General features: G+C 43.4%; 1 protein-coding gene across 1 annotated transcript; it reads left to right on the top strand.

Annotated features, from left to right (window-relative positions):
- Positions 1-17053: 17053 nt before the first annotated feature.
- Positions 17054-38853, top strand: Bili (FERM domain-containing protein 8 Bili). Its single transcript, XM_080285859.1, has 15 exons — positions 17054-17269; positions 19342-19517; positions 21098-21148; positions 21846-22109; positions 22242-22275; positions 23424-23493; positions 24076-24264; positions 24822-24999; positions 25134-25295; positions 26210-26398; positions 33201-33330; positions 34862-35020; positions 35346-35460; positions 36228-36329; positions 38739-38853. The coding sequence occupies exons 1-15, from the start codon at positions 17054-17056 to the stop codon at positions 38780-38782; spliced, it is 2079 nt and encodes a 692-aa protein (XP_080141985.1). The 3' UTR covers positions 38783-38853.
- Positions 38854-72089: the final 33236 nt, after the last annotated feature.

Consider the following 72089-nt stretch of genomic DNA (forward strand, 5'->3'; position numbering starts at 1 on the left):
ATCTGTCCGTTCTCCCCTTTGGGGCTAAGATGCAAATGAATGTGTTTGAATGGATGAGTAAATGGAGAGTGAGTCGTCCTGTCTCGGCTACCTCCCTTTCCTTGGGGGAAGCAGCCTAGGTATATAGATAGATAGATTATTATTTTTTACAAGACTTTAATTTACCTTAGTACAGAGTTATCGACATGGAGGATGGAAATATTGCCTCAGTGGTGGTGGTGGTGGTGGTGGTTATAAAGACGATGATGATGATGATGGCGATTATAAAGACAATGATGATAATGATGATGGTGATGATGATGATGATTATAAAGACGATGATGATGATGATGATGATTATAAAGACAATGATGACGATGATAATGATGATGATGATGATGATGATGATGATTATAAAGACAATGATGATGATGATGATGATGATGTTTATAAAGACGATGATGATGATGATGATTATAAAGACGATGATGATGATGATGGTGATGATGATGATTATAAAGACGATGATGATGATGATCTATCTATCTGTCTGTCTATTGCCAGACGCCATAATCCCGTAAGGGGTGGCCATTTGGCTTTGAGTTATTTGTTTTACGGGGAGGGGCACTAACCCTCCACCAACCCACTTGCTGACACGTAGGGAGCACGTATGGTTTGGTTATATGGTTACCACCCAGCGTTGTAAATGGTTTCTTGGCTTACAGGAAACCATTTGGCTTGTCACTCAATGTAAAGCCACCTGTAAAGGAAAGAAAAGCAATAAGAAGTGACAGGAAAGATGGGAGAAGTAGGAAGAGAGGAGGACAGGCACAGAAAAAGAATGATAAAGGATAAGGAAGAAGTAGGCAGCACTACATCAAGTGAGTGGATGATGATGATGATGATTATAAAAACGACGACAATGATGATGATTATGCAGACGATGATGACGATGATGATGATGATGATGATTATAAAGATGATGATGATGATGATTATAAAGACGATGATGATGATGATGGTAATTATAATGACGATGATGATGATGATGATTATTATTATAAAGACAATGATGATGATTATAATGACGATGATTATAAAGACGATGATGACGATTGTGAAGACGATGACGATAATGATGCTGAAGATGCTTATATAGACGATGACGATGATGATGATGATGATGATGATAATGATGATGATGATGATAATGATGATGATGATGATGATGATGATAATGATGATGATGATGATGATGATGATGACTATTACCACCTCCAACTAGCTTAAGCTGTATATAAGAATGTTTATAAATATATTTGTTTTATTAATAAGGTACCAAACACTTCACAACTAGGGGGCACATTTATAAACATTTTTAAGCTTACCCTGTGTATAATATTGCTTTACTATATATCTATCTCTCTATTACCAGACGCTTCAATCCCGTGAGGGGTGGTCACAAACAAATCGCCTCCATGTCGCTCTGTTCCCCGCCATTTCACTGCCCTTCTCCCAGCTCACACCCCTCTCTCATATACCTCTCCACTCCATCCCTCCATCTCATCCTTGGCCTCCCCCTCCCTCTCCCCCCTCCACTTCACACATATACTCTCCTCGTCAGTCTCTCACTCTGCACTGCTTACTTAAATACTCATACATCTGCTTGGATTCACTTGTTTATAATGTTTGTGTTTGTATAGGATTTGTTTGTGTTTGTATTTGTTTAGACTTGTTTGTGTGTATTTGTTTAGATTTGTGTGTTTGTATTTGTTTAGATTTGTTTGTGTTTGTATTTGTTTAGATTTGTTTGTGTTTGTATTTGTTTAGGTTTGTGTGTTTGTATTTGTTTAGGTTTGTGTTTGTATTTGTTTAGGTTTGTTTGTGTGTTTGTATTTGTTTAGATTTGTTTGTGTGTTTGTATTTGTTTAGATTTGTGTGTTTGTATTTGTTTAGGTTTGTTTGTGTGTTTGTATTTGTTTAGATTTGTGTGTTTGTATTTGTTTAGATTTGTTTGTGTGTTTGTATTTGTTTAGGTTTGTTTGTGTGTTTGTATTTGTTTAGGTTTGTTTGTGTGTTTGTATTTGTTTAGGTTTGTTTGTGTGTTTGTATTTGTTTAGATTTGTGTGTTTGTATTTGTTTAGGTTTGTTTGTGTGTTTGTATTTGTTTAGATTTGTTTGTGTGTTTGTATTTGTTTAGGTTTGTTTGTGTGTTTGTATTTGTTTAGGTTTGTTTGTGTGTTTGTATTTGTTTAGGTTTGTTTGTGTGTTTGTATTTGTTTAGGTTTGTGTGTTTGTATTTGTTTAGGTTTGTTTGTGTGTTTGTATTTGTTTAGATCTTTGTGTTTGTTTGTATTTATGTAGATTTGTTTGTGTTTGTATTTGTTCTGATTCAGCCGCCAAACACTTCACTAAATTAGGCCCGAGGGAATGTCAAAATGTCTTCTTCTTTTTCTTAAGTTTAATATACTGTATATATAAACGTAAGTAAGGTGAAGTTGTGTATATTTCTCGTAAAATCTATACAACACTACTCTTCATCTCCGCCGCCCGATTTCTCGTGTGTAAATCGGCTTTTTCAATCTTTCCTGCTTTAAAACAGTTTCCTCTGCCACTGCCATACCCACGCCCACACCAGCAGACTGAGCCGTGCCCATAATACCTAAGATTCCATGAAGCGAGGGTCCAGTGCAGTGGCCTGTCTTGTCGCTTTGTTGGTTTGTAACGCTGACTGATTACTCTTTCGTTTGTACAGTCGCCATCACAAGTCCTGTCGCTTCTGATTTTCTTTCCATGGACGTTGAAAATCAGTGTGACACATCCACAACAGTCGATGCTGCCGACACTAACCTGTGGTCCAGTGACGCCATCAGTGTCGGCTGCTACGGATCACCACGCTGATTTTCAAAGTCCATGGACAGCAAACCAGGAGAGGCGACAGGACTTTTGATGTCGACTGTACTCTTAACATTGTATTCTAAGTGGCTGCAGATAAATCTCAACAGCTCTTCCTTAGCGATTCATTCTGCACATTACGCATCCACTTGTATGTTGTTGATGGAAGCTATGTCGTATTTAAAACGGTATTAATAGCATACAAGAGACTTGCTGGTGGTAGGTGGTGGCGACCACCATCCACTCACTTGATGTAGTGCTGCCTACTTCTTCCTTCACCTTTATCATTCTTACTCTGCCCTCCTCTCTTCCCATTTCCCCCTTTCCTTCCTGTCGCTTTTTATTACTCTTCTTTCCACTTCAGGTGGATCTACATTGAATTACAAGCCTATTGGTTTCCTGTAATCCAGGAAACCATTTACAACGTTGGGTGGTAACCATACAGGCCTAAGTAGATAACGAGGTGGTAAGTAGCCTGCCATGGTGCCGCTGCTGACTGCGTGGCTAGAGACACAAGCCCATAATTCACCCAGAAGGCAAATCTTTACAATTTTACCCGCGTTGTGAGGCACTGTCAGCCGCAGGGCAAAATAATTTTAATGCGTGAGTATGACCTGTAGAGATGATTGTTTGCCTGCAGTTGATGGGTCTGGTCGGTCAAACAGACTAGGGCTGATGAGCATCAACAATAACACCAGTAACAGCAAAACAAACTTATGGTATAGTAGAGAAGATAAATCGCCCAGGAAGGGGTGCTACGAAGCCTCCCATGCCACTTAAAATACACTTCATACAACTATCAAACACTTCACAATAAAACTGAAGCGATGAATAAAATGGAAGGAAAAAAAGAAAACAAAAACCCTGTGGCCTGTGCTGATGTGCATGGCAACCACTGAACTGTTTTCTGTTCAGTTATTGCTGTCTCCACGGGATTTGTTTTACGGCAAGGACGGCCTCGTTGATTTAGAGGCATTAAATAAAACCTTCATTAAATCCTTCAGTACGTGACACATTTCCTGAGGTAAATAACATCGTCTAAAACTGGATAAACAACTAAACAAACAGTGAAATTACTACTCTACTCCACAAGAGGGACCTCTGTCAAACTCAGACGCTCAAAACAACGCAAAGATACCACAAGTAACCTGACAAAGATTTTCGTAATACCATAGTCAGCCCTAAAATAGTTTCCTCTGACTTGATAGGTATCGTTTTCTGTTCGAACCTCCTCCTCCTCCTCCTCCTCCTCCATCATCATCATCATCATCATCATCCGTCTGGAAGAAGATGGTGCTTTGCCAAAAAAAAAAAAAAAAAAAAAAGTCCTTGTTCTGAAGAGGGTAACTAGAATGAAGAGATAACCTGTACATTAGTTAGTATCTTTTATAAATACGACCCCCGTATACTGGCCTGAGAATCTCCCAACACCTCTTATCCTTCCTTCTCGTGGCTGTACTGATTTCATTTGATAATATTTATTGTTGAGAAAGTTACAGAGTACTTATACAACAAAATAAGGGGGTGGATCTTGCCATACACCTCGATCTTCAGTAAGTAAAATGATATACAATCAGCATCCTTTTTACTCTAATTTAGCCTAAAATTGCCATGTATCCATCTTGAACATAGAGTTATAGCAATTGATTAACACGTTATCCCTTTCCTATGCTTCCCGCCAAAACAAATCTGCGTTTAAAACAATAATTTGATGTGGATTTAAATGTTTGTTTTAAGGTGACGACACAAGTCGTACTTTAACCCCTTACCCATGATGATATACAGCTATGAGCAAAAGTTAGCTGACACTTCTCTGCAGGGTGTGGCAGAGGGAGGTGTGACGGTAATACTATGAAGCACACAACAAAAAGAATATGTGAGGGAAGGCTACTGTCTGTCCTCTGGGGAGTAATGAGAAATAAGGAAGGCAGGACAATGCTGCTAGAGGATGGCAAACTTTTGCACATGACTGTACTTTATCCTTTAGTCCTGCTGCCTCCAGACGATTTTATTCAGCTTAGGGGAGACCTTTTGTGGGATTAGTTGTTGTTATTGTTGTTGTTGTAATCCCAGGCTCGTAGGGACGTGAACACGGTGGATTTCAGGCTTCTCCTTCAGTTTCCCATCCTCCTTTCAGGGGGTAGGGAAGGAGGTGAGGGATTTTTGCATACCCGCGGGCAGCAGATTCGCCTGGTTCTTCCCCTGCCTCATCACCCTGCACGTAGTAAAGGGTAAATAAGGCCACACTAACATCCTTTACTGTACTAAGTCTCTCCCTGGCTGAATAAAATCGTCTGTTCCTAATAAAATACCGTAATAATAAGGCAGTGATTTCTTAACACCCTTTCCTCAGCGATTCATCCTGCACATCACACCTTAGTATCCCTCCCTGTGTTATTCATTTACCCTACTGCTACATTGCTACTACCGCTACTACTACAATTACTACTACTACCACCACCACCACTACTACTACTACAGTCACGGCAAATCCTTCCTGTCTATCTGTACCCGTGTGCCTAACTATTAATTTATCTATCTATGAGTGGTATTTAGGTCGATACTAAACCTTTATAGGTACTCTGAAAATATAGTTGGAGATTCCATAACACCTCTTCCTTAGCGATTTATGCTGCATTATACACCCCAGCATTCCATTGTATGTAATTAATGTAAACTGTGTTGATATTGAAGCGATATAAGTAGGTTAAAAAAGAACGTTGATGTGATATGCTTTGTAGATGCCGTAACACCCATTCCTTAGCGATTTATTCTTCATATTTCATCTCAGTATCTTCTATGTGAACGTTAACCCTTCAATCCGATGAAGCGCTTTCTCTCTCTCTCTCTCTCTCTCTCTCTCTCTATCACGATAATCTTTTATCACAAGTCGTTTCCCTATACCCTTGTCACTCCAACCTGGCCTAAAATTGCCATCTCTCCATTTTGAGTGCCGAGTTATAACAAGAGATTAACAGTACGATGCTAGTCACGAAGAAGTGCCTTGGCTAGGATGTGAGCAGCAGTAATGTCTGTTTCTGCCACTCAGCTGTGAAAGAAGCGGCAGCAAGGGTGAAATTCGGGCCAAATTAAGAAAAAAAAAAGTCTCCCCTGAATAAATCGCACTGTGGTAGAAAACGAGAAACTCCTGATCGGACTGAAGGGATTAATCGACAAAGAGAATAAATCGCTAAGGAGGAGGTGCTAATAGTCTTCCCGTAGCATTCTAAATAGGTGGTTTATAAATGTGCTAAAATTTTCACAGTTGGCGCCGTGGAGACCATGCTAGATTCCCACCATAGGCTGCAGGTTAGTGCCCTTACCCTCTTAGCAACTTTCCCTTAGCGATTTAGTTTGCCTAGTACAGCTTACCATGCTAGATTCCCACCATAGGCTGCAGGTTAGTGCCCTTACCCTCTTAGCAACTTTCCCTTAGCGATTTAGTTTGCCTAGTACAGCTTACCATGCTAGATTCCCACCATAGGCTGCAGGTTAGTGCCCTTACCCTCTTAGCAACTTTCCCTTAGCGATTTAGTTTGCCTAGTACAGCTTACCATGCTAGATTCCCACCATAGGCTGCAGGTTAGTGCCCTTACCCTCTTAGCAACTTTCCCTTAGCGATTTAGTTTGCCTAGTACAGCTTACCATGCTAGATTCCCACCATAGGCTGCAGGTTAGTGCCCTTACCCTCTTAGCAACTTTCCCTTAGCGATTTAGTTTGCCTAGTACAGCTTACCATGCTAGATTCCCACCATAGGCTGCAGGTTAGTGCCCTTACCCTCTTAGCAACTTTCCCTTAGCGATTTAGTTTGCCTAGTACAGCTTACCATGCTAGATTCCCACCATAGGCTGCAGGTTAGTGCCCTTACCCTCTTAGCAACTTTCCCTTAGCGATTTAGTTTGCCTAGTACAGCTTACCATGCTAGATTCCCACCATAGGCTGCAGGTTAGTGCCCTTACCCTCTTAGCAACTTTCCCTTAGCGATTTAGTTTGCCTAGTACAGCTTACCATGCTAGATTCCCACCATAGGCTGCAGGTTAGTGCCCTTACCCTCTTAGCAACTTTCCCTTAGCGATTTAGTTTGCCTAGTACAGCTTACCATGCTAGATTCCCACCATAGGCTGCAGGTTAGTGCCCTTACCCTCTTAGCAACTTTCCCTTAGCGATTTAGTTTGCCTAGTACAGCTTACCATGCTAGATTCCCACCATAGGCTGCAGGTTAGTGCCCTTACCCTCTTAGCAACTTTCCCTTAGCGATTTAGTTTGCCTAGTACAGCTTACCATGCTAGATTCCCACCATATTCCTTTTGTTGTACAGTCTCAGAAATAAGCACCGTTCAACTATACCTTCATTTACAGACTACGTAGCAACTTTTCCATACCGATTTATTTTGCATTGTACAGCTTACCATGCTAGTGTCCCACCAAAGGCTCAAGGTTAGTATCCTACCTTCATTTACAGGTTTCCTAGCAACTTTCCTTTATTCCTTTACGCTTGCTGAATGAAGTATCGCTGCCCTTTTCCTTCATTGTCAGGCTTCGTAGCAATTTTTCCTTAGCGATTTATTTTGCATTAGCTTAACATGCTAGGTTAATTTGCGGGCATGTTCCAAGTGGCTTTGAAGCTTTCGTAGCACCTCTTCTTTAGCGACTTAACCCAGCTGCTAAACGCGTTCTGTGCCATGGTAATCAGGCTAACTGGGATGGAAGGAACAGCGTGTATTCTCATCGTGCTCCCTAACACCTCTTCCTTAACGATTTATTTTCTTTATTATTCCTTGCTCTCCTTGTCTGTCATTTAAATCATTCCAATACTACCACACTCAGCTAAATGACATACACATTATTAACCAGCCGTATCCAAGAATAAATCGATCAGGAAGAGGTGTTAGGGAGCCACCATGATTTACGAGTATAGATGATAGTGAAGGAGATGTGATGCATGTTATCTCTCTCTCTCTCTCTCTCTCTCTCTCTCTCTGGCTATTTCTGTCTATTTCTGTTTGTCTGTCTGCCTGTATATCTATCTATCTATCTGTCTATCTATCTATCTGTCTATCCATCAGCCAATTTATGTCTATATCTGCTATCTCTCGATCTATCTGTCTGTCTGTTAATCTGTCTGTCTGTCTGTCTATCTCTGTCTATCTATCTGTCCGTCAGTCTGTCTATCTATCTATTTATCTCTCTATGTCTGTTTATCTATCTGTCTGTCTATCTATTTATCTATCTGTCTATCTATTTATCTGTCTATCTATTTAACTGTCTGTCTATCTATTTAACTCTGTCTGTCCATCTCTATCTATCTATCCATCTCTATCTATCTGTCTATCTATATGTCTGTTTATCTGTCTGTCTATCTATCTGTCTCTCTGTCTATTTATCTATCTATGTATCTGCCTGTCTGTCTGTCTATCTGTTTATCTATCTATCTCTTTATCTGTCTATCTATCTATCTCTGTCTATCTATCTATCTGTCTGTCTATCTCTGTCTATCTGTCAGTTTGTCTGTCTATCTATCTACCGTATCTATGCATGTATCTATCTGTCTGTCTGTCTATCTGTCTATCTATATGTCTACCTATCTATCTATCTGTCTATTTATATATCTATGGTGTGTCTGTCTGTCTATCTATCTATCCCTCTATCTATCTGTCTACTTATGTTTATCTATCTGTCTATCTATCTATCCTATCTATGTCTGTCTCTATCTATCTGTCCATCTATCTGTCTACCTATCTGTCTATCTATCTGTCAATTTATCTTATCTATGTATCTGTCTCTGTCTATCTGTCTGTCTATCTAACTCTATCTATCTTTATCTGTCTGTCAATCTCTATGTATCTGTCTATCTATTTTTCTCTATTTATCTATCTGTCTATCTATCTATCTGTCCAATCTCTATCTGTCTGTCTATCTGTTTATCTATCTGTCTCAATCAGTCTATCTGTCTGCCTATCTATCTGTCGTTCTATCTATCTGCCTGTGTGTGTCATTCTATCTATCTGTCTATTTGTCTATCCATCCATCCATCTATCCATCTGTCTGTCTGTCTATCAATGTGTCTGTTTGTCTATATCTGTCCATCTATCTATTTGTCTATCTGTCTGTCTATCTGTTTATCTGTCTGGCTGTCTATCTATCTCACTGTCATTCTATCTATCCAGCTGTCTCTATCTATCTATCTATCTATCTATCTACTGTCTATCTATCTGTCTTTATCTATCCATTTATTTGTCTATCTATCTATCTATCTACTGTCTATCTGTCTGTCTATTTATCTATCCATTTATTTGTCTATCTATCTATCTGTTTATCTCAGTCTGTCTATCTATTTAGCTGTCTATCGGTCCATCTATCTATCTATGTATCGGTCTATTTATTTCTGTCGGTCTACCTATTTGTTTATCAATCTTTCGGTCTATCTATCTGTCTATCTATCGATCCATCTATTGTTTATCGGGTATTTTTTCTTATACAAAAATTGATAACATTTTTAGAGGTTCCTGTGCAGTCATTTCTCTCTCTCTCTCTCTCTCTCTCTCTCTCTCTCTCTCTCAGCCTCCGCCCTGTCCACTTCCGTTATTAACAGGTCACACCCATTTCCACACACACACACACACACACACACACACCTGGTAACACTGGGGGCTTCGTAGCACCTCTTCCTTAGCGATTTATTACACCTTGAAATTCTCCAGCATGGAATCTGTATCGTTTGAATATCGATTTAATTCGTATCCATAAATTACAAGATGATAGTGAGGTGTAATGTGCAAAATAAATCGCTAAGGAAGAGGTGCTACGGAGCCTTCTGTCAAGTAGAGTACATTAATTACTAAGTTATGGCCAAGTGTAGTGTCATTGGAGAGTTGCTTTGACTAGTAACCAAGGAGACTCATACCTACCTCATGTCAACGGCTTGTCAAATTTCATACAGTACACCCACCAGTTAGTATGCACGCTGTGGGAGTGGCCCAGTTCCGTCAGGTGAAGTCAAAATCATAGTAAAAACCAAGGAGACTCCGTGCTACCTCATAACTACATGCCACCACGATTGAATATTTAGGTGGTTGTGGCCCTGTTCCCTTAGGTGAAAACAAACAGACTATAGTGAATCCTGGGCCCTGTGAGGTAGAGGATCGCCCACTTGGCATATTTGTTCATTTAGCTTCATTAAGTACATTTCGCTGTGCTGCTGGTCGTACTACAGCGTGACGTCATCGCTATGCGCAGCCTCCCCTATTCGTGGTTCTCTCTCTCTCTCTCTGTTTTGGCCCAAATTTTCATCTTTCTGCAACTCACTTCACGTAGCTAGTTCAAAGGCGGAAAAAGGCAACGCTACGACTCGACACCATATTCATAGCATTTCTTCGTGACTAGTATTATATTCTTGTGTTAATTACTTTTTAGTGCCCATTTTTACACCTAGTATAAGTAAACAGAAACTCTGTATACTTTTACAACAATTAACGTTATTGGTATTAGTGAAGTGTATATTTATAATCAAAAGTTGGCAACACTGGTGCGGTGCAAGGGTGAATATGTTGCCACATTAGCGCTTTTCCCGCTAGATCTATAGATATTAACCACCATTTAGCGGTAATAAATGTACCTATATTCCAGATATTTCTACTAACTCTCATCGTTATTACATTGATTACGAGCCCTTTTCGAGTGATTTTCTGGTGATTTTTTGCATTAATCGCTATTTTACCTGCCTCTCAGAAGTATTGGCAACCCTAGGCTGAAATATTCAGTCAGTTATGTTTTGTCTGTGGCGTAGGTGTTGTGAGGCCTGCATGGCTCGTGTCAGCCCTTCACTGCGATGAATTGTGTTTATTTCTTCAGCTTCTTAGAAATGTAGCGAAGGGGGAAATGGTGGCTGCATCTAACTCCGCCTGTTTGAAAAGTTTATCCAAAACTGAAGAAATCCGTAGTCGGTAAAAAAGTCCGATTGATGATGGGTAAAGCACAACAAAACAATAGTAACAACAACAACAACCAAAAAAGAATTGTTTTATGACAATTTTGATGTAGGTTTCTGTGCTGAGTAAAATCGCCAGGCGTTAACCAGAAATAAGTTCCACACATTAAGCGTGAATACAGAATACGGAATCTGAAATGGATATTGTTTTGAATGTGTTAATGTGTTGTGCAGAAAAAAATCTCGGCATTTCATACAGTTTAATGTGATATACAGAAGAAAACGCAGCATTCGTAAATTTTGGTGCAGAATAAAAAACTATTACTGTATTTCGTAAAGTTATGTGATAGAAGAAATGAGCAGTGTTCGTAATTTAATGTGATAGGGAAAAATATCCCGTAGTTTAATTTTACAGGAAAAATTCGTGAAGGTTTATGTCATTGCAGAAATACTTGTAATATTGTGTAAAATTTCAAATGATATACAAAATTACTCTTAATATTTCGTAAAGAGTAATATGCTGAAGTAATCCATATTTGTATCTGTAGTCGCTAAGTGCCGCTGTCCTCCATTCCACACCGCCCTCATTCATGTACCTCCACCTCACCCCCACCACATATGCTCTTCTAGTCTCTCTCTCTCTCTCTCTGCAATATGGTGTCTATCTGTCTGTGTTTCTCTTTAGCCAGACTCTTTCTCTGTATGGGGTGGCCAGAAACTTCCTCCATGTCACGCAGTCATATGCCATCAACCTGCCATCCCTCCAACATACACCTTCATATTAACTGTATACGAGTGTGCCTGTTAGCCTCCTGCCTCTACCCCATTCTCGGCCTCCTCCTAACTCACATACTCTCCTAGTCAGTCTCTATCTGTGTCCTTAACCATGCGTCTTGATCCCGTAAACTGATGGCTACATGTCAGTCTGTCCCATGTCACGCTGTCCACCTTCACTATGTCCTCCCTCCATCCCACACTGCTCATACAGTACACTGCATGTATTCCCGACTCATCCTACCTCTGCATCACCCTCCCCCTGCAGTTCACACACACACACACACACTCTCTCTCTCTCTCTCTCTCTCTCTCTCTCTCTCTCACACACACTCGCACACACACACACACACACACTCTCTCTCTCTCTCTCACACACACACACACACACACACACACAAACACACTCGCACACTCACACACACACACTCTCTCTCTCTCTCTCTCTCTCTCTCTCACACACACACACACACACACACACACACACACACTCGCACACTCACACACACACACTCTCTCTCTCTCTCTCTCTCTCTCTCTCACACACACACACACACACACACACACACACACTCTCTCTCTCTCTCTCTCTCTCTCTCTCTCTCACACACACACACACACACACACACACACACACACACACACACAGGGTGAGTAATTGCAACATGAAATTTTGTGTGATATAACCAGGTTTGTGACGTGGTGGGGGAGGTGTAGATCAAGTATGTATTATTGGGGAGGGAGGTGTGGTTTAGGTATCCTGTTGAACATACACTACGGTGGATATGGAAGGGGCGTGTACGAGAAGCAGGGAGGGGTAAAGGGATGCTGTGACGTATGTGTCGATGTATGTATGTTTGTTTGTATGTATGTACAGTATGTATGTTTGTATTTATGTATGTATGTATGAATTTATGTATGTATGTATGTTTGTGTTTATGTATGCATGTATATGTATGTTTGTATTATGTATGTATATTTGTAGTTATATATGTATGTATGTATTTATGTATGTATGTGTGTATGACGGAGGGTAAGCTGTAAGAGTTTTATGATCAAAGTGTGTGATGTCCCTTGTGTGTATAAAGCCGTGGTTGTGTTGTGTCAGTGGCATTTATATGACAGCCAGGATTCAGGTCACGTATGTAAGCCAGCAGGCAGGCGTCTTGCTCTTACCAGGCTTCCAAGCATATTAATATTCTCATGTCTGTGAATCACTCTCAGCTGAAGCAAATTCTCTGAAGTTGCCAGGAACAGAGCACCACTAGAGTTGTGCCCACTGTGAAAGTATTTATGGTACCTTAAAAGCATTAGCATTCAGGCTTGTATGACTCACTTATAGCCTCAACATAATAGTCTGGAGTTGTCACGAATACACCACAGAAGTTCACTGTCAGAGAGTTAAACGCTTGATTTTTTAGATACTCTGTCCACCTTAACTTGGTCAAAAATCATGTCTTTGTCTAAGTGCTCGGAGTTTCGTCTTTCTGCAGCATATTTCACGTAGCTCATTGACAGCAAAAGCAACACTATGGCGCTACCCCCTCTCCACAGCATTTGTTCGTGACTATCATTATAATTATTCACGTGCTGCCTTGCTGCTACAGGTCAGCATTCAAGACAGACGGCAGTTGTAGCTTCGTTAAAATGAACTGCTTCTAGTTAACCCTTGGATGCTGGTGCCGTCATGTTTATTCTTGTAAGCACCAGGTGATTTTATGTAGCGTAGGGAAGGCTTTTTTTTTTTTTTTTTTTTTACTGAAGGGATTTGTTAAGCCCATTGTTAACGCATCCAGCTTTTAAAGTCTGTTCAAAGCTGCACATAGCTGTTTGAGTCAGTGAGAACACAATACTTCAGCAGAGTATTGCTGTGTAAAATTCTTGCTCCATATGAATTGGAAAATTTCCCTGGTTGAGGAGCACCAAAACAGTGATTTCTTATCAACTACTGAACCAAAATTGGCATATCATATTATTTGGACTCAGAAAAAATGTCTTCCAGGGGTACACGTTAAAAAAAAAGCTAAGATATATATATATATATATATATATATATATATATATATATATATATATTATATATATATATATATATATTATATATATATATATATATATATATATATATATATATATATATATAGCAAAAGAATGGCCAAAACACAGCCTTACTCTGTGGCGCCCGTTGCACGTCTGTGGTGTGGACGCCAATATCTTGACACTCAAGTTGATGCAAGAATAAAAATTATAGATATATTCTTGAACTGAAAGAATTAATATGAGATTAACCGTTTCAAGATAGCATGAATAAAAGAAGACGTCATGGGTCTGGCAATGAAAAATAAAATACAGGCCATCGTATTGCCCGTGAAAAAATGTACAAACACGTGATAGGAATGAAGGTATTGAAAGGTGACACTGTGCCTGGCAACTGACTGACCTTCACCTGTACCCCCACCCCACCCCCACCCACACCCACCTGCCCCTAACACCCGTCCACCCACACTGTCATTCCTCACACGCCTCCACTCACACACTTCACTAAAACACCAATGCCCACCCATTCCACCCTCATACCACGCATCCTATTACACCACCCACCTTCACCCCCCCCACCCCGCCCTCACCCACCTAACCTAATCCACACCCACCACCCTAACACCCACTCACTTTAACCCAGCCACACCCAACCTCACCCACCTACCTCTCACACCCATCCACCAACTCCCACCCATACCCACCTGCAGTCAGATCCCCCTTCCCCGGCCCCCCCCTCCTCCTACCGCAATAGCACTGCCAAACACATACTGGCAATGTGTGACAATAACCCATCACCCCACCTAACCACTCCCACTCACCCTTACTCACACCCACACCCACCCACCCACCCACACCCACATCAACACCCACACCCAACCCCCCTTCACCCACCCACACACACACACACACACACACATACACACACACACACACACACCACCACCACCACCCAACCAACCCCCCTCACCCACACCCACCACCCACCCAACCCCCCTCACCCACACCCACTACCACCCACACCCACCCAACTCCCCCTTACCCACACCCACTACCAACCACACCCACCCAACCCCCCTCACCCGCACCCGCTACCACCCACACCCACCTAACTCCCCTCACTCACACCCATTACCACCCACACTCACCTAACCCCCCCCTCACCCACACCCACTACCACCCACACCCACCCAACTTCCCCTCACCCACACCCATTACCACCCACACCCACCAATTCCCCATCACCCACCCCCACACCCGCACACATCCATCTACACTCACATTCACCTCCACCCACACCCACCCAACCCCACTCTCACGGACTCAGTCCCCTCTGAAAGTTTACATTTTTTCAGAGACATACGTAAAGGTGAGGACTGGTATTGTGGTGTGGTGTGGTGTGGTGTGATGTGTGGTGTTGTCATGTAGTGTTGTGGTGTGTGATGTGATGTGTAGTGTGGTGTGATGTAATGTGGTGTGGTGTAATGCGATGGTGTGGTGTAGTGATGTAATGATGGTGTGGTGTGTTGTGGTGTGTTGTGGTGTGGTGTGTTGTGGTATGGTATGATGTAGTGTAGTGTAGTGTTGTGTGGTACGGTGTAGTCTGGAATAGTGTGATGTGGTGTGACGTGTGTAGTATGGTGTTGTGGTGTGTGGTGTGGTGTGCTGTGTGATGTGAAGTAGTGTAGTGTAGTGTGATATCATATGGTCTGGAATAGTGTGATGTGGTGTGACGTGTGTAGTATGGTGTTGTGGGGTGTGGGGTGTAGTATGGTGTTGTGGGGTGTGGTATGTAGTATGGTGTTGTGGGGTGTGGTGTGTAGTATGGTGTTGTGGGGTGTGGTGTGGTGTGCTGTATGATGTGAAGTAGTGTAGTGTAGTGTGATATCATATGGTCTGGAATAGTGTGATGTGGTGTGACGGTGTGGTATGGTGTGGTGTGGTAAGGATGGCATAAATTGCAAACAAAGCCAGCATCCGGGGTGGAGAACAGCATAGAGAGGTGGAGCCAGTACAATGGTGTCCCTTTTAAATATCATCATCATCATTAGCATCATTATCATCATCATCATCATCTGTCGTCATAATCATCATTATCATCATCATCCTTATCATCATTGTTATCATCATCATCATCATCATACTCATCATCATCACCATTTTATTGTCTATATGCCCTACTCACATTAAGTTGACCAATAATTGCCATCATCATTAATATTATTATCATCATCATCATCCCTTAAAATCTATATATCTATCTATTGCCAGACGCCTTAATCCCTTATACGGGGTGGCCACAAACAAATCGCCTCCACGTCACCATGTCCCCCGCTATTTCACTGCCCTGCTCCCAGTTCACACCCCCCTCTCTCATATACCTCTCCGCTCCATCCCTCCATCTCATCCTTGGCCTCCCCTTCCCTCTCCCTCCCTCCACCTCACTCACATACACTCTTCTCATCAGTCTCTCACTCTCCATCCACTCCCCAAAATCCACTTCCGTAATATCCTTTTCACAGTCCAGTTTGTCATATTACGATTAGGTGCCGGAGAGGGGCGCCTTCACGTGGTGGCATTGATATAACCCAGCGACTCCCCTGCCGGGTTATGCAAACGCCCCTCAACTCCCTCCATGTCCTTGAAAGACGTTGTACCGTCGGAGAAAAGCAACTCCTATCCTGTAGTCCACGGGGTTCACGTTTCAGATGATCCTGGGGCCACGCTGCAACGATTACTGTCAGACGATTTTCATGTTACGGGCAAATCCACGGGTGTTGTCACTGAGATACACCCCTTGGCAGAGTAGTGGCCCGGGAGGCTGGCATGGTGTGGCGTACGATATCAACGGTAACCGACCAACAGCGGGTAACAACTGCCATATGGCTCTGTGGATGACGACTGGCGATTTTATGTACCACAGCCAAACCCACCTTCGTACAGTTAGCCTACTGAAATTTGTACAGAGGTTATCACTATCATGAGTAAAAGAATCGGCAGTCCTGTGTGTGTGTGTGTGTGTGTGTGTGTGAGAGAGAGAGAGAGAGAGAGAGAGAGAGAGAGAGAGAGAGAGAGAGAGAGAGAGAGAGAGTAAAGGAAGGCAAAATATTGGTCGTTCCAGGAAAAGTAAATTAAAGGAGAGCCAAAGTCAAGATCTGCATACTGTATTTTCAAGTGCCTTAACGCATTCAAAACACTACAGGACATAGACAGAAGGAAATACAGATTAAGACAGTTCCAGAGTTGACCTTTTGCATTTAGAAGGTGGGCATAGAAAGGGTGAGAGTGCATTGGCTGACGTGTGCTGCGCTGGTCATGTTCATCAAAGATCCAGTCGCCTCTTAGGAACTCAAACCGATGCACATTACACCTGTCCTCTGTCCCAAGTGAGACGAAAAAGACTTGCGTTCAAAAATCCCGCGAACCTGAGGAGTACAAAGATGGCGGACGATGACGCCTCAAGCAGCGGACTGAGCAGGGTGACCGAACTGGACAGAGAAGAAGAAGAGGAAGAGGAAGAAGAAGAGGAAGAAGAAGAAAGGTGTAGCGGGAGGAGCAGCTTAAGCAGTAACATCAGCAGCAACATAAACATTGATGATTTAAGCTTGTTGTCTGAGTCCTTCCCAGCCAGGCTGTGGCATCAATGGATTGGATTAGTACGTGGATAAGTCCTACTCACAGGATTCTGAAATTTAGTAACACATCTCCCTAGCGATTTATTTTGCATACTACACCTTAATGTTTATTTGTGTAATTTACCACACACACACACACACACACACACACACACACACACACACACACACACACACACACACACACACAATTATTATTGTTATTTATTTAATATTATTATTATTATTATTATTATTATTATTATAAAATTTGACTTTCATCTCTGCATAAGGTAGAGTCAGGACTCCAGGGGCTTGAATGGTGAGTGGATGAGTGCGTGGCCCTTTTAAATGCTGTTGATAATTCTCCTGTCATATTACTTCTTGTGTCTGCACCCTTCCTTACCATCATCTTGGGTGGGAGAAGAGGTGATGGTAATGTGATGATGATAGTGATGGTGATGATGATGATGATGATGATGGTGATGATGATGATGGTGATGATGATATTGGTGGTGGTTGTGGTGATGTTGGTAGTAGTGGTGATGATGATAATGGTGGAGGTGATGATGATGATGATGGTAGTGGTGTTGATGATGTTAGTGGTGATGATGATAATGATGACGATAATATGGTAGTGGTGATGATGATAACGGATGGAGGTGGTGATGATGGTGATGATAATGGTAGCGGTGATGATGATGAAAATGTTGGTGGTGGTGATGAAGTTGATGGTGATGATGATGATGATGATAGAAGGTGTGGTGATGATGATGATAATGATGGTGATAATGATGATGACGTTTTAACCTGTTCATGATTTTATTAATTTTAGGAAAGGCTTCAGACTCTCTCTCTCTCTCTCTCTCTCTCTCTCTCTCTCTCTCTCTCTCTCTCTCTCTCTCAGGGTTAGGTAGCCTTCATCAACCCCTTCAGTACGAGGTCTTCCAAGTTGGATAAAATAAAATAGTCTTACCAAAAATTATTCTTCGTTTTCTACGTTGGATGGGAGACTTCGTAACACCTCTTCCTTACCGAATTATTTTGCTTGTTCCATCTTCACAATTTTCCTGTATGATATTTACTCGTATTTTCGCTTCAGTATGGATGCAGTTTGCGTCAATAAAATACAAGTTGATTTTGAGGTGTAATTTGCTAGATAAATCGCTAAGGAAGAGGTGTTACGAAATCATCAAATATATAAACGTCATCCTCGTGCTGAAGAGGCCAGGGGTATACTTGAGTGTGTTTAGGTTAAAGCATAGTTCCTGTGTGTGTGTGTGTGTGTGTGTGTGTGTGTGTGTGTGTGGTGAGGAGGGATATTTGCGTATGTGTGTGTATTTGTGTTTGTGTGTATACAGTATATGTAGTTTTTTGTGGGTGTATGTATATGTGAGTGTGTATTGTGTAGACTGTTTTGCGTGGGTTCTTGTGTGTGTGTGTGTGTGTGTGTGTGTGTGTGTGTGTGTGTGTGTACTTAGGGTTAGTATCTGTATGGTAGGCTGTCTGTCTGTCGCTATCACCTGTCTGTGTGGTATATGTCAAAGATGGGTGGCCTTGTAATTCAATATACGCTGGAGAAATGGGACACGGTAAGCCTGTATGGCTCGTTAGGTCTGTATGGTCTTCGTAAAGGCTCCATAGGTCTGTATGATCAGCGTAAAGGCTCCATAGGTCTGTATGGTCTTCGTAAAGGCTCCATAGGTCTGTATGGTCTTCGTAAAGGCTCGTTAGGTCTGTATGGTCTTCGTAAAGGCTCGATAGGTCTGTATGGTCTTTGTAACTATTGCCTTCTCTCCCTCACAGCCAATGGCCCTGAGTGAAGTGGCTGGGAATGGATTGAAGGAGAGGCACGCGAGGGAGAAACGTAGAAAGGACCATAATGTCTGTGTGATCTGTGTAACTTTAACTCGATGTCTGTCTGTCTGTCTGTCTGTCTGTCTGTCTGTCTCTCTCTCAGCCAGTGCCCCTGGGTAATTTGGCTGAGTTTGGGTTCGAGGAAGATAACACTGGCTTCTATGGTCTGTGTATTTATGTAACATTCTCTCTTTGTGTGTATAATCTGTAAGGTCTGTATGGTCTATGTAACTATACTTTCTCTCCCCCCCCCCCAGCCAATGCCCCTGGGTAAGATGGCTGAGTATGGGTTTGAGGAAGACGACACTGGTGGGTTGGGCGGCCACCAGACAGACGCTGGCCAGAGCTACATCACCGTCATCCCCGTCGACTACTCCTCCAGGCGTCCCTACACGGATTACGATGCCTTCCCGAGATCTGCCACAATCGCACGGTGGGTACACACACACACACACACATTATGATGCCTTCCCGAGATCTGCCACAATTGCACGGTGGGTACACACACACACACACACACACACACACAACAGATGAAGGCAGGGCAATTTTAGGCCAGGGTAAAGTGACTGGAGTTTAGTTAGTTGTGGCAGATGGCACTCCAGGCCTCAGTGGTCCCGTAGGAGTGCTGGCTTAAGGTGCCTGTCTCCTGCACTCCACCATCCACCTTTTGGGGGGTAGGGAGGGAGGAGAGGGATATCTGTCTAGCCGATCAGCACACCTCCCCAGCCCCGTCAGTGCCACCACGTGAAGGCGTCCCTCTCCCGCATCGTGACGAGTTAAAGGGGTTAAGTGATGCAAGTGGCCTGTCTGATAGCCTCAAGTGGCTCGCGGTAAGACGATGGACACTTAAGCACGTGTTCGGCACTTAAGGAGGTTCCCTAGCACCTCTCTCTTAGCGATTTATTTTTGGATACAGGTAGTTTGTATCAATTTGTACGTTATTTATGCAGAATATGGTGGTATTTATGTGTTTTATATGGCAGAGAGGATGATAAGGAGTGAGAAGTAAAATAAATCGCTTTTTGAGAGGTGTTACGGACCTTCATTAATTGACGAGAATACTAACCCTAGACCCTTGTGTGGTGGGGTGTGGTGTGAAGCGTGGCCATGATAACGAAGGTAGTGGTGGACTGGTGGTAGTGATGGTGGTGAGAGTGATGATTATGGCGATGATTGTGAAGGAAAAAATGATGATGATGATGGTACTGAAGGTGATAATAATGATGATGGTGGTGATGGTGAAAGTGATAATGATGGTGGTGATGGTGAAAGTGATGATGATGATGATAATGATGGTGGTGGTGGTGGTGATGATGGTGAAAGTGATGATGGTAATGACGATAGTGATGATGCTGGAGGTGACATTGGTGATGATGATAATGATGATGATGATAATGTTGAAGATGATGGTGGTGATGATGTTGAAGGTGGTAATGATGATGATGATGATAATGATGGTGGTGGTGATAATGGTGAAAGTGATGACGCTGATGATGATGGTGATGATGATGTTGAAAGCGACAATGATAATGATGATGATGGTGGTGGTGGTGGTGATGAAAGCGATGATGATGATGGTGATGCTGCTGCTGATGATGATGATGATGTTGATGGTGGCGATGATGATGATGATGATGACGGTGATAATGATGATGATGATGATGATATTGATGGTGGTGGTGGTGATGGTGGTGAAAGTGATGATGATGATTGTGGTGATGATGATGATGATAATGAAGATGGTAATGATGATGGTGGTGGTGATGATGATGATGATGTTGAGGACGATGATCATAATGATGATAATGATGGTGGTGGTGGTGGTGATGGTTGTGAAAACGATGATGGTGGTGATGGTGGTGAAGACGATGATGATGGTGGTGATGATGATGTTGTTGATGGTGATAATGATGATGGTGGCGATGCTGCTGCTGAAGGGGATAATGATGATGATAATGATGTTGGTGGTGAAAGTGATGATGATGATGATGATAGTTTTCCCTTCTCCAGACGGCCTAGAGGAGAGACGGACGCCTTCCCAAGATCTGCCACTATCTCCAGGTGAGAGAGAGAGAGAGAGATTAGCGCAGCCTATTGTTTCTCATGTACTGTAAATTGTACCATAGTATTCTAAGATTGAGATACGTAACACTTCTTTAGCGATTTATTCTGCACATTACTCCCCAGTATATTCTTGCATGCCATAGATTCACACACACACACACACACACACACACACACACACACACACACACACACACACACACACACACACACACGCAAAAGAAACATGAAAGAGATATAAATAACGCAATAAAATGTTAAGGTGTAATATGGAAAGATAAATCGCTATGGAAGAGGTGCAACGAAGCCTTATGTCGCTTAGAATGAGGCTGTATTTCCTCTGGTAAGGTTGGTATTTGTGTCTTTGTAAATTGTATCAAATGTTAATGTATTGGTGTGAAATCCGGTTAGGCTGCTGCTATTGATGATGATGATAATAAAAATAATAATAATAATAATAATAATAATGATGGTGATAATAATAATAATAAAATAATAATAATAATAATAATAATACAGTAACGATGAAATACTACTGCTACTACTACTACTATACTATGCTTCTACTACTACTATGCTTCTTCTACTACTACTACTACGACTATGCTTCTACTACTGCTACTACTACTACACTCCAGCTTCATCGAGGTGAGTCAGGCTAGGGTGTTGATGCTGATGCTGTACCTGGTTGCAGGGAGTTCCTGCGTGAGAGAGCCACAGTAGCCAATGAATTCCTTCGGCCGGACTACCGAGGCAGCGCTGACCACCTTGACAAGTCCACCTCATCCACCTCATCCACGCATGGCTTCTATCCCTCCATCCCTCCACCATCTTTTGACGTGCCTCCACTATCCTTGGACCCAGACCCTAATTCATCCACCTCCACATCCACCATTCCACCCAGCCAGCAGAGGCGGCCGTCATCCACCACAGCGCATCTCATCCAACCTCAGCAGCAGTCCCAGTCATCCACACCAGTACCGCAGCAGCCACAGCAGCAGCCCACCTCAGCGACCGTTGGCAACACCAGCACCCAGCAGCAGCAGCTGCAGATACCGCCGCAGTCTGTCAATGCTGCTGTGCCCGCCAGCATGGGTGGGGTAAACCATCCATCTATGCCGCAGGTTAGTACTGCACACACTGACATTGGCACTCCCAGTCTGTCAATGCTGCTGTGCCTGCCAGCATGGGTGGGGTAAACCATCCATCTATGCCGCAGGTTAGTACTGCACACACTGACATTGGCCACCCCCAGTCTGTCAATGCTGCTGTGCCTGCCAGCATGGGTGGGGTAAACCATCCATCTATGCCGCAGGTTAGTACTGCACACACTGACATTGGCCACCCCCAGTCTGTCAATGCTGCTGTGCCCGCCAGCATGGGTGGGGTGAACCATCCATCTATGCCGCAGGTTAGTACTGCACACACTGACATTGGCCACCCCCAGTCTGTCAATGCTGCTGTGCCTGCCAGCATGGGTGGGGTAAACCATCCATCTATGCCGCAGGTTAGTACTGCACACACTGACATTGGCCACCCCCAGTCTGTCAATGCTGCTGTGCCTGCCAGCATGGGTGGGGTAAACCATCCATCTATGCCGCAGGTTAGTACTGCACACACTGACATTGGCACTCCCAGCCTGTCAGTGCAGCTGTGCCTGCCAACATGGGTGGGGTAAACCATTCATCTATGCCGCAGGTTAGTACTGCACACACTGGCCCATCCCCACGGGTAACACTGCCTATTCCAGTGGACACCACAAGTTTCCCAGGGAATGCCGCCCGACTCCTTAAAGATTTGACTTTGGCCCAGCCCATAATCAAACTTGGTTGTCCCTTGGCCAACCAAATTTTTGATGCTAGAGCATCTCTAGAAGCGGCCCTGTACGTCTGACACTCACTAACGTTATTGGGAACCGAGGTGTTTCACTACCATAGACGTTAGCGACTTGAGCGAACCCCAGTATTATGGCCCTGAAGCTGCAGCATCTCTCGTGTATTTGCACTTGTGTAAGTCTAACCGGTGCCTGCGTCCCTGAGTGCAAAGGAAAGCAGCGCAGCTTTGAAAGTTCTTGTTCTGCTGGAACGTGACCCTGTTCTTAAAAGCTGTGTATTTTAGTATTTAATGCCTGCAAACTGTGATTATACTGATGTTACCTACACTGTTTACATAATTGGCTTCTTTTACGCAGTACATGATGGAGCTTGCCTCACTCCATTCATATGTGGGGAAAAGGAGGTGATGATGATGATGATGCACCTTCCTTTACCAGGTTGTGAGTCACCAAGAAGACTTCGAGAAACAAACCAGTAAAGCCGAACATGAGAGGAAGACCAATAAAGGTGGGTGAGAAGTAAGGCTTCCTGGTACCTGTTCCTTACCGATTTATTTTGCACGAGACGTTAGCATTTTCTTGTATGTTAATTATATCGGTATAATACTGACGTGGTTTAAATCACTAGCATAGAAGAGGATATGGATGTGTACTATGCAGAATAAATCACTAAGGAAAAAATGTTACGAGATCGCCTAACTATGGGTGTATTTCTCGTATATTGTTACTCACCTGTAGTCAGTTTGTTATCATCTGACGGAACTGGGCGACTAATAGCTTGAGTACTAATACGTAGCTGCGAGAAATTGGTGAGCTATTGAAATGAGTCAGGAATGAATCTCCTTGGTCAATAGTCAGATTTATCCTCCAGTCTGACTACACTTGGCCATCGACTGAGCTGAAAGGGGTTACGGATTTTGTCAGGTAAAATGAAACGAATCATATTTACTGGTATACAAAGGAGTAGGAAAATATCATCATTATTTCTAAATTTTATATGCCTGTCCATGTCTATCCATATATCTGTCTGTCTGTATGTCTACCTGTCAATTTATCTGTCTGTCTGTCAGTCTATCTATCTATTTTTCAGGTGGGAGCAACTCTGGCGTAGAAGTGTGTGTATTTCTTCACTCCCGCGTGGCCGTGCGTCTTCGCCTGGAGGACGGTGCGCGAGTGACGGCCCAGGAGCTGCAGGCCATGGTGATAGAGGAGGAGGACGTGGCCTTACCCAAACAAGCCATGGAGGTGTTTGCTATATGGATGGTGTCACCTGTACTGGGTGGGTATTAGGAGAGAGAGGGCGAGGGAGGGAGAGACTGGAAGGGAGAGGGAGGGAGGGAAAGAGAGTTGCAGGTCATGTTCATAGAGGATGAGGACGTTGCCTTACCCAAACAGCCATGGAGGTGTTTGCTATGTGGATGGTGTCACCTGTACTGGTTAGGTGTTAAGAGAGAGGGGGAGGGAGGGAGAAACAGAGACAGGACGGGAGAGGGAGGGAGGGAAAGAGCAACAGGCCATGATTGTTTGAGGAGCGCTTGCCTATTTGTGCAGTGCGGTACAGTATTTAGGGTTTTAAAATGGGGTGAGGAAAAAGGTGGCAGCAATGAGAATGGTGTGGTTCCAGGAGCATCTTTACGGGAGTCGGGGGTGTATTCCTTATCAAATTTGAAGGTATCACTGGGGTGGCCAGTGCCACTCCGGCCACCTCGTGTGTGTGTGTGTGTGTGTGTGTGTGTGAGACTGTGTGTGTTTGTTAAGAAAGTGAGAGAAAATGTTTGTGTTAATTAATAGAGTGTGTTTAGTGTGTGTTAAAAAAAGCGTCCACTGTTGCTCCAGAGATCCAGCTGAAGCCGTACCAGCGTGCCCTGGAGGTGAGGAGGCAGTGGGGTCAGCTGCTCAAGAGGTTCACCCAGCTGCCCATGTTGAAGCCACAGGACCAGCGGTATGCCTATGAGCCCAAAATGGTGCTTAGAAGGAATGTGTTCTTCAGCAAGCGAGACGAGGTGAAAATAAGGTTAGTAGTAGTAGCAGTAGTAGTAGAAGTAGTAGTAGTAATAGCAGTAGTAGTAGTAATAGTAGAAAGAGAGGGGGAGGGAGGGAGGGAAGGAGGGAGAGAAGACACTAATATCCAGTAACCTTCCCACACAGAGACGCCAAAATCCTGGAGTTACTGTACGAGGAGGCCCAGTGGAACATGCGCTCAGCCCGCTACCCGTGTGAGCTGAGTGACTATGAGATGCTGGCCGGTATACAGAGCAGACTAGAGCTGGGGCCTTATGACCATACCACGCATACTCCTTCGTTCTTCAGGTATACTAGGATGTAATACCGTCATACCACACTGCGTCTATATCATACTCCATTACCACACCACTTATACTCCGTCATTTTCCTGGTATACCACGCTGTTATACTGTCATACTACACTTCATGCTTTCATATTAACACACCACACTGCCACATCACGTATACCCCATCATTCATCAAGTATACCACCATATAATACCATCTACTAATCCTCTCTCATACTCCATCGTTTTGAAGATACACCTCCAGCTTATACCAGCATACCACACCTGCCACACCACTGTAATGGGCATTTTCCATCATTCTTCAGGCTTGAGATGATGATAATGGTGATGATGATGGTGAAATTGTTGATGATAAGGATGATGATGACGGTGAATTTTCTAATGATAGTGATGGTGATGATGACGGTGAATTTTCTAATGATAGTGATGGTGATGATGACGGTGAATTTTCTAATGATAGTGATGGTGATGATGACGGTGAATTTTCTAATGATAGTGATGGTGATGATGACGGTGAATTTTCTAATGATGGTGATGATGATGATGATGGTGAAATTGTTGATGATAAGGATGATGATGACGGTGAATTTTCTAATGATAGTGATGGTGATGTTGACGGTGGTGATGTTGCTAGTGATGATAATCATGGTGATGATGATGATGATGATAATGGTGAAATTGCTGATGATTGTGATGATGACGGTGATGGTGGTGGTGATAGTGATGATGATGATGATGGTGAAGTTGCTAATGATAGTGATGATAATGATAATGACGACGGCGGAGTTGCTGATGATAGTGATGATAATGATAATAATGATAACAGCGATGGTGATGTTGCTAATAATAATAATAATAATAATAATAATAATGATGACAAACTTTACAATCTATTCTTTCCTCCCTTTTCAGACGTCGCCTCTTGGACTACCTGCCAGAACACGCCTGTCGCCTGAAACTGAGCGATTTAGTCAGCTTCAGTAGCAAGAGTACTCCTGAAATCAGAATCATTGAGCAGTTCAGGTCCATCCCGCCCAACGTCACTGCCAGGAAGCTTGTTAGGAAGTACCTGGAGTTCTCGTGGTCACTTCCCTATTACGGGTATGTGGAAGTGTTAGAAAGTGTTAGAGAAATATTAGTGTTGTGGAAGTGTTAGAAAGTGTTAGATAAATATTAGTGTTAGAAAGTACCTGGAGTTCTCGTGGTCACTTCATATTAAGGGTATGTGGGAGTGTTAGAAAGTGTTAGAGAAGTGTTAGTGTTAAAGGTGTTTGAGTGGAAGTGTTAGGTGCTAGAAGGGTGTTTGAGTTGAAGTGTTAGGTGTTAGATAAGTGAAAGTATTAGAAGTGTTTGAGTGGAAGTGTTAGAAGGTGTTAGAAGAGTTTGAGTTGAAGTATTAGATGTTAGATAAGTGTTAGTGTTAAGAAAGTGTGTGAGTGGAAGTGTTAGAAGGTGTTAGAAGTGTGTTTGAGTGAAAGTGTAAGGTGTTAGAGGAGTGTTTGAGTGAAAGTGTTATTCGTTTTCGTTTTTAAAGGCTCCAACATGCTTGCATGCGTCGGCGTTGGTCACCTAATGGCGGCTTTCCACGCTGCACGATCCATTGCAGCCTCCCTGTTCAGTCCCTTAACCCTAAGGTCACACTTAATGACCTCGTCCCATGTCTTTCTCGGTCTACCCCTCATAACCCCACCCCCATATTAACACTTCTCACCTTCCTCACCCAATTATCATCCCCCATCCTCTCCACATGTCCAAACCATCTCAATCTACCTCTCCTCATCACAACACCAATACACTCCAGTCCCATCCTACCTCTCAACTCTTCCATCGTAAACCCAGCCCCTCCAGGCCTTGGACGCAGGGACGCACTGCACATCCACCTAATCATTGCCATTTCTGTACGTCTGAGCCGGCGAATATCTTCCTCCTTCACTGCCCAGGTCTCACTACCATACAGCATTACACTCCTAACACATGCTGCATACAAAGACCCCTTAGCACGTAGGTAGAGCCCTCTCAATGTCAGGAGAGGCAAGAGCTCCCTGAACTTCTTCCAACCACTTCTCACCCTAGCCACAGAACTAGCTCCAGCCCCACCTCCAGCACACAACATGTCTCCCAAATAACAAAACTCTTCCACACACTCAAGAGATACACCAGCAAGTTCAATCCTTTCACGTCTGACAATCTCCACCTGCTCACCCTGGCACGCCGTACACATAAAATCAGCATTATCTCGCAGTCTACCTCTGATACCACTACATCTCTTGTGCACCCATTTATCACACACACCGCACAAGATAGAATTACTTCCCATGCCCTTGTGGCAAACTGCACATGGCCACTCTCCCTCGTCTTTGACAGTACCGCTACCAACCCTAGATATCATCACTTTTGTTTTATCTGCATTTACCCTTAAACCCTTTTGCCCCATACCATCTCTCCACTTCCTAAACCTTTCCTCCGCCTCTCTTTCGTTCTCTGCAATCACCAAATCATCAGCATACAACAACTCCCACGGAAGTCCGTTTCTAAAGTCACGTGAAAGGGCTTCAAGTACCATGATAAACAACATGGGACTCAAGACTGACCCCTGATGCACACCAACATTCATGGAAAACTCATCACACAAATCTCCATTCACTCTTACCTGGGTGTGAGCGCCTACATACATAGCCATAACCACCCTAACCAGCCACTCCTCAAAGCCAAGCTTTCTCATTGCCCACTTCACCACCTCTCTAGGGACTCTGTCAAAGGCCTTTTCCAAATCAATAAAAACAAAATAAAGATCCCTTCTCCAATATATTTTTCCTGAAGCTGCCGAACAATGAATATGGCATCAGTGGTCCCCCTACCTGGCATAAACCCAAACTGCATCTCATCAATATTCACTCTTTCTCTAATCATACCTTCTAAAACTCTCTCCATTACCTTCATTATCTGATCTAAAAGCTTTATACCTCTCTAATTTCCTCTTTCCAGGACATCACCCTTCTCTTTATACACATTTACAGTTACACTCTTCAGCCAATCATCTGGGACAAGACACTCATAAATAATCCTATTTATCAGGTCAGTGACCAAACTCACCCCTATATCGCCTGAGGCCTTCGACATTTCGGCAGTCAACCCAGACACACCTGCTGCCTTCCCCACCCTCATCCTGCCTATTGCCTCACTCACAGTAGCAGTATCAATCAAAGGCCAAGGGCCAGACACTGGATCTGCTGGCTCCAAACCTTCCCTGTCCCAGTCAAACTCCTCATTCAACAACCGGTTATAATGCTCTCTCCATGCATCTTTAATATCCTCACTGTTCACCACTACCCTTCCTTCATCATTCTTCACACAGTGCTCACCTATAATATCCCGATTATCCCTCTTCACCTGACCTGCCACCCTAAATATATTTTTCCTTTCCCCATGATTGAGGTTATCAAGTAATTGTCTCTGTGACCCAGACTTTGCCCTGTATACCTCTCTTCTAGCCCTACGCTTGGCAGCCAAATATTCCTCTTTGCTACCACCTTTCTTCCATTCCCGGAAAAGCCTTCTTTTCTCCTTAACTGCAGCTTCTACACCTTCATCCCACCACCAAGTTACTTTATGTCTTGGTGGTCCTCTTCTCCAACCGCATGTTACATCAGTAACTCTCAAGAAATTGTTCTTGAGGGCTCTGTACTGTTCATTAACGCCTCTGTCTACAGCTCCCTGTTCAGCCACTGCTCTCCTCAACTCGCTATAGAAGGCATCCCTTACTACTTGGTTTTTCAGCTTCCATATTTTCCTCCTAGGTACATAAGTCCTCTTTTTCATCACTTGTTCTTTAAGCACCATATCACAAATCAATAGTTTGTGCTGCTGCACACACTCCTCACTTCCTATAACTTTAACATCCCTCACTAACCTCCTATCGGCCCTCCTAACCAGAAAATAATCTATCTGACTGCTATTTCCCCCAGACTCATACGTAATTAACCTACTGTCTCTTTTCCTAAAATATGTGTTGCACACAATCATGTCCGTTGCCTCCCCAAACTCGAGTATCCTTTCCCCTTCTGCATTCCTTAGACCATACGCACATCCCCCATGCACTCCATCATAACCTTGTGCTGCTTCACCTACATGACCATTTAAGTCCCCTCCCAAAATCACTATCTCATCATCCCGCATACCACCCACTACACTTATTAAATCATCCCAAAATCTATCTTTCTCTGATTCATCCAATCCTGCCTGTGGAGCATATGCCGATATAATTGCAGCTACCTTTCTTCCCAACAGAATTTTCACTACCAATATCCTATCGCCTACTCTTATAACATTCATAACATATTCCACCCATTTCTCCGCAACCATCACACCAACACCTCCATATCCATCTGTCCCCCCCTGCCAAAACAACTTATAGCAACAGTCCTTCCCAACAATCTTTCTGGCTGATCCACCCCTGTACCGGACTTCCTGCAAACACGCCACATCCATCCACCTCCTCCTGAATGCCTCAACGACTTCCTCTGCTCTTCCCCTCAAACTTCCCACATTCCATGAACCCACCCTCATCCCCATGGGTGATTTACTGTCCTCAGGCTTGCTTTGAAACTTATTTTGTTTTGTCATCTTCAGTATTAATAAAGGGGGACAGACACAGCACAGGTCCCACTCACTGCAGTCCCAGGTCCAGGCAATGGATCTGGGACCCCCAGCCCACCAGCTTACCAGTGGCTGTGGTAGTGGCCTCGGGGCACCCTGCCAGGACAGCTGCAGGGACACCCTCCAAGCGCGTCTTGGCACTGCGACTATCTCGACATTATACACCCACTGATAGGGCAGCCTCCTGGGGTGCTACTCCCAGGTTCGGGCCCCTCTCTATTGGGCGGAAGCGGCAGCCTGGGAACCGCAATGCCCTGTACCCTCTAGCACAGGCCCGAGCCCCATCTCGCCCTGGACCCACGATCTATGCTGGCGGAACCCCTGCCACGCCTCCCCTCAGAAGTCCGCCACTAGGTAGCTGGGGCAAAATTTTCTGGCCGCATGCCCTTGCTGGCGCCAGCCCCTGTAACGTAGTGGGATACGTTGTGTGAAATGTAAAGTGCATGTGGTGTAATGCATTGATAGTTAGAGGAAATGTTTGGGAGAGTATGCTGGTCTACTCTCCATGTTACTGTCACACTGAAAAGGTCAGCAAAGGGGGATGGTTAGATAGCTAGTGAAACAGGAGCTCCAGCTCTCCCTATCACCAGCATTCCCATTCCCCTCGGGAGTACTACCCTGTTCGGCCCGTGCTACGGCCTCCTCCTCCTGTTAGGTGTTAGGAAAGTGTTTGAGTGGAAGTGTTGGGTGTTGGATAAATGTTAGTGTTAGGAAAGTGTTTGAGTGGAAGTGTTAGAAGGTGTTAGATAGATGTTAGTGTTAGAAAAGTGTTTGAGTGGAAGTGTTGGGTGTTGGATAAATGTTAGTGTTAGGAAAGTGTTTGAGTGGAAGTGTTAGGTGTTAGATAGATGTTAGTGTTAGAAAACCGTTTGAGTGGGTGTTAGAAAGTGTTATATAAATGTTAGTGTCAGAAGTGCTTGAGCGGAGGAGTGTTGGGTGTTAGATAAAATGATAGTGTTAGGAAAGTGTTTCAGTGGAAGTGTTAGAAGGTGTTATGTAAATGTTAGTGTTGGAAAAGCGTTTGAATGGAAGTGTTAGATGTTAGAAAAGTGTTTGAGTGGAAGTGTTAGAAGGTGTTAGAAAAGTGTTTGAGTGGAAGTGTTTGAAAGTGTTAGATAAATGTTAGTGTTAGAAAAGTGTTTGGCTGGGTGTCAGAAGGTGTTAGATAAGTGTTAGTGTTAGGAAAGCGTTTGAGTGTAAGTGTTAGAAGATGCTAGATAAGTGTTAGTGTTAGAAGAGTGCTTGAGTAGAAGTGTTAGGTGTTAGATAAATTTAGTGTTAGAATAATGTTTAGTTGGAAGTGTTAGGTGTTAGATGAATGCTAGTGTTAGAAGAGTGTTTGAGTGGTGTTAGGTGTTAGATAAGTGTTAGTGTTAGGAAAGTGTTTGAGTGGAAGTGTTAGCTGTTAGATGAAGGTTAGTGTTAGGAAAGCGTTTGAGTGGTTGGAAAGTTAGTGTTAGAAGTGTTAGGAAGTGTAAATGTTAGAGAAGTGTTGGAAGGTGTTAGGAAGTCAGAATTAGAATTACTTGTAAATGTTAGATAAGTGTTACGAGTGTTACAGTTAATATTGTTATAAACATGTAGAGATGTTTAGAAATGAGTGTTAGAAGTGTTAGAAAGCTTTATGTAATAGAAGTGTTAGATGTTAGGAAGTTGGTGTTAGAAATGTCTGATAAATGTTAGATGTTAGAAATGTTAGAGGGTGTTAGGAAGTTAGTGTGAGAAGTGTTAGAGGGTGTTAGGAAGTCGGTGTTAGATTTTAGAAGTGTTAGAGGGTGTTAGGAAGTTAGTGTTAGATGTGTTAGAAGTGTTAGAGGGTGTTAGGAAGTCAATGTTAGAAGTTTTAGAGGGCGTTAGGAAGTCAGTGTTAGATGTGTTAGAAGTGTTAGAGGGCGTTAGGAAGTCAGTGTTAGATTTTAGAAGTGCTAGAGGGTGTTAGGAAGTCAGTGTTAGATGTTAGAAGTGTTTGAGGGCGTTAGGAAGTCAATATTAGGTGTTAGAAGTGTTAGAGGGTGTTAGGAAGTCAGTTAGAATTATTAGAAAAGTTTTAGGGCAGTAACCTCAGAAGTCAGAATAATCGAACTGCCAGAATGCTTGTTAGAAAGTGCCTCGATTAGTCTTGGTCACTTCCCTCTAACGAGTACGGGAAAGAGTGTTAGGAAGTGTTAGAAGGCGTTAGAAAAAGGTTAATAAAAGCCTTGAAAGTGTTAGTCAAGTTTCAGGTGTTAGACGAGTGTTGAGAATGTTTTTAAAGTGTTTAGAAGTGTTAGAAAGTGTTAGAAGCATTAGAATATGTTAGAACAGTGTTTAGAAAGTATTGGATAATGTTAGAGACGCTGGAAAACTGTTAAGAATGTGTTTAAAGTGTTTAGAAGTGTTAGAAAGTGTTAGAAACATTAAAGAGTTTGAAAAATATTAGACTAAGATACATGAACATCGAAATAGACCCATAATTTGAAGTGGCATAGGAGGATTCGTGGCACCTCTTCCTTAGCGATTTATTTTGCTTACTAAAAACTACAGCAATTTCATGTATGTTACTTATATCGTTTTAATATCTACTTTCGTGTGTCTGTAACTTACAAGAGGACATTAAGTATGGTGTTCAGAATAATTCGCTAAGGAGAAGGTGTACGGAACCCTCATTTTCTGCCTAAAATTCGCCTACCCATAATATTGGTGCTCCGGTTTCTCTATTTTTATTTTTTTCCGTTTTCGTTTCAGTGCAGTTTATTTCACGTAGCTCAGTGGCAGATAAAGACAATACTAAGGCTCTACATCGTTGTCATAGCACTTCTTCGTGACTAGCAGCGTGTTTTAGTGCCAGCCTATCGTTACAGCTCAGTCCGCTTTCTCCATTAGCTATATCTGATCTCTCTCTCTCTCTCTCTGTCCGTCTGTTTGTCTGTCTGTGTATCTAACTATATGTCTGTCTGTCTGTCTGCCTATCCTCAGACGCCCTTAATCCCGTGAGGGGTGGCCAGAAACAAATCGCCTCCATGTCACCCTGTCCTCTGGCATCAGACTGCCCTTGCTCCGACTCACCTCTCTCTTGTACACCTCATCCTCGGTCTCCCCATCCGACTTACACACACACACTCTCTCTCTCTCTCTCTCTGTCTACCTGTGTGTGTGTGTGTGTGTGTGTGTGTGTGTGTGTGTGTGTGTGTGTCTCTCTCTCATTCCCATCCTCTCCTCGTATATGTATGTACTGTTTGTTTTTACTTATTATTGTTTCCTTCCCCAGGAGTGCATTCTTCCACGGCCAGATCGAGCAGCCGAGTCGTGGTGTGGGCGCCTGGCTGCCCCGCCAAGACCTGCCTGTACTGGTGACCATCAACGCCACGGGGGTCACCATCATTGACCCCAAGAAGTCGGTACGTGCAGAGAGAGAGAGAGAGAGTGAGTGAGTGATAGATGGAGAGAAAAAAATAGATGGAGATAGATATAGCTAGGCAGAGATAGATATAGATCGATAGATAGATAGATAGAGAGAGAGAGAGAAGGGGGGGAATACACATTAATGAGAATTTACCGAGGATTATTTTCAAACTCCTCATCCACTGTTTCAAACTTTGGGTCGTATTCTAAGTGGCCTTGAAGATTTCGTAACACCCCTTATTTAGCGACTTATTTTGCACATTACACCTTAGCATCACCCATACACCTCAGCATCACCATACACCTCAGCATTATCCATACACCTCAGCATTATCCATACACCTCAGCATCACCCATACACCTCAGCATCATCCATACACCTCAGCATTATCCATACACCTCAGCATCACCCATACACCTCAGCATTATCCATACACCTCAGCATCATGCACACACCTCAGCATCCTGCACACACCTCAGCATCACCCATACACCTCAGCATCACCCATACACCTCAGCATCATCCACACACCTCAGCATTATCCATACACCTCAGCATCATGCACACACCTCAGCATCATCCACACACCTCAGCATTTATCCATACACCTCAGCATTATCATACACCTCAGCATCATCCATACACCTCAGCATCATCCATACTACTGAACTGTGTCTTAAAGCTGTACAAACAACATACAAGAGAGTCTTAGGGTGTAATATGTAAAATAAATAGCCAAGGAAGAGGTGTTACGAAGCTATCCATGCCACTTGGGACTGTCTTTCTCCTCTGATTCACGTCTCCACACTTCTGACTTAAAAACAGCAGCCAGCAGAGGGAAGTGAGAAGCTGAAGAGGTGAAAACAGGGCGGTATCTTTTGAGTTGCGAGGATGGCTGAGTCTGCCGGTGTGGGTGAGGCAGTGGGAGTAGGAAAGATATAAATGATGCAGTATAGACATTGATAACGCTACAGGAGCCGTCCCCACAACACACACACCACCCAGCGAGGCGGAAGAGGGGCGTTCAAACCACCCTGCAATAAGTGAACTCTAAAGGACCTGGGGCTATTTTTCTCCTCTGATTCACGTCCCCAATTCTTCCCAAATATGAACTATGGAGGGATGGCTGATTTAGGCCAAGTTAAGGTGAAAAGAGTGTAGTGATGGGATGTAGGGGCTGGGGCTGTCTTTCTCCTCTGATTCACGTCTCAACATTGAAGATAGAGAGATAGCAATTTTAGGCCAAGTTAAAATGAAAAGAGTAATAATACATATGGGGTTACTTTCTCCTCTGATTCACGTCTCGACATTGAAGATGGAGAGAGAGCAATTTTAGGCCAAGTCAGAGTGAAAAGAGTATAGTAATGATACGTATGGGGTAAGTTTCTCCTCTGATTCACGTCTCAGCATTAGAGATGGAGAGATGGTTATTTTAGTCCAAGTTAGAGTGAGAAGAGTATAGTAATAGTAGGTAGGGTGTAACTTTCTCCTCTGATTCATATCCCCACACTGCCTCCTTCACACAGACGGTGGTGTTGAGTCTGCGGTACGACGAGATGTCTTGGGATTTCGCCAGACCGAGCAACGAGAGAATCCCCACCTGTCTGCCGTGCCTGTTCCTGCAGTTTGCCGTGGTGGAGGGCGGAAGGCGGTACTCGAAGCTGCTGCAGGTGTTCTCCAAACAGGTGAGTTGCACTGATAGATTGACTGATAGAAAGATACTCGTACACACATATATACATACATAGGGCATAGTCAGGTACATAACAGTCTGTAGGAGAGGTTCAGTACAGTATATAAATGTGTGTGTGTGTGTGTGTGTGTGTGTGTTTTGCCATGGTGGAAGGTGACAGGCCGTATTCCAAACTATTGCACGTGTTTTCAGAGCAGGTGATAGACAGAGACAGCCAGACACACAGATAAAAAGATAGATAAACTGTTAGACAGACAGACAGATAGATAGATAGGCAGACCGATAGATAGATACAACTAATGTGTGTGTTGGTGCAGGCGGTGATGATGGACGCGTTAATCAGCACCTTCGTAGAGGAGTTGAAGCGTCGAGCAGCACAGTACCCTGACGACCTACAGGGCCACATGATGGACCACGGCACTGATGTGGATGGTAATGGTAATACGCACATACATACAGACATACATACATACATACATATAATACATACATACATACACACACATCCAGATCTACAGGGCCATATGCTGGGCCATGACACTGATGTGGCTGGTACTGGTGACAAATACATATACAGTATACAATGATACATGCATACAAACATATCTACACACACACACAATATCTTTATTTATACGAGTTTTAGGTTTTCAAATTTAGTGTCCTGTTTAGTCTGTTTCTGAGGTGAATCAGGCTACATAGAAAATTTGGAAAAGGGCCAAAATTTGGGCCAAAATAAGGTGTAAATCGCATGGTGGAGTGGTGTGTTGTGTGAATGTACGCGGGTTCGATCCCAGACTGAAGCAGGGAAAAGTGTAATTGTTGCCCCTGTGTTAATACAGACTTTACTGACTTTCCACACCACCCACCGACATGTCAAAAAAAAAAAAAAAAAAAAAAAAAAAAAAAAAACCAAAAACGCTAATACCATCATGCCAGCCCTGAATTTGCCTGCCCTGACATGTATTCAGTATGGACGGTGTGTATTAGTGCCCGAGCGGTGACGTGTGAAGGTGTGTGGCACGGAGAAGGACTGCTGAGCTTTACGGGATGGACCATTAGATCTATGTACACAACTGAAAAAAAAAAAAAACAATATAGGGTGTGCATGTGTGATTACTCTTGTATTTGTTGGACTCAGAGACGGATAAGTGTGTGTGTGTGTGTGTGTGTGTGTACTAACCATTGTGTATCTACAGACATGTTGGTGCCACTGTCCACAGTCTCAAGGAAGGAGGTGCCTGGTTCAGTGTTATGTAATAAGCTACATCGTCTCTCACTGGCCACGTTTGATGATGAAGGTGAGTAGGTTATGTTATTTCCGTAAATTACCCTACCCTACCCTATCTAACCTTAGTCTGCGTTCACACCAAACGATTCGATTCGATTCAATTCATGGAGAATCATTTGATTCGATTCATTTTGAATCAGCGCCGTTCATACCGACAGAATCAACAGGGAGTAGTGCAAAGGCTGAGTTGAACGAGGATGGACGTAGACGCTCTTGCTGAAATAGAGGTGTTGCTGTGGCTGAGGCGGCGTAGGCGTAGGCATCCAAGAAGAATATGGGTGCATGAAATTAATGCAAAAAGACCTGATTTTGGGAGTTTCGGACACTTGTTCCCAGATTTGATAAACAATTCAGACAAGTTTTATGATTATTTTAGGATGACCACTGAACAGTTTAAAATGCTAGTGGAGTTGACTGCACCCAACATAAGAAAACAGAATACTAATTACCGACGTGCAGTTGGAGTTGAAGAAAGGATTGCCATTTACCTTAGGTAAGAAGTGAACTGTTAAAAAGTCTGAAAGTTGGGAGAAGTAGTGTTTCATGCAGTATAAAAGACATCTTTTATTTCTGGTTATAATTACAGAATACATTAAGAAAACATATCTTTTATTTCTGGTTATGCATAGAGTAAAAATAAGTATAAATTCTTTGTTTCTGGTTGTGAATATATTAAGAAAATAGACATCCTTTATTTATGGCTGTGAATACAGTAAAAAAAATAGACATCCTTCATTTATGACTGAATAGAGTAAAAAAATAGACATAATATGTTTATCGTTGTGAATGCACCAAAATCATTGTTCCACTTTTTAGCATCATAAATAGCACGTCGCTCTCTCACTAAATTTATCAGGACGTCCGGTAGCATGGTGCTCACTCCTCCACTGAATCGCCGTGACTGATGAAAAAATGGACCCTCGCGCATCAGTGATTCTGAATCGCCTTGAATCGCCATGATTTGAATTGAATTGATTCGCTTGGTGTGAACAGTTCCTATAGGAATTAACATGTCGCATCAAGACGAATCATGAATCGATATGATTCTCCATGAATTGAATCGAATCGAATCGCTTGGTGTGAACGCAGCCTACCCTACCCTGCCCTGCCCCACCAATCTGATATTAATACACAAAAACTTTATAAACTATAACAACCAAGCTGTTTATTTCCGGCCCCTTTGGGGGCTTTTGACCTAAAATGAAAAAAGAAAATGGCCAAACGCGACTTAAAGATTTCAATAATGAATCTGACCTTTTATTAATAAAGAATCTTAAGAACATAAGAAGAGAGGATACCTACAGAAGGCCAGTTGGCCCATGCTAGGCAGCTCCTACTGTGTTTATTAGAATTTCCTACGTAAGGATCTTTGTGAATATGACTCAGATCTCTGTGCAACATCACCTTGCTTGCAGTTAGACAGGGAAGATTGCTGGAACCATCCTGGGGGCTGATGTGTGACCCAGCTCTCTCCTGGGTACATTGAATGACTCCCGGGTACAGTGAGTGACTCCCGGGTACAGTGATTGACTCCTGTGTACAGTGACTCCTGGGTATAGTGAGTGAGTGACTTTCGGGTACAGTGAGTGACTCCTGTGTACAGTGAGTGACTCCTGGGTACAATGAGTGACTCCCGGGTACAATGAGTGACTCCCGGGTACAATGAGTGACTCCCGGGTACAATGAGTGACTCCCGGGTACAGTGAGTGACTCCTGGGTACAGTGTGACTCCTGGGTTCAGTGTGACTCGGAGAATAATGTGCTAGTGGGCTGGCCTCCGCCGCTGGCAGGGTCCAACAAAAACAGAGAATCGGTAAGTTGCTTCGCTATCAGAGTGCCAGTTGTTGTAGTGGAGCAGCCTTACTTATGGATGTTACACAAGTCAGGTCTGACACATCCAAGCCTGCCATGAAGAGTATATGTTGGGTCAACTCTTGGCATCTTTAGTCTATAATTTTGGCAGAGAAAAAAACAGGTGTTTCAGGTAGCGCAGGATGGTATAATAATAATAATACAAATAATAATAATAATAATTATTATTGTCAAAAGTCAAGTAAGAATCTTAAGACGGTTAACAATTCATTTACTTCTCTAGCAGGGGGCAGAGTCCTTCGGCCTAGCTAAATGTAGTTCCTTATACAACAGTTTGAAACACCGATTTCATAGAGTTGGCATACTTCTTTTACTATAACTTGGCCTAAAATTCTTTCAATTTTCAGAGCTCACTTTAACAACAGAGTAGCATTAGAATATGATGCTAGTCATGAAGAAGTGCTGTGAGGAGGACGTAGAGTGACAGCATTGTTACCTTCTGACTCTAAGCTATGCATTAAAAACTACAAAGGGGTGGAAATTTGGGCCAAGTTAGGTGAAAGAACAGTAGTAATTCTTAAGCGATTTACTATATTGTTGTGGTCAGGTTGCTGTGTGGGCACGATGGGATCTTGGCAGTTCGGCAGATGAGGGGATGCCATAGACTACGTGTGACCCTGGCCATCCACCACGTCACCCACCACCACCACACCCACCACCACCAACGCCACCACAACGCCCACCACCATCGCCACCATTTCATCCTCGGCATCAACTGCGTCATGGCCACCTTCTGCCCTCGAATCAGCACCACTCCTGTTTTCGTAGGGCGTTGGTTTGCAGGTGTTTGAGGTCATACTTCCGCCGTTACCATACTGCGGACTTGTGGGCCGAACTAGGTCTATGTTTACTGACACCTCTGTTTCAGCGGTTTTCTCTTTTTCACCAGGTTTTTTATGTTTTATTTTACTTTTGCGTCCTGTGTGGGTTGGTTAGATGAGGGGGGTTGTCGGAAGCATGTTTTTAGGTATTAAACTAAACCTGTTTTAACAAACCAAACTGTGTTCAGATGGCACTACTTCGTCACGCGCAAGAACACATGGCGGCCATCCCTCACCCAGTCCCTCACCCCAACACTTCTTGCCTTTCATTATGTATCTCATGCAGGGACACACCAGGTTAGTGTAGTATCTAAAAACACGTGTATAACAACCTGCAGCATCAAGTACACCCACACAGGATCAAAACAAGTGGGTGGGAGGTAGGAAAACCGCCGAAAATGAGGAACCTGTAAAGTTACTGTTGACCACGAATGTCTTCACTAAAGTAATGGGTCGTATTCTGTGTGGCATTGGAAGCTTCGTAGCACTTCCTCAGCGATTTATTTTGCATATTACACCCACACATTCTCTAGACTTTTGCTCATAGTTTTTGTATCCAGTACTTCACATCAATAGCCTACAAGTGGAAGTTAAAGTCTAAAGTGCAGAACAAATTGCCGGAAATGAAGTGTTCCATAATCTTCAGTGTCATTTAGAAACACATCTATTTTGCAATCTTCGAGGCCAGTTAACACGATTACGATATTTTAAAGATACTACCTTGTATTCTAAACGATTCCAGATATTCGTAGCATTTCTTCCCCAGCGATTTTTTCTGGACATTACAGCTTAGGATCTTCTTGTATATTATTGATGGAAACTGTGTATTTATTGAGAGGATACAAATAACATATAGAAAGTTAAAGTGTAATACAAAATAAATCGCTAAGAAAATGGTGTTACGAAGCCTGCTATACCACCCAGAGCGCTTCAGTAACAATGGTGTGCGTGGCCAGAGGGATACACAAATATTTCCAATGGATTTCATGTTGTACGGTCGTGTTCGAAGCGGCTGTGATGTAACACTTCTTTCTTAGCGATTTATTCTGCACGTTGGCCCGCAGTATCCTCGTATATGTTATTGATGCAAACTGTGCTGTTATTAAAATGATATAAGTAGCCTACAAGAGAAGATGAAGATATGCAGAATAAATCGGTAAGGAAGAGGTGCTGCGTTGCCTCTTATGCCTCCTAAAACACGACCCAGGCCCGTAGTCTCATCGGGTAAGGAGGCTCCCTAGCACCTTTTCCTTAGCGATTTATTTTTGAATATGTCTAGTTAGTATCCTTTTGTACGTTATTAATGGAGAGTACGGTAATATAGGAATGACTTGCCTGGCACAGAAGAGGCCAGTAAGGTGTAATAAACAAAATAAATCGCTGAGGAAAAGGTGTTAGGGAGATTCCTTAACTGATGACAATACCGGGCCAAGGCATAAGGACTACATACATTCAGTGCTCGGGGGAATTTTCGTTCTTATGGCAGGCTATACGATGGCAGAATCTTATATAAACTGCTGTGGTCTGTTTTCATCTGACGGAACTTGGGCAATCCCTCAACGTGATCATTTGACCGACTGCCAGATTGTGGTGGCATGAATTTCGATGAGCCTTACTTACGAGGTAGGAATAAGTGTCCTTGGTTACTAGTCAAATCCACCCTCCAGTGTGACTATATCTGGCCATCAACTGAGCTGCCAGGGTGACGCAGATCGGCCAGACGTAAACAAACAACAATGGCGGATCTTACTCCAGACTCGGTACTGTTCCCGCCAAGTCAACACCCGTACGTGACTGAGGACGGTACTTAATGCCCAGCAGTGATAATAACAATAATAATAATAATAATAATAATAATCTCGTACAGCACAATATAGTTAGGGCTGTAATCGAAGGCATTTGGGTTTTCTCAGCACCCCTTCATTAGCGATTTATTCTAAACGTTACATCTCAGTATCGTAATATAGCTTTTGATACAGACTTCTTAGATATTTAAGAGATTATAAGATGTGAGAGAATGGTCAGGTGTAACAGGCAAAATAATAGCTAAGAAGGTGTTACGAATCTCTAGAGACATTTAGACTGGGATCTTTATATTCATACAAGACAGAAATTATTTGACGTGTGTGTGTGATTGTGTGTGTGTGTGTGTGTGTGTGTGTGTGTGTGTGTGTGAGACTCGTATTCTAAGTGGCTTTGGAAATTTCGTAGCACTTCTTCCATAGCGATTTATTTTGCACAGTGCAGTACGCTTAGTATCCTCTTGTATGTCATTCACACAAACTGCCAATATTAAAGCAAAATAAATAGCATAAAAGAGAATGTTAAGTATCTATCTATCTATTGCCAGACGCCTTAATCCCGTAAGGGGTGGCCACAAACAAATCGCCTCCATGTCGCCCTATCCCCCGAAATTTCACTGCCTTCACCCCAGATCACCTTCCCTTATCTCTTCACTCCATCCCTCCATTTCATCCTCGGCCTCCCCCTCCCTTCCCCCCCTCCTCCTCCTCACTCACACTCTCGTTGTTAGTCTCTCACTCATCCTCTCCACATGGCCAAACCACTTCAATATATATCCCCTAACGCTTTCTATCATATCCACACCACAACGCTCCTTCGCGTCGTTATTTGTCAGTCTCTCCATGTAACACCACAGGCTCCGCTCAAATAACTCATTTCCACTGCTCTCACTCTTGACTTGTATCCCTCCAACAAGGTCCAAACTTCACTTCCATACGTTAGAGTTGGTATCACAATACTGTCATGCAGCTACTTTTTACTACCATGCTCACTTCCCTGTTTCTTATCACTGCTTTCAAAGAACCAGAAACACTTCATCCCTGTTGTATCCTTTCAAGCACTTCATCCTCTAAACTTCAATCATTACTCGTCACACTACCCAAGTACTTAAATGCATTCACATTTTCTATTTCCTCATCACCCAATCTCACTGTACAGTCAGTGACTTTATTTCTATCGAAAGCCATAACTTTACTCTTCCTTACATTCACCTTTAGTTTCTCTTTCTTATACACTCTCCCAGACTCATTCACCAAGCCTTGCAGTTCACTTTCGTCTTCACTTAACAACACAGTATCATGAAGTTTCCAAACACTGCCCTCTCTCATTAGGGCCGCTCCAACATCCACTGCCCTACCTTGTATCTCTTTTATAACCCCATCCATATACAGATTGAACAACCATGGAAACATGACACATCCCTGTTTTAATCCAGCATTCAGATCGATAAATTAACTCAGATCACGGTCCACACGCAGTGCAGCCTTACCCACCCTCATACATACTCTTCATGACATTCAACAACTTCCCATCTACTCCATATATTCTTAACACTTTCCACAGTCCTTGTCTATCCACCCTGTCGTATGCTTTCTCCAAATCCATGAAGGCCACATACAACTTCTTTCTCTTTTCTAGAAACATTTCCATTAAAGACTTCAGGATGAATATCTGATCTACACAATCTCTTTCCTTCCTAAAACCTCCCTGTTCTTCTCCAACTGATTCCTCTGTTATTTCTCTAACTTTGTCAATAAGTAACTTGCTGTATATTTTTCTTAATACATTAAGAAGACAAATGCCCCTATGATTACCACACACTTCTTTTTCCCCTTTACCTTTGTACAGGGGAATAATTATACCTGACTTCTAATCCTCCCAGGCCAATCTGCACATCATCCATATCCATTCTGCTGTTATCTCTTCCCCTATGCTTCATCATTTACCATACACTTCATCAATTCCTGGGGATTTCCCCATTTTGACTTTCTTCATTGTTTCCACTACTTCCATCCCTCTGATCTCTTCCTTCCCTTTCACCTCCCTCCTTCTCCCAGCCATTCCCCACTCAGTTATACTCGCTTTACTTTCATTCTCTATGTTTAGCAGTTCCTTTAAATGTTCTCTCCATCTGCTCATTTTTTCTCCCTTCCCCATTATCAGCCTACCATTTTTATTTTTCACTCCCCTACTAACTTCTTTTTCGCCCTGTCTAGCTCACTTCGCCTCCATCCAGGATATTTTCTTACATTCCCTCCACTTTACAGTCAAATTCCCTCCAAATTCCACCTCTCCTCCGTCTCTCAACTTTCTCCATGTCTCTGCTTCCCATCCACTCACTATATGCTTTCTTCTTTTGCGCCACAGCCTGTCTCACCTCTTCATTCCGCCATGCTGTTCCCTGCACCCCCTTTCGTCTTCTCCTCACCCCACACACCACCTCACATGCTGCACAGATTTCTCCTGTGAACATCTTGCACTCACCTTCCACCTCCCTCATCTGCTCCAGATCATATTTACCTAATTGCTCCTCCACTTCTCTCTTATATGCTGTGTTTTTTTCCATCCTCTTGCAACCTTTCTACCGTCCTTGTATGGACTGCTTCCTCCTGTCCTCTCCTCCTTCTATTCATCAATCGCATTTATTCCTTAACTTTCACCACCACAAAGTGCTGGTCAGAAAGTTCACTTCCCCAACCTCTGTATGCTCTTGCATCCATTACGTACTTTCTGATTCTCTCATCCACACACATAATCAATCATTGCCTTCCGTTCATTCAGTTCACCATCCACCGTTCTCATCACCAGCCACGTATGCCTGTGGATCATTTTGTGCCCCCCCTCCCTGCACAAATGTCCAGTAAAGCACTGCCATTCACATCCACTTCCGCAGGCACACCCCACTCACCAACTACTCCATCCACCTTCACATTCCCTACTTTTCCATTCATATCTCCAATCAAAAACACTCTCTCATTCCCCTCAGACTTTTCCATGCACGTTTCCACATTTGTCCAGAACTCTTCTTTCACTCTGCTCGCACGATCTTGCGTTGGCGCACACCCACACACGATCGCCCACATTTTGTATTCCCACCTTCAGTCTTACCCACACAATCCTTGAACCAAATGATCCATACCCTCATGTATTTTCCTTCCATATTTTGCACACAACAGTACATACACCCCCTTTTGCCCTCTCACTCTCACCTACTCCCATTCTCTCACACTCTCACCTCTTCATGTAGTCTCATTTACTCCACGTATGTCCACTTTTGCACCCTCAAGCACCTGGACAATCTTTCATCTCATCATTTGCACCCACTACATTCCAAGTTACAATCCGTACTATGTTCTTTGTCCGGTCCTTGGCCGCACCTGTTGGTCTGTCCGAGGCTTCTTGTCTGTATTTCTAGTTAGTTGTTTTCCAGGTAAGGACGCTAACCCTCCACCAACCCTCTGTTGACACTAGGGAACACGTGTTGGTTTCTTATAAGGTTACCACCTGGTGTATTAAATGATTTTCTGGTTTTCATGAAATAATTTGGCATGTCACAAAATGTCGAGTCACCCTGATATAAGAGTAGCACTACACCGAGTGAGTGGATGATGGGCAACCCCATCAACCACATAATGTTAAGGTGTAATTTCAAAATAAATCGCTAAAGAATAGGTGTCAGCTAGAATACGGCCTTAATATTAAATTCAAATGCGCTTTTGTACCACCAACGTTTTGTACCTGTACAGTGTAGTGGCCTACGTGTGATTCCTGAACCAGTATATACAATTACAGGTTGGATTATTGTAGGCGGCATAGGAGGTTTCGTAACACCTCTTCGTCAGCGATTTATTCTCCTTTTTACACCTCCGTATCACTTTATATGTCGATGCATAACACACGGAAAAACGTTAAGATGTAGCTCGTAAATTAATCGCCAAAGAGGAGGAGTTAGGAATTCTCCAATGCCGCCTACAATGTCGTATAATGAATGTCAATAGTCCTAAGCTTTATATACGACACAATGAGCTCAACAGCAGTTTTGTTCAGTTTTTTTTTTTTCTTTTTGTACACGTGGTTGCAGTCAGGGCTGGTGTTTATAAAGTATCATGAAGTATCCTAAAAAGAACAGTTTCGTCATTTGTAGCTTAATTATTACTCATATTGGAATGTGACGTGTTTGGGGTATTTTGTATCTTTAACAATTACATTTATTTGAATGTGACGTGTTTGGGGTATTTTCTAGCGTTAATAATTACTCTTATTTTATGTGACGTGTGTTGGGTATTTTTAACGTTAATAATTACTCTCTTTTTTTTTTTATGTGACGTGTTTGGTATGTGCATGACTGAAAACATACGTACTGTATATACAACTTCTGCGTAGGACAGTTTATAGATACGGTCCCTCACATGACTGGAGCTCCTCTGCGCTGTGTCAGTGTGTTCAGGGTTGCAACACTAAATTTGTAGTTGTTTAAGTTGGTACCAGACGACGCCATGAGGTCCCTACACACAAACGCCTTTTTCACATACAGAACTTGGCAGATGTGTAATGTTGTACCACCACTTTTCTTTGCTGGTTAATATTACTGACGTGAGGTGGGATTCTTAGGTTAGTTTTGGCGGGATGGTTAGCGACATTTGAACTGTTTCCTGTCTTGCGTTCTTTCCTCAAAAATAATTCCTGGTTAAGAAAGAAAAACCGTCACAGCTATTACTTGTTTTGGATGGAGGGACAAAATAAAGAAAAAGAAAACAGTTATGGTTTGGATAGGTAATGGATGGTAATTATGTCGGAATAGCCCACTCCGGGTATGTTTCTGCCGCCATACACACTCGTACATAATTCTCTCTAATATGAAGTGTGAGGATGGAAAGTGTGAAGTGGATGTGGTAGGCTATACTCTTTTTAACTTGACCTAAAATTGCCATCCCTCCATCTTGAATACTGTGATGTAGCAAGAGATTAACATTTCAACATGGTACTAGTCACAAAGGAGTGTTATGGCAAGGATGCAGAGCCATAGTGGTGCCTGATTCCACCGACTTCCTTGAAATAAACTGCAGAAGGGAGAATATCTGGGCCAAGTTAAGGCAAAAGGAGTATAGCAAGGCAGGTATACACGTGTGAGTTATATCAAGGTATTATGCGTATATTTATCATCACCCACACCACCATATATCGTAAGGACTGCAGGCCCGTATTCTGAGTGGTGTTGCAGACTCCGTAACACATTTTCCTCAGCGATTTATTCTGTATATTGCACTTCACTGTCCCGTATTCATCATCGCGTGTTCTTTATGCCGTTTTCATCATCCCGTGTTCATTCTACCGTATTCACCATCCCCTATTCACTACCGTATTCACCATCCTGTATTCACTATCCCTCATTCACCATCCCGTATTCTCTCTTCTGTATTCACACACTACCGTATTCATCATCACGTGTTCTTTATCCGGTTTCTATCATCCCGTATTTATTCTACCGTATTCACCATCCTGTATTCACTACCGTATTCACCATCCTGTATTCACTACCGTATTCACCATCCTGTATTCACTACCGTATTCACCATCCTGTATTCACTACCGTATTCACCATCCTGTATTCACTACCGTATTCACCATCCTGTATTCACTACCGTATTCACCATCCTCTATTCACTACCGTATTCACCATCCTGTATTCACTACCGTATTCACCATCCTGTATTCACTACCGTATTCACCATCCTGTATTCACTACCGTATTCACCATCCTGTATTCACTACCGTATTCACCATCCTGTATTCACTACCGTATTCACCATCCTGTATTCACTACCGTATTCACCATCCTGTATTCACTACCGTATTCACCATCCTGTATTCACTACCGTATTCACTACCGTATTCACCATCCTGTATTCACTGTCCAGTATTCACCATCCTGTATTCACTATCACGCATTCACCATCTCGTATTCACTACCGTATTCACCATCCTGTATTCACTATCCTGTATTCACACACTATCGTATTCACCATCCTGTATTCACTACCGTATTCACCATCCTGTATTCACTATCGTATTCACCATCCTGTATTCACTACCGTATTCACCATCCTGTATTCATTACCGTATTCACCATCCCGTATTCACTATCCTGTATTCACACACTATCGTACTCACCATCCCGTATTCACTATCCCGTATTCAGAGTGGTGCTGGACACCGGGTAACACATATTCCTCAGCGATTTATTATGTACAACGCTGATCTTATAATGCTGTGTCTCATTATATAACGGTACTGATGCAAATGGTATATATAACATACTAGGAGTGTGAAGGCGTAATATGCTAAATAAATCGCTAAGGAAGAGGTGTTACGAAATTCCCGATTCCATTTGATACGACCCCGGGTGACGACCAGTTCCTTCACGACACTTGCTGGTCACTGAAGTCGGTCGTTTTCATCTGACGGAAGTGGCCCGTCTCCTTGGTTGCTACCCATATCCACTCTGCACTTTGTCAGGTTAAAGTGAACGGACTATAGTGTATCTCTTGCTGTGATATTCAGGCAGACGTATTCTAACTGGTTTTGGAGATTTCGTCACGCCTCTACCTTAGCGATTTATTCTACATTGCACCCCAGTACGCCGATATTTTTCCTTATTATTCACGTTAAATATGTAAACATTAAAGCGGTATAAATGACACACTGCGAAGCTGAGATTAATCCGCAAACTGAATCGCTATGGTACAGGTGCAACGAATCCTCCCAGGCCAGGTAGAATACATCGCTAAGTGAGTCCCAAGCTTCAGTCATACTACAAGAAGCCAGACAATACAGTAGTTGTCCTTTTGTAGTAGTGTGTAGTAGGGATGGGGGATAGCTTGTACGCATCACACTAGTGGATAGGAGTACAGTGCTGCCTAGTGACTATTTGTACTGTGACTTGGATCAATTTACCATCACTACATCTTCGTAGTCACAAAGAAGTGCGGTGCAAGGGACATGCATAGCACAGTATATTGTCTCTTATTGAGATGCGTGATATAAGCAACAAGAAGATGAAAAATTGGGCCAAGTTAAGGTGAAAAGAGTATAGTGATGTTTTGTGTGGGTGACAGCGTAATGTAACTGACGTGATGGACGGTGTGTTGTGACAGTGATGATGTTATGACAGTGTATTACGAGTTATTTACTTGTATGTTTAACACACACACACACACACACACACACACACACACACACACACACACACACACACACACACACAACCATGATGTTGTCAATGGTCCACATTTATACGATGTTGTGTTTACACAATCACTCTGTCAGGGTTAACACCATATCAGTTACACCAAAGACAGCCGTGCCGTCAGTGTTAAAACATATGTATGTTACAGGGAATTTGTGTAACCAGTGATTTCATGAAATCCCCAGTGAATTAGTCAAATGAGTTCAAATTAGGATGGGTTAATTAAGGTTAGGTTATTTTAGGCTGTGGTTAGGTTAGGTTGGGGTAATCCAGGTAAAGTTTAGGCTGGGTTAGGGTAGTGGCTCAGTCGGTAGAGAGGTAGCCTGCAGTCCTATCGGACCCAGGTTCAAGTCCCCGCTGGGGCAGGGAACAGTTTAAGGATTTGAATTTCATAAGAGCAGGCTTTACTGATCTACCAGGAGACCCGCCGACATGTCATAAAAATACCCTCGCTAATACCAATACATCAGTCCTGTATGAGACAGCCCTAGCATGTATTCAATATGGACGGTGGGTGTTAGTGCCGAAGTGGTGACCTGTAGAGGTGTATGGTATGTAGGAGGACTGCTGGGTCTTGAGTGCAGGCTGTGAAGCCAATGCCCTGCGTCGGACACGTAAAAAAAAAAAAAAAAAAGAAGGGTTAATTTACATGGACGCTTAACAACTTAGCATTCGTCTAAATTAACCTAACCTAACTAACCTAGCCAAACCTAACAACCTAACCTAACCTAACCTAACAACCTAACCTAACCTAACCTAACAACCTAACCTAACCTAACCTAACCTAAACTTACCCTTGATTATCCCAGCCTAATCTAACTGCAACCTGTATTAACCTAACCTTAATTAACCCATGCTAATTTAAACTCATTTCACGAATTCACTAGGGTTGTCTTGAAATCACTGGTTACACCAATTCCCTGTAACATGTACATCACTACGGCAGGTGGCCAAGAAGTACGGTGTGTGGCATGGTAGGCAGCGTAGCAGCTTCTATTCAGCGATTTATTCCGCACCTTACACCTCATTAATCTTTTTGTACGTCACTGAGGCAGAGTAGGTGATAGAAAACAAACGCTATACACAGAAACCGTTGTCCAGGTGTCAGTGGGAAAGTAAGTCGGTAAGGAAGAGGTGTTGCGAAGCCTCCTGCCACGTGGAATACAGCATTACTTATATCTTGGCCCGCCCTGCTGCACTTATTCATGACTAGGCTGCGTCCTCACTAAATTCTAATTGGCTCTGAAGATTTCGTAACACCTTTCGGAGCGATTTATTCTGCACGTAACATCTCGACTGTTCCTTTGTATGTTACTGATACAAACCACGTCGAAGCTAAACTAACAGGAATAGCATACAACAGGAATAGCATACAACAATTTTAATGTCATGCAGAATAAATCGCTTAGGAATTGGTGTTAGGAAATATTAAAAGGACGATAAAAGTCCTATCACATTTAACTGTTGCCTGTGATCCATGGCGCTGACCAGGAGCCTACACGTGGTGGACCTGTACCCTGGCTGGACCTAAGCACTTGCGGCGTCCACCCAGGAGCCAACCCTCTCCATATATCCCTGCACTCGCCGTGGGGAAGAACACTGATGCTGCTCGGCTAGAGGTGGAGCAACAACAACAGTATAACAATAACAACAGGAGAGAGAGAGAGAGAATCAACCAAATAACGTATGGTGTCCCAGGAATACAGTTAGGGACGTGGCTGTGCAATGGATGGTTGCGCGTCGTAGTGTAGGGTGAGACTGTACCTTAACAACATATGATTACCGACTTAATCTTTTGCGCAGTACAGAGGCTTCCATACTAAGCCTTCATTTTATTCTAGGGGAGAAATTGGACCTCTGACTTAATGATCCTTTGTGTGGTTGATATACGTTAATTCTTTTCTTAACACCCCTTCATTAGCGATTTATTTTGGACCTTACGCCTCAGGGTGGTCCATAAATAACGCCTCACTCCACACTGCCAAACTGTCTTGTGTCTTGTGGGGACGGCGCGATATTATTGTCTACCCTACATCTATTCATTTCGTACTCCAACTGCCATAGCCCCATACCAGCAGACTGAGCCGTGTAGATTACCTGTGCAAATACTGGATGTCAAGGTTTAATATACGAAAATAAATCGTTAAGGAAAATTTGCAACGAAGCCTGCCATGCCACCAGTAATAAGAAATTAGTAAATATTAAGAAAAATTACAAAATGTTAAGAAAAATGACTAAATATTAAGGAAAGCCAACAGGATGGTTCCCTACAGCACTGCACTGGACACTCCCTTGGCCGTATCTTGTGTGTTGCGGGGACGGCTCAGGCTGCTGGTGTGGGCGTGGTTGTGGCGGTGGGAGTAGGAAGTGATATGGCAACGCGGCTTAGTCTGCCGATGTGGGCGTGGGTGTGGCAGTGGAAGGAGGACATTAGCTGATGCAAGGAAAATACTGATAACATGGCTCGGCCTGCTGATGTGGGCGTGGGTGTGACTAGGAAATTAGATGATGCAAGGAAGGTACTGATAACATGGCTCAGTCTGCTGACGTGGGCATAAATATGGCGGTAGGAAATTAAATGCATGGAAGATATTAATAACGCGGCTCAGTCTCCTGATGTGGGCATGGTTGGAGCTGGGTAGGAAATTAGATGCAAGATAGTAATTGTTAACACGGCTCAGTCTGCTGATGTGGGTGTGGCAGTGGGAGTAGGAAATTAGTGATGCAAGGAAAATACTGATAGCATAGCTCGGTCTGCTGATGTGGGCGTGGGTGTGACTGGGTAGGAAATTAGAAGATGCAAGGAAAATACTGATAACACGGCTCAGTCTGCTGATGTGGGCATGGGCGTGGCAGTGGGAGTAGGATATGAATAATGATGCTGGATAGAGATCTATAGCCCTGACAACCGTCCCCGCAACACACAAGAAATTGGCGGCCCGTTGAAGAGTGGCCTTATAAATGGTCAACCCTGTACTTATTATTATTATTATTATTTTATTACTGAGGAAAAAAAAAAAAAAAAACTGGCATTCTTAGCTTTGAAAATTACCTATCACCCCTTCCTTAGCGATTTATTTAGCATATTAGCCTACATCCTGACATTCTGCCGTACGTCATGTCATATTATAAAATGCAGATAGTTCAACAGTCAAAACCCCACCAACCGGGCTAATGTATGGCCCGGCCTTCGCTAAAGGCAAAGGAAATCTACAAACGAACGAACGATTGTATCGATAACATAAGAGGATACTGAGGTGTTATCAAAATAAACCTCTAATGAGGAGGTGTTTTGAAATCTCCAAAGCCTATTAAAGTACGGCCTTCACAAAGAAAATTAGTCATAGCTCTGATCCTAATGACCTCGGATATTTCTTCCCACTTCTTCCCTAGCGATATATTTTGCACATACAGTACGCCTCAGCATCCGCTCGTATGTAATTGATGCAAACTATGTGGCACAGAAGGGAATGGTCAGGTGCTATTTCAAAAATAAATCACTGAGGAAGAGTTGCTAGGACGCCCGACACTGGCATGAGTATATATGCATAAAACTTTGGTCATTGTTTACTTAACGCACGGCACTTTCGGCTTTATTTTTTTTTCTCCATTTTACTATTTTGTATTCAGTGTGGATTCATTCGATGTTGTATGTGGTTGGATTTTTTTATATATTAAACTAACCCCACCCAAACTAATCTATCGAAATTATAACATACAGATCTTACTGCTGGAACAATGGCGTCGTATATTCCTGGGGAAAAAAAAATCATAATATACCTGAATGCAAGGATAGACAAGATTAATTTAACACCTAAAAACACGCTTCCTGTCACCTACAATATGAAATCAACTCACACATGACGAAAGTGTTGATGATAAAAAAAATCCCGCCAAAAAGGACTAGCTCGTGAGGTAAACAGTGTCCGAAACGCTTGAAATTGACAGTGAGTATAACGCGGTAATCGAAATGAATATCTGCAGTTATAAATTACTGCAAGTATAAATAATTCCAGAAAAAAAAAAAAGGAAGGAAGATGGTTATTTCGTTGAGTACATTCGTGCAGTTAAGTGTGAAAAAAGTTTAGAATTAAGACACCTCTATTATGAGTTTTTTGTAATGCTGGATGTACATTTGTAAAGCAGTTTGTAATTTTTAGATCTGTATTTTTAAAACAGAGTTTGCGAAGGTGTTAAGCCCCTATTTTCTTTTCGTTTCGTTTTTCGTTAATTTATGAAATATGTGATAAAATGTGACCTTTGTGTACCCTTGCTGACTGCACTGCGTAATGTGGGATGCAGGCTAATGACATTTAACAACTACACGTGTTCCATAAATTACCGTCAGAAGCTCGAGGCTACTCACACCTCGGCGCACTCAGTTCTGAGATATACGGTAATTAGATATGCGTCATAAGAATGGGGTGAAGGGAATTATCACTTCAGCTCGAGGACGTATTTTTCATTCTTGGTGCTTACTTTTATTTTTTTTTCTATTGCTGGAGAGTGACGCCTTCCCGTGGTGGCGTCGATATACCCGGGCAGATTCTAGTTATACAAACGTCCCTCAGCTCCTCCCCCCCCATCCCCCAAAAGGAGAATGGGGGACCACAGGAGACAGGGCAACTTTTTCTCTCTCTCCGCATTAAAAACCCAAGTAGATGCATAAACCAGTATTCAGAATGGAATACAAAGCAGGCACTCGTACTGAAGGTATTAAACAGGCGTGGTTGGTGCAGTAGTTAGCGGCCAGTGGGATGGGTTGACTGTGTGCGTCACCATGGAAGTGTACTTAACCTTACCTTGTACAGTCTCTCACCAGGGATACCATTCTGCCTGACCTTGAACACTCCCTAACGCCTCTCCCTTAGCGATTTATTTTGCACATGGTACCACAGTATCCTCCTCTGTGTTACTGATGCAAACGTAACATCTCTAGCGACTTATTTTGCACATTGTACCTCAGTATCCTCCTCTGTGTTGTTTATGAAACGTTATATTCTCGTTAATTTAGCAGGGGTCGCAACGGCTCTTCCTTACTGGTTTATTCGTGCATGGGATCCGGTAACACCCGCACTTCTGTGACTTGGACCGTATACTCGTCGGGTAAGGACGCTCCGTAGCACCTTTTTCTTAACGATTTATTTTCCAAACAACCCATTAACATCCCGTTCTTTGCCTGTGATATCATTTTAATACCGACAGACTGCATGACTAACACACAAGAAAATAGTAACGGAGCAGAATGGAATAAACCGGTAAGGAAGAGATGTTTAGTGAGCTTCCTAACCGCAGTAGATTACCGGGTCAAACTTTACACGTTACCCTCATCCGATTTTCGACTTTTCGTTAACATTTTCTAGTAGAACTGGTCATTCTAAGAATCTTTTCTTCTATGACATTTCTCTCGCAAATTGATAATAAACGAGTTACTTCCACCAATCACAATCACAGACGAGCGCGCGCTCTGTCCGCTCACCCGCTCACATTTGAAAGTTTGTCCCCGAAGACCAAACTTTACACGTACTCCTCATGCTTTTCTTTAACATTTTCAATTGTTTTTGTTATACTTTACGCAGTTATAAGCTTTTTTTCTTCTATGACGCCCGCCACCAGTTGCCGTTTACAGCTACAGACGGCTCTTCAGATGCAGACGAGGAACTGTAAACTGTTAGGTAAATGCATTATTTCTTATTTACACTCGGTTAGGTTAGGTTAGATGAGGTTTGGTTAATGTCATGGGGGGTCTGGGGGGCGAAGCCCCCCAGTTAGGAAGCACGGCCAGGGTTGGGGGGTCTGGGGGGCGAAGCCCCCCAGTTAGGAAACACGAATTCCCTAAGAAGCTTAAAATTATTTTCTTCCGAAGGATTTTAGTGTTTTTCATTTGATTTTGATAACAGTTCCAGTAGGAAATCACTCGCTTTTGCGTTTTTCCCCCACCCAACACCCCGGTTTCCCACAGGTCCCCCAGTATTCCTGGGGGAGGGGGGAAGAACCGGAAAAAATTACATTTCAAGTGATAAACATCCAACCTGAGTGTTTTCGGTTGTTTTTGGTGTGATTTTTGTTGATTTGGACCGGTCCTTTCCACCTTAAGTCGCTAGTGGCGTTCAACAAAAACTAGCGACTTGCGATAGAAACGAAGGTCAAAATCGATCGAATCACACCAAAAACAACAGGAAACACTCAGGTTGGATGAAAAAATCGGATGAGGGCAACGTGTTTAATGAGTACGTGTAAAGTTTGGTCTTCCGGGACAGACTTTCAAATGTGAGCGGGTGAGCGGACAGAGCGCGCGCTCGTCTGTGATTGTGATTGGTGGAAGTAAATCGCGTGTAACTCGTTTATTATCAATTTGCGAGAGAAATGTCATAGAAGAAAAGATTCTTAGAATGACCAATTCTACTAGAAAATGTTAACGAAAAGTCGAGAATCGGATGAGGGTAACGTGTAAAAATTGACCGATTACCGGCCTAGTCCCGCCCACGCCAAATGTCTTCTGGTGTGGGCGGGAGTTTTCCATCAGTTCCCCAGCACCTCCTCCTTAGCGATTTATTTTCTTATACGGCTAGTTCGGATTAATTTATTATATTTATGATGAGTATGGCTGCATTAAAGTGATTGGAATGACACAGAAAAGGGTAATGGGGAGTGATAAGCAAAATAAATCGCATAGGCAGAGGTGTTAGGGAGCTTAACTTGAATGAAATACGAGAGTTTTCCAGACCGTGAGAGGGTTAATGATGTCGGTATTAACGCTCACAGGCTCCTATAAATAACGTGCAGATAATTCAGTAAGGAAGCTCCCTAATACCTCTTCCTAAGCGATTTGTTCTGCTTATTACACCTCGCTGTCTTCTAACATCAATCTAATATCACCATACTCTTCATAAATCTATCCATAGCCAGACGTCATAATTCCCTAAGGGGTGGCCGTTTGTCTTTGGGTGAATGGTTTTACGGGGAGGGGCACTAACCCTCCGCCAACCCACTTGTTGACACGTAGGGAACACGTATGGGTTGGTTATATGGTTACCACCCAACGTTGTAAATGGTTTCCTGGCTTACACGAAACCATTTGGCCTGTCACTCTATGTAAAGCCTCCTGAAAAGGAAAGAAGAGCAATAAAAACGTGCAGGTAAGATGGGAGAAATAGGAAGAGAGAAGGAGACACAGAATGAGAATGATAAAGGTGAGGGAAGAAGTAGGCAGCACTACATCAAGTGAGTAGATGATTGTCGCCACCAACTATGACAAATAAATAACGTACAAAATTATATTAAGCAGCCGTATATCCAAAAATAAATCGCTAAGAGTTGCTACGGAGACAGTGAACTAACATACGGCGGAATATTAACGAGTCATAATAAAGAAAGAAATAAATCTCTAAGGATGAGATGTTACGAAGCCTCCCAAGATAAAGGGCATAAGGACAGTGGCGTATTCAGGTGCGATTAGGAATCATACTAACACCTCCTCCTGACCGGTTTATTTCTGATTCTGCTCCGTTACCATATTCTTGTGTTAGTCATACACCCTATGTGGGTATAAAAAAAAAAAAAAAATAGAAGCAAAAAAGAGTATATTTATGGGTAGTTTAGAAAATGAATCGTTAAGGAACAGGAGCTAGGGAGCCTCCTTACCCGACGGGAATACGGGCTAGTCGACAAATTTCAAGTGGGCGCGCGAGTATGGCGATATTAGAATGATCGAAGTAACAGAGAATAGGACCGTTAGTTGTAATAAAATAAATCGCCTAGGAAAAGGTGTTCGGGAGCTGCCTTACCCGACAAGAATACGGGCCAAGGAGATGTAGGGTTACTTTGAAATGTAAACACGTACGGGTAAGACAACGCCTACACAGGCAGAAGTTTGTGGCAGCCATCTTTGTTAACAGTTTTTGGCGGGAATAACAAGCACATCAGCGCCGTATTTTGGCTGGCGTAGGAGGCTTCGTAGCAAATTTTCCCTAGCAGTTTATTCTTCACGTTACACCATACTGTCTATATGCCATTGATGCAGACTGTCAGTATTATAACATTCATACAAGAGGATACTGAAATTTAAAGTACGAAATAAATCGCTAAGGGAGAGGTGTTTCGAAGCTTCCTATGCCAGGTAGAAGTCTCCAAAGCCACGTGTATATAGAATACGAGGGAATTCTGTGACACACACACACACACACACACGCTGTAGGCAGGACTAAGTGATACCTTATAGTCGTATTTTGAGTGGGATATTTCGTAACACCTCTTCCTTAACGATTTATTTTGCATAATATTGATACAAACTGCGTCGATATCAAAACTACATAAAAAAAACATACAACAGAGTGAAAGTGTAATAAGCAGAATAAATCGGTCAGGAAGAGGTGTTACGAAGGCTCCAAAGGCACTTATGGTTCTTTACTCTTTTTGTGCTCACCATAGTACAGGGTGGTTCAAAAATAGCGCTTAACTAGAAACGCCTGGCTGTATCTTCCGTGTTGCAGGGATGGCTCAGTCTGCTGGTGTGGGTGTGGCTGCGGCGGTGTGAGTAGGAAACGAATAAATAATGCAAGATAGACACTGATATCACGGCTCAGTCTGCTGGTGTGGGCTTGGATTTGGCAGTGGGAGCAGAAAATGAATAAATCTGCTGGGAAGACACTGATAACTCTGATGATGAGCCGCGCCCGCAACACACGAGAAATCGCTCCTCTTTCAAACGGCTGGGCTTGTGTGTTGCGGGGACGGCCTAGCGTTATCCGTGTTTATTATGCATCGCCTATTTATTTCCTACTCCCACTGCCACACCCACGCCCACACCAGCAGACTGAGCCGTATTATTAATCTATCCTGCATCACCCATTCACTCCCGTCTCCCACTGCCACACCCACGCCCACACCAGCAGACAGAGCCGTTCCCGCGACACAAAACACCCCCAGGTAAGTTTGTAGTGAGGCGCTGTTTACGAATAACCCTGTATTATGCCTTTTTTTTTTTTTTTTCCCTTTAACTTGACCTAAAATTGCCATCTCTGTATTTTGAATTCTGAGGTATGTGATTAAGACCAGAATGTGGCGCTAGTCACGAAGAAGTGCTAAGGAAAGTATATAGAATAGCAGGATTCTTTTTGTCACTGATGTGCGAGAAATAAGCCTCAAAAGGACGAAAATAAGAGAAATAAGCTGGAAAAAAAGACGAAAACAAGAGAAATAAGCTGCAAAAGAACGAAAATAGGAGAAATACGCTGGAAAAGACCAAAGAGAAAATAAGCTGCAGATGGAAGAAAAACACGAGAAATATGCTGCAAAAGGACGAAAATATGAGAAATAAGCTGCAAAAAAGACGAACGAATGAGAAAATAAGCTGCAAAAGGACAAAATAACGGCAAATAAGCTGCAAAAAGACGAAAGTATGAGAAAACAAGCTACAAAAGGAAGAAAACACGAGAAATAAGTTGTAAAAGGACGAAAGTACGAGAAATAATCACAAAAGAAAAAAAAATACGAGAAATAACCTACAAAAAGGACGAAAATGCGAAAAAATAAGCTGGAGAAGAACGAAAATGTGAGAAGTTGCAAAGATGAAAGTACGTGATATAAGCTGCATAAGGACGAAAATACGAAATATAAGCTGGAAAACGAAAATACGAAATAGAAGGTGAAAAAGGAAGAAAATACGAGAAATAAGCTGGGAAAGGACAGAAATATAAGAAATGAGGTGAATATGGATGAAAATGAGTAAAATACACTGCAAAGAGGTCAAAAATACGAGAAATAAGCTGCTACAAGAACGGAAATACGAAATAATCATAAATAGGACGAAAATCTGGGCCAAGTTAAGGTGAAAGAAGTGATGAGCGCGGCTGTGTTTGTTTTGTTTGTGTCTGTTTGCTTGTGTGGTAAAGAAGGTGTTTTTGTAAGTAATCCTGTGTATATAAATCCCGTCTCTGGATCCCAATTTAATCCTGTGATGCTATTAATACATCTTTTATACCCGGATTAGTGTGCGTTTGATTAACCTACCTGATATCTGTTTATCTCTTTACCTGGCCTACCTGCTTACCTACCTACCCGTCTTCCTATCTGTTTGTCAATCTATGTCTGTCTGTCTATCTGTTTGTCTGTCTACCTATCTATCTATCTAATTATCTGCTTGTCTACCTGTTTATCTGTTCATGTCCCCATCCTCTCTCTCTACCTACCTACCTGCCTATTTATTCATGTCCTCCCTCCCTTCCTCTCTCTCTCTACCTACCTACCTGCCTACCTATTTATTCATGTCCTCCCTCCCTTCCTCTCTCTCTCTACCTACCTACCTACCTGCCTGCCTGCCTGCCTATTTATTCATGTCCTCCCTCCCTCCCTCTCTCTACCTACCTACCTGTCTGCCTGTTTATTCATGTCCTCTCTCTCTCTCTCGTATTGATATATAAAATCTTCAACAACCACAACACATAGCCCAGCATATTATCAGTCACTCCCTGCCATGTTCCTCGGCTCAATTGATCGTGCACCCAGTGGACTGCAGGCTGAAGTTCCCCTCCTCATACACTCCACCATCCCCCTTTCTTGGGACAGGGATGCTTGTATGTCTGAGCTGCCTGGATATTATAGGGGCCATTACGTGTGTGTGTGTGTGTGTGTGTGTGTGTGTGTGTGTGTGTGTGTATAGCGGCCACTTGTGTGCTGCTGCTGCCTTGACTGGTTTGCTTGTCTATGCCTACGATAATACAGAACTTATTCCAACTCGGTTTTCTTCTGACTCACCCTCACAGTCTCAAGTAGTGCAAAATAAACCGCTGAAAATGTGGGGCTACGCTGTTTTCGAAGCCAACAAGAAATCCTTGCCTTTAGCTTCGTTGTGGTCCGGCGTACCCTCAGCGTCTGTCTCTGCTGCCGCCGCCTGCTGAGTTCACAGGATTCGAAGATGACGGTGAATTCGGCGGCGGAGAGTTCGAACTGCCTGTGTAAATTTTTTTTTTTTTCTTTAACTTTCAATATAAACATACCTTTGCCATTGACTGTACAAGGGTTATTACGGCAGATAACAACTATGGATTTAAAAACTGAAAGGGGAATGCGAGCTCCGTCATCCTTCCCAGTATTTCTGCGTTCAAAGCAATGGACTGATTATCTGCTACAAGGTTGTTGTTACGCTTCATGTTTCGCTGGAAGGGTACAGAGAAGGAGTCAATGTCGGAAGCTTCATGAACCTAATATATAATGTTCGAATATTTAGCTGCTCATTGAAGCCTTAACTGTACCGTGTAGAGACGTGAATATGAGAAAAAATAAATGTGACGCGTTGTACTGATGTAGTACTGATATATCTAGACAATTTTATTCAGTCTTTATGAGATCTTTTGTAGTGAAGGGACAAATGAAGGCTGTATGGAACCTCACCAGTGCGAACAGTCTTTCCAAAACTGAATGAAACACGGGAAATGCACAAATTTCTTCCAAACACACCCAGTAATGCTGAGTCAATCCCTTTAGTAGTGATTTTCTTTTTCATTTTACACTCACTGCCGCCAGACGATATTATTCACGGCTATTTTTCATCCATACTGGCGAGGGAGGGTATACAGCCTTTATCAAACCCCTCCCGTTCTAGTCTCTTCCAGGCTGAAGGAAATCGTCTGGAGGCAGCAGGAGTCCACTGGGTCCTCCTACACCTTGGCAGTCACGGTTTAACGCCTTCACTAACATGCCATTGGAGATTTTATTTTTGCTAACAACACACGATTTCTTTCAACTCAGCCACGGTTTCTTATAGAATATTAATTTTCATCTGACGGAACTGGCCTACCCTCACAACTTGAACACTGTTTATGTTAGGTAAAGAAGCTCTCTAACACCTCTTACTTAGCGATTTATTCTTGGATATGGGTGGTTAATATCCTTTTGTAATTTATGTATGCACAATATGGCGACATTGGAAGGATTTAGGTAACGCGGAAGAGGACAATAAGGTATCTAATAAAATAAGTAGCTAAGGAATATGTTAGGGAGCTTCCTTAATCGCCGAGAATACGGGCCTAAGACGCGGTTGCATAAAATTCAGTAAACCTTGGTTATAGGTAAAGATGAATCTCCTTGGTTACTAAATAAATCATCCCTGTAATCTGACTACACTTGGTCACCAACTGAGTTGAAGGGAGTGACGGACCTCTATCAGGTTACCCCTCCCTCAAAAAAGAATAATAATATATAAATTAAAAAATAAAAACGCTATGACAATAAGAGTATAATAAAACCACGACATTAAAGGTGTGAAGTGAATATGGCGGTGGAGAGGCACGCCTTCACGTGCTGGCCTGGACACAACAGGGAGGCTTCACTGCCCGCTGATACAATCCCTCGAGTCATTCGCCATATCCCAGAAGGCGAATGGTGGAGTGCAGGAGAAGGGCAGCATTAGCCTGCAGGCCACGGGGTTGGCGTAGTTACTGTTGTGGCCACTGGCTCATCTGAGGCAGTAACTACAGTAGTAACTACTATTACTACTACTGCTACTTCTACTACTACTACTACCACTACAGCTGCTGCTGCTGTTCCTACTGCTACTACTACTAAAACTGCTGCTCACATTAATAAAAAGGAAAAAGTACAAAAAAAATAATAGGGATGGTACTGTTGCTACAGCTATTACTACTACTACTACAACTACAACTACTGCTAATACTGCTGCTGCTGCTCTCATTAATAAAAAGGAAAAAATATATGGAATACAATACTGGGGATGATACTGTTGCTGCTCCTACTGCTAATGATGATGATGATGATGATGATGATGATAATAATAATAATAATAATAATAATAATAATAATAATAATAAAAAATAATAATATTAATAATAATAACACCATTCGTCATCATCATCATCATCATCACCAGAATATTACACATCATATTAGAACTGGCCTGTATGGCAAACACAGGCAGGCAACACCAAAGTCAAAAGTACAATAAAGAAAACAGAAAAAAAGGAAAACGGGGAAAAAATGTTAACACTGATAAAACTGGTCACCGTCAGGCAAAGCCGAGGACAGTTTCCCCTCGTGCCTGTCACTCGGCTGTTTAGTTGGGGACCTGGCTGTGGATCTGATGGTTGCAAGTGGTCGACGGGAAGGCTGAAATTTAACACAGATTCGTAGCCAAGCGCTGTCCATAGGCAGTATAGCCAAGGAAGACCATCAGCTTATTGTAATGAGTGCGGGTGAAGGGAGGAAGGGAGGGGGTGCAGGGGAAAGAGGAAGGAGGGAGGGAGAAAATGTTAAGGGTGGAAGGGAAGAAGGAAGGGAGGGGGTGGAGGGAATTAAGGACGGGAGAAGGGAGGAGGGATGGCGTAGAGGGAAAAGAGGAAGAAGTGGAGGGGAAAAAAAGGGTGGGAGGAAAAGTGTGGAGGGAAAAACGAGGAAACTAGTGAGGGGGTGAAGGGGGAGGGAGGGAGGGAGGGAGTGAAGAATCTAGGAAAGGTGTAGAGGGAGGCGGGATACCACAGGCCCACTAGTTCACTCCTGACACCGTTCAAAACAGACATTACCGTCGCGTTAGAGCTTGTCTGTTTTCTTGAAGCTTTTGTCTATGAATTAGATTATTGTTTACTCGGCCGAGACTATTTTTGGAGTTTACGACGAATTAATAACCCATTTCTTAAACTATAAAGTCATTTATTAATTTCCACTTTTTTTTTTTCTCTCTCTCTCTCTCTCTTTTATTTGGCGCACACCCAGCTTCTGATCTACTCGCTTGCCGCAGCGTCTGCTTGTAAGTATAACTTTGTCTTTTTCTTTTAACAGCATGTTTGTTGTTAAGTGTTCTATAATGTTGATTGTCTGATATCGTTTATGCTGATGGGTATGGTGCTTACCAAAGATATTTAGCCCCAAAAATGTTATTTTAAGACAATATTAGCTATTTATTGTGTTGTGTTGGTCTCTACAGGTCTGCTACCCAGAGGCTTTGTTTTGTGCAGTGCTCTAAACTGTGACTGAAATTCGATGTCCATCAGTAGTTCAAACTGCGTTATGTAAAGCTTCCTAACTATTCTTTCAGATGAAAAATGTGGTCCACAGGTGTATTAATGCCGACCCCAGTTGTCGCTGCGCCAATACTACAGCCCATAATGATGGCAGCTCCAGTGATGCCTCCGCATGTCCATCGTCGTTGTCATGACCCAGCTTGCACTTGTACAAATGACTGTTTCTACATTTCCTGTACCTGTTACCTCTGCCTAAAGCAAACTCCAACCAAGTCTCCTGCATCATCTGGCCCTAAAATCACCTTCCCTGACTCTCCCACTTCCTGCCACCGGCCCTAGAACATTCTTCTTAACCCTTTAACCGTGGGTATTGTTTTGGTCTGACTGTCCTCTCCCGCGGGGGTTTCAGCCAAATGTAAACAAACCTTTAAACCTTAATAACTCTGCACAGAATAAAGCTAGAGAAAAAAAATAAGGTACCATTAGAAAGTACTAACCTTCAGCTTTCCATTGATGTAGGTTTCATGACTTTGTTGACTTTCACAGGACGGGGAGAGCCGTTAGAAGTGAGGGGTGTTTAATAACTATTTTACGCCCCACACACCAGTACCAAATGCCAACCACTCTCTCATAATAGTAATATAAACCTATATGAACACTGTACATACGATAAACACCCACTCTGTGTTCACTGAGGTAGGTAAAAGGCACTTCCCTGCGGCTGCGCCCGCTCTTCACTGCGGCCGCGCCTCACTTCACTGCGGCGGCACCCGCTCACTGACGTTTCATGCGATCTTTTCATTCTTTCTAACTTCTAATATTATTTTACATATAATCTGGGCAATATACATTATATTTACACTGCACTTTTTACTATATTGCGTCACTGGCGCATCACAGAATTACACAAGTGCCGCAGAATTACACAAGTGCCGCAGATTCTCTTATTACAATATCACTTATTATACTGGCCAATATTTACATTTTTTTCTAGGCAAAATATCCCTTATTACTACATTATCCATTATACAATTATTGACAAAGCACGTCACTGTCGCATCACTATATATCACTGTCACTTTCAGTATTTACTCGGAGAGTGGTACTCGGCAAAGCACGGAGTTACACATAGAGCGACTTGGCATTCCAGGCACTGGTGTGTGCTCATTTTTCTCGTCCTAGGCCTCCGTGTGGTGTTAGAACATACTCTGCAGCGGCCCTGTGACAACCTGCCGCCTGCTGTAAGAGGCAATTTCACAAGCTGGTGCCGGCTCATGTAATTGCGGCACTCAAGACGGTCAGGTTGTGTGTCAGAGTGTCGCCTCGGGATCAATGCCGTCACCTGACCAAATCGTGCAAGTAGCTGCTGCACGACAGTCTTGGAAAACTGTCTCAGTGATGGTTGCCTTATGCCCCCGACTTGTGTCTTGTAGAGAATGAAGGCGTTGAGCATGCACATACCGAGCATGTGCAGGCAAGCCTTCCTGTACCATCGGGTGTTTCTCCTGAGACAGTCGATTTCGCCAATCATCATATCAGACTTATCAACAAGTCTCATATTGACATTGTAATCAATGACGGCATCAGGCTTCATGATTGGCTCTCCCGTCCTGTAGCTGACCTTCCCAGTTCTCTGCAATTCCCCCTTGTGGATGGTGCTGATCATATTCACGACCTTCTTGTAATGCCACCTGATCGCCAGAAGCTTGTCTGACTTCTTCAGGTGAACATCTCCCAAGGATGATGATGATGCTTCTGGGAAACTTGGCCACTCTTTCCTATAGCTCCGTACAGTGCCAACAGTGCCAATGCCGTGTTCAGCCAGGTATTTGGAGAGTTTCGGTGCTGTGTAATAATTGTCTGTGTACAGCACATGATTACCACCAAAATACCTCTCCATCAGCACTTTTACAACGGAGCCAGAGAAGCCAAGGGGGTCTTTCCTGTTCACATCCATTGTGCTAGCAGAGTAGATGACAAAATCCAGGATATACCCCGTCTCGCAGTCACACAGCACAAAGAACTTTATCCCAAAGCGGTGGCGTTTGCTGGGGATGTACTGCATGAATTTGAGACGTCCTCTGAACAATACCAGGGATTCGTCTATGACGACTTTCTGCATAGGCCAGAAAAATCGCATAAAGCGATCCCTAATCCTGTTAAGAAAATCCCTCACTTTCCACAAAGGGTCAGTTTGGGACGGGTTTGCATTGTCAGCGAAGTGCAGGTATCCTAGCAGCTGTCGGGACCGATCCCGTGACATATACTTCCCGAATGTTGGGATAGAAGTAATGTCATCCACGAGCCAGTACTCCTCCAACTCATGTCTCTTTACATGGGGCATAAGAAACATTAGGGCAAAAAAAACATACAGCTCTCTGATTCCGACAGGCAACCACGACACTTGCTTTGGTGAGCCAATAGGTCCCAGCCCTTCTGCTGCACACTGAGCTGCATACCTATTGGTCTCATCGCTGACATGCTGCACAATTTCGTCATCCATGAAGGCCAGGAAGTAGTCAACAAAGTCATCTCCTGCGTTGCATGGAAAGGCAGGCTGTATTCCAGCATTTGTCATATCAAACGGCGGATTGTGTGGCTGAAAATCTGCACCGTCAGACCAAAGAAATGCATCAACTTTCCCTGTGCGTGGTTCAGTGGCAGGGGCAGGTTGCATTGCACTCGTTTCCCCGTGAGGAGCTGAGGTGGAGGCAATGGGTGAGGCAGGAGGCGAGCGGGAGGGGGGTGAGGCAGGAGGCAACGGGGAGGGGGGTGAGTGCGGGGGCAGTTAGTGGGGGGGTGGCGAGCGTGAGGGAGCTGAGCGGGGGGCAGGCGGGGGGGTTTCTGACCTGGTGCGTGCTGAAACTTGACCCTTTCTACCCCGCTTATCTCCTCGCTTATCACCCAGCTTTGCCCTCCAACTGCCACGCATCCCCTTTGTTCTAGGCCTGCCTACCCTGCCTGCACGGCCTGCCTTCCCTCGCTTTGCAGGCTTTGGTAATTCGTACTCCTCAGATGATGTAGACTGAGGAGAGGGCACGGCAGATGATGATGATGATGTGAGGGCAATAGGGCTAGGGGAACGGGAAATTGATGGGAAATGCTTACTAGGGCCTGGTGTGGGAGACGTGAGCCTGCGCTTCACTCCCTTCCCACTTGCAATACCAGATTTGCCCATAGGAGCCTTTCCTTTTCCAGAGTAAGTTGGGGGCGGTGGGGGGGAAACAACACGATCACTTTCATCACTGTCACTATCAAAGGAAAATGGTTCACCACCAATCACTGCCAAATCATCACTGCTTGATGAGTGTGTCACTTTCACTGCCACAATCAAGAGTAGTACTTACAGTTTTGTCCAGCTCAGTTCTAATTTCAGGAGTGCTCAACCCCTTCTGCCTCGCCATCGGCAGTTCCTTTACCGGTGTAGAGGTAGAGGGAACACTAGCACTAATCATTGTAGAGGAGGAAGCGAGCGACGATGAGTCGGGACGGAGCGCCATTATCACGCACAGAGCTGGACAGATACTGACTGATGCGGGTCAGGGCAGGGGTGGGGGGGGGCCCCCTCGGGGTTGGAGGAGGGAGGTGTGGGATGGCTGGCGTGAAAGAACTCGACAGCTACTCTTGCATGAGACACTTTGCGCGCCGGGAAAACGCGCGGTGTTCAAAATATTCACGATCATTCCAGAATGACACCCGCGGTTTGGTCCAGTTTTGTCAATGTCATTCTGGAATGACACCCGCGGTTAAAGGGTTAAAGAATGTAAACATGGCGCTACCAGGCGGCCCAGCTGTCGTGCCGCGTTTTCTTCTTAAGCGGATACTATTCTAGGCCCAATAGGGAGTAAAGGAAAGCGTCTGTACCACTCCCTAGTACGTTTATACCCACCTCACCCTACTCAAGAGCGTCTGTATCACTCCCTAGCACTGTTTATACCCACATCGCCCAACTCAAGACCGTCTGTACCACTCCCTAGCACGGCTTATGCCCACCTCACCCAACCAAAGAGTGTCTGTACTGTACCCTGGACTATGCATGTGACTAACGCCACGCGTAAAGAATATTATGGTTATAATCTGGTGCCATCAAATATATTACATACTAATTATACCAACAGCATGTTAAAATATCACATGATATTCGCCTACGTCGATATACACGTATCAATACTTATCTACTTCAGAGAGTGCACAATTAACCTATACCTATTCTTCGCAAACATTCATATTTACTGGAATTCAATGTATAACAAGATCATTTTATAAATACGTTTGACAATTATACTTACATAACACCGTGGGTGAATGGTATTGTTGTAGTGTCTACAGTATATTCTTTTTCAGTAACTGTACAGATAAACTGATATACACCACTATTATATGATTAAACTGTGTGCTATGCATTACGACTAGCCATTCAACATACCATGCAATGCTATCTGCAGCTGTGGTAGTCCATCTCTGTTCACTTCCAGGAGAGTTTGACCATGCCGAATCTCCTCCAGCTGTGGTACTCTGTCCTCTTCCACGGGAGTCTGACCATCAGGGTGGAAGGAATGGATGCTGCCATCTGTGTAATGTCATAAATAGTTTGGGATCAACGAGACATACCTAACCAATAGTGTTGCTATATGTGTGCAATATGGACACCATCAGTATAAGGAGAGTGCATTTATATACAAAATTAATCATTGCCATCAACTTGCATGTGTTACATATAATCATTATACAATCCTGGAGGAGGAATGGGTGAATATCTACCATAGTCTGCTGGTGTCAACTGATGATGTACAACAGCATCTGGATGGACGTTGATGGAAGGACAATCTTCAGCACTTGTAGCGGGATGTACTGGTGGATCCTCGATTGACATATCCCCTGTGGAGGTGGAGCCAATTAATACAAACTATACCGTTAGTCCTAATACATAAGGGGAATAGCAGGTAATATGTGCAACATTTATCCATACATGAAGTACAGTACATAAATGTTTGGCAATGTAGCTTTGTTCTGTCTGCAACTGTTATGCAGGTTATTAATATAAAAATATCCACTTTATCATATATATTACAGTAAAAGTATGTCAACTAAAATTTGTATTTTTGGGGGGAGGTGGGGTGGGGTTTGGGGTGGGAGAGCTCAAGCAGCCCAGGCCATCAGCATCACCCAGAATTTCCTAGTTGAAGTAACATGTATTAATCGGTCACGCCTGGGTAAGCTGATATTAAGCCCGGTCTTTATGTGGGGCAATATCACGCTCATCACATTATACAGACTGGGGTCAGACATGGGGCCCAAGCCGGCTTTGGCTTCATGAAGCCATGGTTTTTAGGTCGCGGTTTCGGCTTCAGCTTCGAAGCCAAGGGCCTGGCTTCAGCCTCAACTGCTGGCTAAAGCACCAGACCCAGAATATTCGTTACAGGAACAGAATATGCATAAAAACTGCCTGATTTTCATATTTTCAAGTCCTTTCCTTTCCATCCACTTCAGCTCAATAAAAATATCAAATATTATATACAGAATCCTTTATTTCCAGACTGACGATTCCTAGGGTCAACATTTGTATGTAAGAGATAATGGTACTGTACCTATTTGCCCCTAGGTAAGATGCAAGGTATTATGCACTCACTCACTTGCAAGGACTCACTACGTTTGAAGTTCTGATTTTCTTACTGGCTGGTTACAACTGGCAGACTGTGACACGAAGCTGATTACTGGCTTCATAAAATTCAGACAGCTTCGGCTTTGTCTTTGTGAATGTTTACCTGGCTTCGGCTTCGGCTTCACGATTTTTCAAGGACGCCGGCTTCGGCTTCATAACTTTCGAAGGGCTTCGGCTTCGAAGCCAAAGAGGTGGCTTCAGCCCCATGTCTGACTCGTTAACAAATTCATTGGTTGGGTACAGTGGTATGACAATACAACTTGTTGATCCACTAACTGGATGGCAATACATCTTGGCATGAAGGAGAGAAGAAATGAGTTTTAACTCGAGTTGAGAAATGGGTATGATATACTAAGCGAAGAAAAACTGAATGAAGGTGGGATTGAAGAGGAGTGGAAGCACTTGCAGACGGCTATTTTGCAGGCAGTGGAGGAAACCGTACCAGGAAAGGAACAGGAAAGACGACAACAGTGGATAACTGATGACAATTTAGCAATGACGGAGGAAAGATGAGAAAGAAATAATGAAAGTAGATCTAGAGGTCCAGATGTTGAAATAAAAAGAAAATGCAAAGAAAAGAAGGAGGAATGGTTGAATGAAAAATGCCAACAAGTGGAAATATTACTGAGAACTAACACTAGGAAGATGTATAAAGTTACTGAAGAGGTAAGTGGAAGAAAAAGAAATGCTAGAAGTTCAGTAATAAAAGATAAAAATGGAAACATTTTAATGGATAAACAAGATGTATTAAAGAGATGGGAGGAATATATTCATGAGCTGTATGATGATGAGAGAGGAGTCAAGCCCGAGATTGACGGGGTGTAATGAGCGGGCCAGTCTTATTAATAGAGGAAATTCAGAAAGCTATGAGAAGTATGGGTAAGAATAAAGCAGGAGAGGATGGAGTGGTGGTCAAGATGATGGAGGCAGCCGGAGAATTTGGATTAGAAAAAATAACCACTTTGGCAAACAGAATATATGATGCTGGATACATTTCAGAACCGATGAAAGTGTTTTTGTGGCCATCCCAAAGAAAAATGGCGCACTGGAATGTGATGAGCATAGAACTATAAGTGTGATGAGTCAAATGGGGCAAGTATTGTTAAGAGTGATAGGGGAAAGAACAAGACGAAACATAAATAGCTATGTGGCAAAGGAGCAGTATGGATTTCCAAGGAGCAAAGGCATTAGAAATGCTATTTTTGCATTGCGAATGTTGATAGAAAGATCTCTGGAAGTACAGAGGGATTTATACTTGTGTTTTGTGGATTTTGAAAAGGCCTTTGACACAGTGAGGCGTTAAGAGATGGTGAGAATGTTGCGAATGGTTGGGGTAGATAATAAGGATATAAGAATCATTGTAAACCTGTGCTGGAAAAAAAAAAAAAAAAAAAGCTGCTGTTAGAGTCGGCGAGAAGACGGAGTGGGTGACTATAAAAAGAGGAGTACGACAGGGATGTGTTCTGTCGCCAGACTTGTTTTCTTTATACGGACAAGTTGTAATGGACGAATTGAAGGAATTGGAAGGGGTCAAGGTTGGTGGTAAGAATATTAATAATCTGAGGTATGCTGATGACACGGTACTGGCAGCGGATTCGGAAGAGAAACAGCAAGAACTGGTGGATAAATTAGTGGAAGCATGTCAACAGAAAGGGATGAAGATTAACATCAGGAAAACAAAGCGGAGAGAAGCGATAAATATCCAACTTCATGTCCACGAAAGCTATATACAGCAGGTGGGAAGTTTCGAATTCTTGGGTGCTGTTATATCAGATGACAGAGGAAGTAAGAAGGAAATTGTAAGAATTGGTATTGCTAAAGGAGCTTTCGGACGAATGAGAAAAAATTTAACTAACATAACTATGGATATGAGGACACGAATAAGAGTGTTGAAATGTTTTGTTTGGTCAACGCTATTATATGGGTGCGATACGTGGACAGTAAAGAAGAAAATGAGAGAGAGATTACAAGCAGCTGAGGTATGGTTTTTGAGATGAATGTTGCGAATATCACAGACTGAAAAAGTAACAAATGAAGAAGTTCTGAGAAGGGCAGTAGTGGAAAGAGAAATGAAGAAGACTATAAAGAAATGACAGATGGAATTTTTGGGATATGTTATGTGAGTAAAAGAACTTGAAAATGACTGTTTACTTGGAAGAATAGAGGGAAGAAGAGCAAGAGGAAGACAACGATTAAAGTATATGGATTGTAAAAGAAGGAATTTACAAGGAAGAATCAGCAATGTGTAGTTAATCAGGACAGCTGAGGCTAGAGGAAGATGGCGCTCCATGGCCGCTAACGTCACATGACCGGCACTTCGGTAAGGTAAGGTAGTAGAGGAAGAAACTTCAAATTAATTCCCTGTACCAAGAGACTTGCCTTACTGTACATATGTACCTCACATCACTCATTCACTCCCTAATTCAACCATTCACTCAGAAAATACACTGTTTGTGTGTGCACACAGGAATAACATTTGTGGCAACTCATTTATTCCAGAGTACCCGCTATGCAATGCTGTCATCAGCACTGCACTGTTGCATTTCCCAGTGGCTAATTATCTCAAAGCTAATGTCACTTTACATCTGCAGATAAAAACACGCAGCCGGCCGGGGTCGGACGGGTTTAGAGGACTGATTGGAATTGGGCGTTGTTGGACGTGGGATATGGGTGTGGCTAGACATGGTTGGGATTGGGCGTGGCTGGACGTGGGATACTGGTATGGCTAGAACAGGATGGATGTGGCTGGACGTGGGATATGGGCGTGGCTAGAACTCACTAGGATTGGGTAGGATTAGGTGTAGGATTTGGCACTGGCTGGGCGTGAGAGCTGAATGTGGCTGGGCGTGAGATCTGGGTGGGGCGGGGAGGCGGATGTGGATGAGGCGGGGCAAGGGATTTGGGTGAGGCGGGGCAAGGGATTTGGGTGGGTCAGGGCAAGGGATTTGGGTGGGTCAGGGCAAGGGATTTGGGTGGGTCAGGGCAAGGGATTTGGGTGGGTCAGGGCAAGGGATTTGGGTGGGTCAGGGCAAGGGATTTGGGTGGGTCAGGGCAAGGGATTTGGGTGGGCCAGGGCGAGAGATTTGGGTGGGCCGGGGCGAGGGATTTGGGTGGGGTGGGGCAAAGGATTTGAGTGAGGCGACGTGAAGGATTTGGATGGTGCGGGGAGAGGGATTTGTGTGGGACGGGGCAAGGGATTTGTGTGGGGCGGGGCAAGGGATTTGTGTTGGGTGGGGTGAGGGCTTTGGGTGGGGCGAGGCGATGGATTCTGGTGGGGTGGGGCAAGGGATTTGCGTGGGGCGAGGCGATGGATTTGGGTGAGGTGGGGCAAGGGATTTGGGTGGGGCAGGGCAAGGGATTTGGGTGGGGCAGGGCGGGGGATTTGGGTGGGGCAGGGCAAGGGATTTGGGTGGGGCAGGGCAAGGGATTTGGGTGGGGCAGGGCAAGGGATTTGGGTGGGGCAGGGCAAGGGATTTGGGTGAGGCGGGGCAAGGGATTTATAGTGCGGGGCATGAGATTTTGGTGGGGTGGGGCGATGAATTTAGGTGGGGTGGGGCGATGAATTTCGGTGGGGCGGGGCGATGAATTTCGGTGGGGCGGGGCGATGGATTTGGGTGGGGCGGGGTATAGGATTTGGCCATGGTTGTGCTTGGTAATAAGGTATTTTCGATCACGTGACTTGGTGACGTTTTTATGACGTCATGAATGTAAACAAATCCAGTCGCTCCAACACGTGAGACCTGAGTGCAGTACAGTATCTGTTTGTTCTTTGGACAATGGAGTATTCCAAGTATTATTATTCACTTAGTTCAGAGGACAAAGCAACTTACGAAGAAAAATTAAAGTCTGCTTCTCTAAAACTGGATCCATATGCTCTGAATAATGCAAAAATACGCTCAGATGTGGAGCACTATCCAAATCCACCAATAACGTACCCCGACCTCTGCAGTTATCTGGTGGCTTCCCCCAACCCAGACTACAGCTTCCAAACTATGAAGTGCCAGAAAAGCCTGCAGGCCCACAACTATTTCACCAGTGGCTGGGTGAAAGACGTTGGTGTAGCAGAATCCAGACCAGGCCAACCTGTGATTGTCAGAGGCAGAGTAAGTACCACACCTCATTCTGTACATTCCACTCCAGTATCGATGATAGTTCTCTTTTACCTCTCTCTCTCTCTCTCTGTTACTGGTAGTAACATAAATATCTGGTGTTCATATTCTTGGGAGCCAGGATATGTTGGATTTACTTAAATGATGCAACCAGTAGAATAGTGCTTCAATCATGAGGGCCCTACCTGTCCTTTATAAACACAATATATGATAGGAGAGTGTCATCATAGTGAGAATAGTTAATGCCCACAACATAATTACTTCTTTTTTAATACATGATGATT

The sequence above is a fragment of the Coenobita brevimanus genome, chromosome 108, assembly GCF_032717465.1.
Source record: "Coenobita brevimanus isolate Jiangsu-jjx chromosome 108, ASM3271746v2, whole genome shotgun sequence".
Lineage (NCBI taxonomy): Eukaryota > Metazoa > Arthropoda > Malacostraca > Decapoda > Coenobitidae > Coenobita > Coenobita brevimanus.

What these genes read in the sequence shown, in the direction of transcription:
- Bili (XM_080285859.1), top strand. Translation starts at nt 17,054, where the DNA reads ATGGCGGACGATGACGCCTCAAGCAGCGGACTGAGCAGGGTGACCGAA. An exon ending in TGGTCACTTCCCTATTACGG is followed by an intron (nt 26,399 to 33,200) that starts GTATGTGGAAGT and finishes TTCCTTCCCCAG; the next exon opens with GAGTGCATTCTTCCACGGCC. An exon ending in TCATTGACCCCAAGAAGTCG is followed by an intron (nt 33,331 to 34,861) that starts GTACGTGCAGAG and finishes TCCTTCACACAG; the next exon opens with ACGGTGGTGTTGAGTCTGCG.